The 72,089-nt window shown below is 41.1% G+C and overlaps 3 protein-coding genes across 7 annotated transcripts; 1 reads left to right on the forward strand and 2 right to left on the reverse strand.

Moving 5' to 3' along the window:
* Positions 1-753: 753 nt before the first annotated feature.
* On the reverse strand, positions 754-26,668 carry Asap (ArfGAP domain of ASAP). 2 transcript variants are annotated; one of them, XM_022844923.2, is made up of 15 exons: positions 23,203-26,668; positions 14,357-14,423; positions 12,892-13,119; positions 11,889-11,984; positions 11,124-11,324; positions 9,688-9,992; positions 8,269-8,503; positions 7,691-7,955; positions 7,321-7,567; positions 7,073-7,207; positions 6,301-6,366; positions 3,736-3,973; positions 2,719-2,846; positions 1,853-2,375; positions 754-1,629 (listed from the first exon to the last, which is right to left on the reverse strand). In XM_022844923.2, the coding sequence occupies exons 1-15, from the start codon at positions 23,320-23,322 to the stop codon at positions 1,337-1,339; spliced, it is 3,147 nt and encodes a 1,048-aa protein (XP_022700658.1). In that variant the 5' UTR covers positions 23,323-26,668; the 3' UTR covers positions 754-1,336. The 2 variants fall into 2 exon arrangements, with proteins under 2 accessions (XP_022700658.1, XP_022700660.1); XM_022844925.2 differs by lacking the exon at positions 6,301-6,366.
* Positions 26,669-26,757: 89 nt separating this feature from the next.
* Positions 26,758-32,526, reverse strand: Mccc1 (Methylcrotonoyl-CoA carboxylase 1). The gene is made up of 9 exons (XM_022844926.2): positions 32,288-32,526; positions 31,238-31,505; positions 30,815-30,950; positions 30,487-30,645; positions 29,375-29,530; positions 29,056-29,282; positions 28,674-28,896; positions 27,611-28,359; positions 26,758-27,160 (listed from the first exon to the last, which is right to left on the reverse strand). The coding sequence occupies exons 1-9, from the start codon at positions 32,323-32,325 to the stop codon at positions 27,032-27,034; spliced, it is 2,085 nt and encodes a 694-aa protein (XP_022700661.1). The 5' UTR covers positions 32,326-32,526; the 3' UTR covers positions 26,758-27,031.
* A 2,795-nt stretch (positions 32,527-35,321) lies between these two features.
* Positions 35,322-57,902, forward strand: Pld (Phospholipase D). 4 transcript variants are annotated; one of them, XM_022844916.2, is made up of 19 exons: positions 35,322-37,049; positions 46,912-47,132; positions 47,695-47,872; positions 48,098-48,226; positions 48,682-48,862; positions 49,145-49,366; positions 49,962-50,188; positions 50,376-50,541; positions 51,073-51,214; positions 51,518-51,739; positions 51,855-52,096; positions 52,325-52,410; positions 52,752-52,867; positions 53,241-53,434; positions 53,722-53,972; positions 54,284-54,447; positions 54,650-54,771; positions 55,011-55,364; positions 55,603-57,902. In XM_022844916.2, the coding sequence occupies exons 1-19, from the start codon at positions 37,012-37,014 to the stop codon at positions 55,741-55,743; spliced, it is 3,396 nt and encodes a 1,131-aa protein (XP_022700651.1). In that variant the 5' UTR covers positions 35,322-37,011; the 3' UTR covers positions 55,744-57,902. The 4 variants fall into 4 exon arrangements, with proteins under 4 accessions (XP_022700651.1, XP_086827296.1, XP_086827295.1 ...); XM_022844918.2 differs by lacking the exon at positions 35,322-37,049 and adding an exon at positions 46,294-46,767; XM_086971169.1 differs by lacking the exons at positions 35,322-37,049; positions 55,011-55,364 and adding an exon at positions 46,279-46,767.
* Positions 57,903-72,089: the final 14,187 nt, after the last annotated feature.

Below are 72,089 nucleotides of genomic sequence, written 5' to 3' on the forward strand. Positions count from 1 at the left end.
GTAGCCTCTCGATGTGTGCACGTACTGCGAACCAGGGTTAAAACTACGTTAACCGCTTTTTCGGCTTCATCTTCTTGATAACTGTCAAGTTCGAACAGGTTTTATTGTATAATTGGAAATTCTGATAGCAGCCCATTTAAATCTCAAGAGCGGTTCCGCAGAGTGTCGTCATCAGTTATTATTGTTATAATCACACGTCTATATAATTATTCTTAGTAACTGGCTGTTTGGTACAACATAGGAAAATTTGTTAGCTAGGTTAGGTGTTAGCTAACCCTTCAGTTCTGTCTGTAGCAACAGAAAACAGTGGTGTATATACCAAAAATAGTCGTGGATCACCCGTGTTTTTGCTTTCACAGATTCTGTTCTGACCTATCCTCTGCGACTCTAAAGGGTGTATAACTGTTCGGACGCTGAACAAAGTCTCATGCGTTTAAACGACAGTATCCGTAACTGTTGGCAGATTCTGATGCACATGAGCCTTCCTGTTCTCTTAAAATTGAGATCGACCAGCAGAGGTCGTGATTCCCACAACGGCGATGAACGTGAGGATCTAGCCATTGCTCGGTAGCCCTATTACGCTGGGCCGTGGGATAATGCTCAAGGCGCCTTCATACACCGACGAACAGCAAACTATAATCAAGAGTAACGGATCGCATCGAAAATAGTGTGTATATGTCATCGTTGAATGAACTTACTAAGCTAATTCAAATAGTTTGAAGAGACTAGCTTAGCAGGAACAATCTAGTCACGTCGCGGAACGTACCCATCGTGTTATCTTATTTATTGGTACAAATATAATGGTTTGGGTTTAGCTATTAAAGACATTCCAGTCAGATGTTTTCTGTCTCTGTCAGATGAAAAAGTAAACAAAGAGTCACGTCGCTAATTTTTTCCTCCTTCAAAGTAAGAAACTAGGTAAATGTGCCTAATAGTTATATCTTTATCCCACCTATGCATAGCCGATCGTACACTGAGCTCTTGTCTTCTCGGCATAAGTGTTATATTATTTTAGTCATCTAGGTCAAATATACATGGCATGATGATCCCGTCTATCACGCCGGTAGAATAAACGATAATTTGTTCCATCAGGCACAGCATCAATCGCAGAAGATAGTCTTTATCAAGATCAAAATGTTTGTAAAAATTTTGCACTGATCCTTGCTTGCTCTGCTATTCCAGAAGACTTCTGAATCATTTTTATGTGCGCATCACGGCTTGTCTTAAAAACTTGTTCGCCCTTTAACGGCCTCCAGGCTAAACCAATATGATAAAGTGGGCGTCAGTGAAGCATTTGATTAAGTGCTTCAAGGTCCACCAATTTTATCAGACCGGTTCAGTCAATCATGTCCACAAACGACACTGGAAACAGTGCCTTTTTCCCATTCCCATTCTGGAGCATGCCCTCCATCCAGTCTTCATCCTCGGTCTTCTCCTTTGTTATCAGGATGATATCGCCCTCTTTGAACGATAGCTCATCGTCTGCGTCCGCTCGGCAGTTATATAGTGCTCGACAACGTCGCACTTGACTGTTCGTGGTGCTTGAAGGATTCATTCCTATGGAGGTTGTAGTGGTTTTCGTTGTCGACACGGGCGCGCCGCCGATAATAATGCTTTCGGGCTTGGCACCTGTTGTAGTAAGGAGAAAATTACAGAAGTGTTATTGATAAGCAACTAAGACTCAAAAGTTGCTAAAGGGTTACACGAATAAACCGTCTCACTGAAAAAAAAATGAAGTTATTCTTTAGATCATATGCATATGTTAACTTGTGCATCTTGAGCAAACGTATTGCATCTTCTATTGGTTACTGTAAACCGTTGTCACCACCTATTCTATCGATATAGTGCTCACCATTAATGGGTGGCTTTGGCGGGGGGGGGAATTTCGGTCGTTGCACCTGAGTGCCCTGACCAGCGACAGCTGTTCGCCCTAACGTCGACGTAATTTCGTCCAGTAGACTTGGACCACCTACAGTAGAACCTCCACTTCCGCCTCCGACGTCCATAGAGAGGTTTCGTTTGTGGGGTCCACTCTGAGCTGACGATCCAGACTGACCGCCATGGAGCCCTTGCCCTGTTGCCGTAGAACTAACTGACGTTGTGCTGGACGCCGGCGTCGAGCACGAGAGTTGACCCGGAGTAAACATCGGATCAGACGGGGATCGGTTATGTTTTCCCGGAGTGGACGTTGCTAGCAGTTGTAACTGGGGCGGATTAGGTGCCACGCGCTTTTTCACCGAGCTGGGGGTATGTGAATGCGCTCCGGAGCCACCCCCTTGAGGCACCTTTTTCCGACTAAGTGGCGACTCGGCTCGTAGTAGATCCGTCGAAATCACTGACGATGGCCGTGAACCTCGAGTGCGCCACTCGGACAGCTGCAAAGGAAATTAATTATTCATAGGGCAAAAGATGAGCGAACAATTTATTCGTTTTTCTTCTTGTTTTATGGGCCGGTACTGCTCAAAACAGCAAACGGATCTGAAAGATCGATTGGTTCACATCTGCGTTAAATCTTGGATACAAGTAACGCAGAAGAGTCTTTTTTCAGGCCTGAAAAAAGATGTCACGAAGCGGACTGAGCGCAGTCCGCCATGGGTCACAAGGTCACCCCTACACGTTATAAAACATTTCGATTGAAGAGCATGGGATAGCTTTCAAGCAATGCCAGCTTTCTAGAATGTTTATGTAGTCAGCGCGTTATGAAGTGTTTGCAGTTACCTTTTCGTCGGCGTACTCGTCGTCAGAAAAATCTGTGGACCCGTCGTCTGCTAGTCCTGGGGCCTGCAGACTACCGAAGTCGAGGTTAACGTTCTCGAATAACGACTTCTTGTTTTCGGCCGCATGCTCTGCAAATAGCATGAAGAGTATTGATGTTTTGTAATGTTGCAGGTTGGAGCTTAAAATAGTCAAGTAAATAGGTAATCACACACAATCATGGCTGTGTAACGGCTTCTCTGGCCACCCATACTGAAGTCATTTGAAGGCTTGGGTAATAACAAGTACTACAAGTGCTACAAGTTAGAGGATGTCCACACTTCTTTGAAAGGTCATATTGCTTCCTCTAAACTACGTGAACGTTTAACATGTTTACTTTGTAGTCATTTCGAATCATAGCAGTCTTGCCATTCCGAAGATGCGCGAGCCACACATAGTTATGCTTAAAGAGCGTCCCGTTTATGATTTAGAGAATTTAATGTATCGAATAGCAGATCAATGCTAAACATGATCACGTTCGGGTATGGTACATGGCATGTGTGCACACAGGTTTATAAAAAAATCATTTTTCCTCTAGAAATCTGGATTAACTTGAATTGACAATTGTTGCTTTTGCGAAGAATGAATAGTTACGCTCATAACCAAAAATGGGCCGCTACACATAGTCACTTTCAATAGGTGTTTCGCGAGAGATAAATACCTTTGACTAAAGCGATGTCAGAGCATCAAGAAAATAGTCCAACAGTGCTGCTACCCGAACAGTTCCCCTAGTATTATATTTTATTCTAACTATAATGCAACAGCAGGAACGCGGTACTTTTCACAGCGTGGGTTTGTGCCTTTCAGGTTTAACAGGCTGACAACTTGGCTAAGTACATATCTGCTTTGAAAACACGCAATGCGCAACAAATGCCATGTCTCCACGGACGATCAGCCCCGCTGTCTTTTTTGCGCCCAGCAAAGCTCACACACGAACACTGATGAAAAGAGTATTTGTGAGTGAGAAAAGGAAAAGCTTACCTATCAGCTCGAGACATTTGTCGTAACCTTTCTCACGAGCAATGTCTGCAGCTGTTTTTCCTTCGGCATTTCGGGCGACATACCGGGCTCCGCTCTTAAGTAGCAGTTTAATGCATTCGGTCTGTCGCAACTGAACAGCGGTATGTAGTGGGGTACAGCCTTCTACATTGGCGACGTCGGCGCATCCGCCTCCATTTTGTACGAGAAAATCAACCAAATGTAACGAAGTGCCGTCCTCCTGCAATAAACAATTGTGGCCATTGGCGGCGACGGCGAACAAGTTCATAAAATGTTAAAGCGCCAATGCAGATATACACATACATTGTTTAGATCTACTATTCAGTAGGAAAGTTAATAGTACAAAGTTAGAAGGATGTTGTTTGCTAAAGGATCATGTGTAGTGGGATACCCTTTCAGATCAGGTGAGAGCTCCAAACTTGAGCCAATGGTTGCTAAGGCAGGCCAATGAAAAGTTCAATGAGTCCGTATTGTTAGACGCTCGCAGTCAGATGGCATAGAAACTTGAGCTGTTAACGACTGGACCAGTGTTACACGGACGAAAAATATAGGTAATGTCATGCATATCAACAGTGGCCGGTAAACGCTGGCTAACGCATAAAGCGAGTTCTGTATGAGCGGAGCAACCTCGTTTGATTCGAGGGGTTCGTTACAGGGGGGGGGGGGGCATGCGAGAAACTGCTTTTTTTCGGTTAGTTATACGTAAGGGAAAAACATGTTTTCAAAATGTGTCCTGAACATGCTCGTCGGATAAATAATATTAGACGTATGGAGATAGTTTGTTTTAGTTTATTCAAAGAGCGAAGATATTTTCTATTACAGCAAATTTTCTTGCGCATGTTCCTATAGAGGCTTCTTCTCACACGCCCTTTTGTTGATTAATTATTTACGCTTCACGGAGCAGGTAAATTTCAGATACCCTGTTTTGGTGAGAGAACTAGGCCAAAGTTAGGTATGCTTACACATTAAAGAACAGAAATTTGTTATATTATACAGGTAATATAACTACTCTTCTATACTAACGTAAAGTAATATGTGAGTAATATACTGAAATATATATATATTTCAGTAGTAAGTTGTGGGCTATTTAAAGTTCTTTTTCAGAATTTTACTGTGTGCGGTTCAGATATGTGATACAAGTACTCCTATACGTTTTAGGCAAATGCAATTGGTTACCAAACTTCACCATAACAATCCTTCCTTTATTTTACTTCCTTTCTCTAATCATGCGCTTTTGAATAACATACGATCCATTACTTAAGATCTACTTACGACCTGGGTTTGTACGGTGTACAGTTGGAGCAGCTTAGCTAAAGACTGGTGTAATTTTTTTTCTTATCAGAACACGTCCTTTATAGTCAACAGTAAAAATAAAGGGATGATAGGTACGTTTAGCGCTGTGTGTGGTTAAAGCGTTCTTCAAGCAACCTCAGAAAGAAACGAAATGACGTTATAAGAACGAAGCGGAGAGGAACTATCCGTGACGTTAATGATTGGACTAGAACGACGCGTGTCCACCCCTTTGGGCCCAACATAAAAGAATTGAATGAGCATTGAAACTGAAGAGAAACCTCAAGAACACTTAATTTTTACGACAATTATAATGTCGTATTATTTATAATGTTATCTATATAGCCTAGAATAATAGAGGATCTCATTAGATGTAGACTGAAACCTTATTTCTAAAAGCCTCTACTTGTCCTTTTCTTTAGGCCTGATCCCATTTGAACTTAGTTTCATTCATCTCACGGAGCAGGCTGAGTCGTAATGGTCCTTAAACGCAAATTTCCCTAGTCTCGATTTAGTCGCAAACGCACTGGCATAAAGATGACAATCGAAAAAATAAATTTCTTAGAAAAGTCTCGTCTGCTTCGTATTGTCCATATTTCACGTAGATGATATTAGTCAGTACGATCGAAAACAAATAATGGCACACGAACACATGCGTGGATTCAACATAACCTTCACTAGTTCAAGATAGGTGGTTTTGAACTTACATAAACGTTGTATTTATTGAAGCTTTCAAGATGAAGGCTTACAGGTGTCGCCTTTGAAAATGATTACTGCGTACCGTATGTCTACAACGTAATCGATCGGACATTTAGGTCTTTTCGAATTGTTTCTTCGTATTCGTTTAACATTATTATGAGCTTTTCATTTTAGTTGATTTTACTAGAGGGCTGGTTGTGTATACGAGACATTCATAGGGGAAAATGGTGTTACTAATGTTAAAAATCTATAGTTTAAGAGATACGAATGGAAAGCAATACGATCTGGCTTATAACGAATGTCCTGCGTAATAAGCAATCAATAAATCGACGTTTAATTAATAATTAACTGATAACTGTGTGCGTCCAACGTTACGCCAGCTTTGCGCTCCCTCTATACGACAAGCGCCAAGTAACGCTTGAAGGACATCGTCACAGCAGACAGTTAAAGCTAGTTAAAAGGTCGGTATTTGCTTTTAGATGCTGGCTGCTATGCAATTGTTAAGTATGATGGCATCGGTCGATGCAGGAAAAAAAAGTACTTTCGTTCAGAACTTACGTATCCGGGTAGCACAAGGGGCTTCACACCCTGTCGGTGAATTTTGACGCTGCCTTTTCGCTTCACCTTATTTAAATGTGTAATTACATGTAGTTAAATAAAATGCTAATTCATAGATTGCCATCTTGCATTTGCTAGCGGGTAGTTTGGAGTTCCTTGTTCGATTCAAAATACTAGCACGTTTGTAGGCACGTCTATTGCGTATCTTTTCTGTCATCGTTAAATGTTTCAAAGTGAATTCGTTTGTGGAAAAAGAAAACGAAACGGTTTGTTTTATTGACATGCGTCGTCTATTTTTTTCTAGAAAATTTTACTTCACCAGAAATTGAGGACCGAAGGCGTTACTGACAAGAAATCCTGCTTGGTGTGAGCAAAAATTTTCAACGAAAACTGAAAAACCCTCCGTCATCTTGCCCCTAGGAACAAGATTCTCATCGATACCCATCGCAGCGCTTGCGCGATCGCAATAAGGTAATGGGCGTAAAGTTATACCAGACTGTGACATCTTTATGAAGGTAGGAATATTCTACGTTTTGTTTCTTTGTGTTGTTTTGAATTTTCTACTTAAACAAACAAGTTTTACGCGTTTGTACGCACAAGTTTTACTTCAACTTGTAGATACGCGGGCCATTGCATCAAAGTCTGTTTCGTGTGGGCCAAATATCAGGCTCATTCCCAAGGGGAGGGCTCAATTTCACCAAGATCACTAACCACCATTTCGTTGTTGTCCTCTTACGCGGACCGATCTTACCAGGTTAAAGGCAATGCTTACCTGTTTAATGGCGACATGAAGCGCCGTCTCTCCTGTACTCTGACAACTTGGAAGTGGCAATGAAAAGTCTACTCCTTCAGCAAAACTTTGAAGCAGTTGATGTATAGATCGGGCTTGGATCGCCTGCTCCGTATCCTAGAGATATAACACAAACAGAGTTGAGCTCAGCTCGGTTCTATGCCTACGCCTATTGGATAGAAACCCAGATAAAAGTGTTATCTAAATGCGGAAGAGTACGACAAGAGTACCTGCAGCAGATCCTGCATGGAGGAGCATGTCTTGAGAACGAATTCCTTATCCATGTACTTAGCTCGGATGAATTCCGATCGCTCATCCATATTTGACGCCTGAGTGGGACGTGGTATAGAACCAATAGTAGCTTCCATAACTTCGTTAAATGCGTGATTGCCCATGACACGGGCGAGAAGTAACTGTGAGGTACCCAAGTTATCCAACGTAAGGGACTGTATCCGAGATATGTGCACTCCCATTTCACTGAAACGTATAATTTGCACTTCTGGTAACAACAGGTCTTGTCTGCCTCTATCGTGTGTCTAGCTTTCTAGATTATTTCCCAATTCATGTAGTGTTTATTGACGAAACTTCATGTAGGCTTACCGGTGCACTCCACTACATTCGATACATGTGATAATACCGAAGTTGGTTGCCAACCAAGTCACATCTTTTGTCGATCCACAATCTACGCAGCGATCGTTCCCTGGCAGACTTTGCACCTGACGGGTAATCTGCTCCCGTAATTCAGCACCCCCAGCTGAATCACTGAATGCACGTCTCAGTGCTCCTTCTTTAACATTGAGCAGGACGGCTTTCCATGCTTCGAGATCAGCGTCATCCTCCGCTTGAAAGTGGTATGTTCGATTGTCTTCGCGTCGCAAGCGGGACAGGAACAATACAGGGGCAGAGAGAGAGCGAACGTAAGGAAAGGACAATTACGAACCGTTTATAGATAGCAAAAGGAGAAAGTACTTTCAGTCTGTCGCGCACGATCGTTTTGACGACTATACGTTTGGCTGAAGAACGCCAGGAGTTGCTAACTGTAACAACGACTGGCATGCTTAAATAAAAGGATATAGTGTAAGCATTAATATTGACACTGGTAGGCTTTCAATTATCAAATCAGCACAATAGCGTAAATAGTGTTAAACAGCTCAACAAAATGCACAATCCCTACTCACAGGAGACGAGGTCGAAACACCGTTGGCGTTCATCACCTTGATTTTGATAGGGCAGTTTAAGCTGGCACGTAAGCAGATTCAACCGTGTCGGAGGTTTGCTTTCATCCGAATGATAAATTGACAAAAAACCCCCGTCAGCCACTTCACATCGTCGTTTTTGCCAAACTCGACGCATCTTTCCGTCGCTCTTTTTTGATAGATAGCCCGTTTTTGTCGTGCCATAATGTTGATTGCCCTGTGGTAAGTAAAACAAATCAAACAAGTAGGCAAATAGATCGGTAATAGCCAACATGGCTAAACACAGCTTACAAGAGATTCGATATCATCACAAATAGTCGACTTCATTCGTATAGTATGGTATAAGCCCTGCCTAGCGACAATCGGGTTCTATCGGTAAAAAATTTTCTTATGAAAAAAAACTACTGCATTTAACAACTTAAGCACCACTCAACATATTCATCCATTAAGAAATTTTTGAACAAGTTAAATTTAGGTGTGTAGCCAGTCCGCGCATATGCATGGATGGCGTCAGCCGCCAGATCCACGAAATTTTATGACGGTAAATAGCTAATTCATGATACGATAGGCACAGAAAAACAAGTCAAACGTACCTTTCAACGTTAACCAAGAAGCGATTTGCATCGTGATTAAGTGCATGCATTGAAAAAATTCAGATTATAAAAGGATCCAATATTGGTCGGTGCTCTTTTTTAACGATCTATCGTTATATTATATTGCAAACGTTACCTTGATAATATACTGATGTAACGTGTTTGTTTATAAAAATTAAACAACAACGATGGACGCGCCCATCTGAATAGCGGACATACACCTCAAGACATTTATAAGATGCAGTAGAACAAACATTTGCGATGACTGATCTTCGATCGATGGACCACTCAAAGCAGACACGATTGGTACAAGATAATACACCACACACCGCTTGCTTAACCGAAATTATTAAGCGAAATATGAAGCTGTTCTCCAGTGACCGGGAAATAACTTCATTGAAAGCTACTTTCAGGCCAAAACAAAGATCCCGAAGACAATAAATATGAACGACAGAGACCCTATCCATATTGAAACGGCAAGTTTTAGGTCCTATAGATATATCAGCTTCTAAAACCGAATAACACTCTGAACTAGCATTGTAGAACGTGTGTTCGAACTAAATACGACCTATTTTAACAGAAGCTAAGTTAAAATCACTGGCCAATACTGGAAACGATCTGCAGTAAAATTGTTTCAGTGCTCTAAGTCAACATTAAAACGGCTAGTATATCCTGTACACAAATCCTGCGTACGTTCTTTTACTGGAAAATGTAACTCGTAAAGCTAGAGTTCAATGGATCTTCTGCTAGGATTTAAGCTGTTTAGCTAAGCTTAACAAATCATGCAATGGTGTTCGTTTCTACAAACCTGTAGCTGATGAAGTGAGTAACCACTCTGAGTGGTATTATGCACGTTGCTGGCGCTCCCATCAGCAGATTGGCCCCCAAGCCCCCCCGAAGCTAGGCCTCCCAAGCCGCCCAAACCAGCGGAGCTACCCCCAACTCCGTGCGACGACAGCGTCGAATCGAGGGTGGCATTGGCCGAGGCCAGGGACGGCGTGCAGTTCTTGAGTGTGTTCTTGAGCTCGAGAAGCTTCTTTCTTTCTTCATCCTGCTTCGCCTTCATCGTTTGAAGTTTCGCCGACAACTCATTCACATACTGCTGGAAATGCCCTGTAGCACATAAAAGGAGAAGAGCAAACAAACGCCAAAAAAGTCGAGAAGCCGGTCAGTTGCGATTAAGGTGTTACTTCCTGTTTGTGTTTATCACAGTTGTTAATAATAATCGTCAAATATCGAATTTGTATCAGGTCAATTAGAAATGGCAAGAATGTAGATTGACAGTGAGAATTATTTAATATTTCCTACGGAAATTTTCTCCGCCGTTCCTTCAGTCACCATTGTGAACAGGGAAGTGACTGAGATAATAGTCCATTCTTAGATAGTTGTTTTTAAGGTAGATAGATAATCATTAATCAAATTCAGTATCCCTTCAGCCGACTGTAGCTATAGCTTTCTTATAATTAGGATACGTAGCGGAACTATGATACGTGATACGACTAATTTTATCCTTTTTTTTTTTTATTGCTTCAATTATTTATTAACTTGATCCTTAACGAATTGGAAATCGTTAATAATTCGGGAAACCAAAGCAGGTACCAGTTTCCAAAGTATTGTGAGGCCTCCCGACATAGCTATCGTTAGAGCTATTGTTACACTTGCAACTCAATGAAGATTTTACGTCTACAAAAAAACCTTTGCCATCTACATAAACAACGCCACGACCAACACGAGGCAAGTATGCCTGCTTACGTTTTAAGTTTTCGAATAAACGTTTCGACCTAAACAACAATACAGTGAACTGATCTCAATGCGAATCTTCACAGCAGCTATACCGATAACTGTAGCAGTGATCAAGGAAAATAACAGCATTTACCTAGGCCACTTTATGACTGGAGTGATCTCATCGCGCAGTGGCTAATCCTGTGACATAACCTACCTGGCCTATACCTCACTAGTTTGATGGAGCTGTCAAATAGCGATAACAAACTGACAAATAACGTCGTACTCAACGGTATCGATACGTCACGATATCGTAAGAACACACGGCTAGGGTTAAAATAAAAAAAGTGCGCTTTTGTATGTCAAGTTAGCCAGACATTCTGTACTAAGCTATTTTACAGTTTCGTCATCTCATGATCACTCATCAATCATATACATGTCACTGTTTGTTGGGAGTTGGACATGAAGCGTTTATGCTGCAGAGGGAAGTAAGCATACAAACTTCGAATGCGAATTTCTTACCGATGGTCTTGATGCCGTCCTGGAAGAATGAGTTCTGCGCATGGTAGAACTCGACAAGATGCTGCAGCAGTTCGACCCCTTTACGCGTCTTTACCTCATTTACTCGAAGTAAATAGTCGCACATATGTAATTGGAAACATCGTCGCTCTTTTTCCATCTCCTCAGCGAGATCCGCACCAGTCATCTCCGTTCGAATCATGCCTAATAACATTATTGTAAGATTTGAATCACAAGCCGAGAACGGCGTAAGCCAACATTAGACGTTCTTTCATCACCCCTGAACATTTGGCGCGAAGCCTTTACATCTCACAGCCCTATTACTCAATTCGTGATCTAGATATACTATCAACGGGTGCTATCTACAATATGAAGCATGTAGACCTTCACGGTCCCCTTTGACAGGTGTTTAACACCAAACACAAATACAGGACCGATTCCACTCCCTTTCATTCAGTTAAATACACGGCAAGTACACAACATGCGATGTCTGTCTAACATAGCCAATTACATGTAACAGGTTTTATACGAGAATTCAGTAGCAAGTAGGCGTTTATGTCACTATCGTATTACCAGCATTGCGGCTGCTCGCAGCATCTGTGTTTGGGACGGTGGGGAGGGGGAGGGGGAGGGGGGGTAACAAGTCAATCAAGCGTAAGTTATCTAACGTTAGATGAACTAATCTATGCAGCATACATCGAGGGAACGGACGGACTCGGATATTTGTGAACTAGGCCACAAATGAGCTTCATTGAAGTTTTTACTCACCGGCTTCTTTTGCAATGGCTTTCTTTTCCTTCTCTATTTTGCCAAGTTTTCGTTCGTAGTCAGAATATGCTTTGTCAAATGGTCGCTTTAGGTCACCTGGATTATAGTGAAGAGAAAAATGTTCGAAATCGATTAAACAGTTGTATTTACAAAATAAGGTAGGTGAGTGTATCATAAAGAGAAAAACTGATGCACTTAATAAACTTTTCGAAGAACTTGGAATGAAGTACAATCAAGATTTCCTGTTATTTTTTGACCTATCAAGTTCGGCAGGCGGACCTTTCTACGACTAATTTTTACAATGAACGTTAAAAGTGCTTGTTAGGCCGACTGAAATAATGGTTCAACCGACACAGAGATCCGTAATATCTCTGTCTACTCAAATGTTATTTTCAAAATTGTTCAGGCGTAAACACCCACGTTCCAAAACAATGCCATACGTATGGCATAACTAGTAGCAGCCAAATGTGTACCGTACAAACGCTGCGACCTTGAGCAGGAAATGCGGCAGAATATTTCGACGCTTATAACTTCAGAAACAAGTTACTTGTTACCCTTAGCTCGGCTAATTTGTTTAAATCTCATGCTACTACCATGCATGGAACAATAGATCCAGGATTAATCATCCTGTCACTATAAACTGATGACAGGTTACGGCGAGCAAGTCTGAGTACGATATATGGAAATGGAGAAAAAAAAAAAGAATTAAACAGACACAGTTTACAATATACTGCTATGCATCACGCAATTAAACTGATTGCGTTAGTAATAACCAAAGTGGCTACATAAGTTTTGTAACGAGAAAGAAATGTGTTACATTTATATTTTTTATATTACAATTCCATCAAATAAGCACGATAACATTAAGTAACCAATGAGGCTAAATTATGCCACTTTTAAATTATACGTGCAGATTGCACGGGCTTATGACCGCAATACAAAAAGGCTGACGCACTTCCAGTTGGATCCTCACAGGCGTATTTTTGTTGCTTGCTAAACAAACCTTTTACGCCGCGCAAGTCGCCTTTGAGCAAGTTTTCTACAGGGAACATGATGATATTATGAAGACTCTGCATGAGCGTCTTCATGAGTGAGGACACTTCACGTGCCACGATAGAGAATTTAATGAATGCCGCGCCTATATCGGGTTCACCTTCACGCGACATTGCATGGCTGCCCAGCTTTTCTAATGCTTTCGACAGGTATAGTTCGTTGTCGACATGTGTTGTACCTGTAAAAATATATTGAATAAAAATTACTGAAGTCATGTGGTAATATTTTTTTAGGACAATTATTTACTGAGTTTCCTGAAGCCATTGTTAGACTGGAGAGACATCTGGTCCATGCTTATTTCGTGGCTTACAAAAGGAGTACACTGAAATAGCTTTACTGTAAATCTGCTAGAAAAAGATTAGGCCGGACCCTAAGCCTCATCAAACCCACAGATATATACAAGCAATTTTAATACAACAAGCACAATAAGAAGCATGTTCTTCAATCATTTTCGCGGGGACGACGCTTTCCGCATATATAGTTGCCCGGCAGTTAGTTACCCATTGCCTTCCTATAAGGCTTACGAAGTTTAAATGGGTAGTATCACGAGTCGATTTCTGATTAATTAGCACAATGTTTTACTAGAGTCGAAGGAAACATTTCATTTATCTTACCGTGAATGCAGTGCTTTTGTGAAGGCTCCTCGTTACTGTCTCGTGCTGTTTCAAATCTCGTTTAAATTTTGCGTTCTGAACACTTTACTATACCCATCTAAAGTGGTTCGCAGGGAGAGGATTTTTTAAAATAATTTTTCAGTGGTATTTGCCGTATTCAGTGTTTTTTTTTAAGATTTTTTTTTAGGAGTATATGCCACAGTTCCGATTTCAATGCTTGGCAAATACTTAAAAACATATTTATACACTTAATTGGTGTCTCCATTGAAAATTTCCTGTCGGGTTTGATGATAGAAGAATTCCGCGCTGCGTTTGCACCGAGGTCAATATCAAGCTGCTTTTTGACATAGCTAAACTAAAAATGACGCAGGAAACATTAGGAAATACTGAGGGACCATAACAGGACACCAAACTGGCTAATATTCCATACATTTGAAATTGAGAGAAAAATTAAAATTGAGCTGGTCGCTAATTTCATTGGTAAATCAACCATCGTCTTTTTGTAGAAACTGCATGTCCTGTTCACTGACGCGCTACTTCGCATGGAACGCGTATAACACGAATAAAGAAAATTCAGCTGCTAGCGTGATATCTAATCTTGACGAAACTGGGGTCAGAAGCTCTCATCTGTTTCCATTATATCCACGGAAGCTTTTAAATTTATTTTTCCTCAAAGTAGATCCAATAAAATATATCGAACGTGCATATTTGCAATATTGAAAACTAAAGAAAATAAGATTGTTTCTCGTTTTATGGCTGTATTTCCCTGACGGGTGATCGCATATTTGTGTGATCGCTTACCAGAATTATAAACGGCCTTAATGGCTTTCTTGAGTTTTGACAGGCCATCTCGATCGAAGTCCAGCGACTGCAAAGGAAAAAGCAAAACCTTTAGAGCTTGTAGAGGAACGATTTCATTTTATTTGCCAACTTTAAGGCTGACCTACTTTGCCCATAATGAAGATGTCGTGCCTCTAGGCCAAAGACAACCATATTACTATTTAGTGGAAGACAGGTTTCAAAGAAAGCCAGGTATAATGGTTTCAAACGACTTGGATAATCTGAAACGATGAGTACCGTACACTACAAATTCAAAATTCTCTAAAAGAGCGACGTATTAAAATTAAGCGCATGGGCTTAAAGAATGACGGGGGCATATGTACCTTACGATATGTAAATGGAAGCTCCCCTGGAGTGTGGCTTATAAAATCGCTCTATTACTAGATAGGCGAAGCGATGCTGAACTATTTCCTAAACGAAGAAAAAATCGAAGAATACCTCATGCTAAAACGTCGAAACGTTCAAAGAAAAGGCTACCGGAAAGAAGTCAATTGCTCCATTTAGAATAACGACTACTTTTATGGATGTATTTTAGACCGTCTTTACGTGCACTTTATCGGGACGCACGGTGCTTCGTGAAGATTCAAACGTTACAGAAAAGAAGTGCAATTGACCATTGTTTTTTTGAAACTGAATTATCGCTGATTCGCTAACGTTCCGAGTCGAGTTTGAGGGAACAATTTCGGAAACATACGAAGTAGAATAAGGCAGAGTAGTTCACAATAGAATGTAGGTAGAAAAAATAATACCCCTGCTAAAAGCGCGCTAGCGTGTAACAGCCAAATGTTAGAAAGAACATCACGTCCCTGTGGACCTCTAAATGGAAGAGTCTACGTCACGGTTTAACTAGCCTTTCAACCACACAGTTCCTGCAACTTACTTTCATATGCATGGTTACGTCATTGTTCTAATAAGAAATTACCGTGTTATACCTCTTTGCGGCCAACGATATGGAGACAAGGGCGGACGACGAAGCTGTATCGCTAATGATACAATATTTCTGGTTTTGATTATCACTGAGGCAGAAGCTTTACGATTACTTTCAACAACAACAATCAACGAGTTTCTCAGCCATTGTAAGACCAAACAGATACAACCCCTAGAGATGTATGCGTTAATAGACTGTATTAGACCTAATTAGACAGGACAACGAGGAAGTTAAAAAAGTTTGTAAACATATGAAAATGCACTGTTCGTTGATTCCAACTACCGGACAAATGAACAGTGCTAAACGTACAACAGCAACAACTCTCTCACACGTGGGTAGTGGGATCCCAAAGGGGTGACGGCAGACAAATATATACGACCCATGGGGAATGCCCCTCAGCCTTAATGTAGCAACAATTTGATATTTTGTCACATCATCTCTGCTCCTTGTCAACTCATACGATGGATGATACACGTGCCGTTGCGCAAAGTTTACCGTGAAATCAATGTGATTAGTATCAGTCAGAGAAACAGGGTAAAGGGTTCAACAATTCGTAGCGATAACACAATGACAGATATAGATCAGTCGGCTCTGAGCCTATTCTCAACCGCACCTTTTTGGAATATTAGTTTACAATGAAAAAATGAAACATTATTAGCAAATTGCTCAATAACGCTTAAAAGATTTACGCTGAAGGAACGCATACAAAACACGCATGAATTATGTCTTAAAAACGTAACGCCTATTGACCGTTCCTGACCTGCACGTAACAAGAAAATTTTTACCAAGCTGTCTTAGTCACGATATCCACCAGCGATTTCCGTTACTGTCGAATTATCTCCTTATTCAATGCATCGAATATGTGTGGGCCGTAAGCGCCACGTCGACGTTATTCTTTTTACGGCATATATCTCCCGCGCTTTTCTGTCCCATCATATTTCGCTTCCGGAAACACTCTTTCGCCTTCTTCAGCTCTGTATTGTTAGTCATGTCGTCACGATCGGTAGCGGCTACGACCAGTGACAAATGGACTGAACATGTTCATCGTCTATCGACTACCCATCTTGTCACGTCGTAAACTCAACATGGTTGCAGATGAAGAGAGAGTAACACTTTATACAGCATTAGCATAGCGAGACGAGTTTGATCAGAGACGTACAAATCGAAATTAGCTTAGGTAGATGACCGAGAGTGCTGCCATTGTGCGCAAATATTCATGTGATCGAACGCCTAGGTTAAGGTTCGATACCCTCATTTTATATCATTTTTCATAATCTTTCCTAGAGTTTGATAACAGTACGATTGATTAGATCGTGCTATGCCATTTTATAACACATTCTTCTGTAACGTAGACGTCCGATTTCTAATAGTGTACTACAAACGTTTATGACATAGTTATCCAGTGAAAGACAAATGTTATAGGTATGTTCGTTAACGGCGATTCATCTTCATAGATGATTTGGACAAAATAACTCGGTAATAAAAAGCAAACGCAGGAGTGTAGCACGAGACGGAATGAACACGGTCTCCTAGCCGCCAATGCGACAAGCGTTTAGGCCATATCCATGAAGCGAGGCGATGGGAAATTTAATGGGAAGTGAGGTTTAAAAATTTTCTACAATAGACTTGAGACAACATTTAATCATTCGTTTTAATAGTGCAGGAAATTTTTTTCTGAAAATGTCCGATAGAATTTGCCAGGCCACGTTCCTGTTTAGGGCCAAAGGATAATCGAGAGAAAAAATAACGAGCTTTATTACGTTATGCCATCGAACTAAAAAAATTGTCCTATTAATTATTTCCTATCTTAAAAACGATAATAGTAGAAAACCGTTCTGCCATATTCAGAACAGGCATATATGGCATAAGTATACATGAAAACTAATAAAAGTGTTCAATACGCACTCAAGGTTCGAGTATAAGTGATCTCTCGAGCCTATACAGACGTTGTAGAATAATACACAATCTAATTATAGCGATTCTAGAATATGTACACAGTAACACTAAGTCTATGAGACGCCTCTACTTCTGTTATATCGTGCTGCTTTCACAATGGTCCTAATATATCACTCAAATCAGAGATGACCATGACAAGATAAAGACTTGTCTCTTTGTATATTATAAATAATACCATTTGCTAATAGCAAATTACGCAGTATGTGAGCACTTTCTCTGGCCTTTTGCGATTACGTAGGTAGGTAATAAGTATAGTATTCCTGTACTTTGATAGAAAGATATTTCGATCGAAGCAGCCTATAGTCACATAAAGCAGACCTCCCACTAGGCAAATCTCACGTTGCTTTCATCACAACGCTTTAGGATCCTTTGATCTTCAGGATATCGCTAGCCAGACCGCCCTCGCTAACTGCTGTTCAGCTTCTCTCGTCGTCTCTACAAGGACCTGCGGCCTGATTCTATCTCCAGTTAGACCTTGATATGTTGCTATATATGAAACACTTCTAGTGTGAACAACGCATGCGTTTTTTCCATAAACAACTATTTGGATGTTGAATTTTCTTGTTTGGATCAAGACGTCAATTTCAAGAAACCTAGCCAGCTTATTTTGAACACTTGGCGCCCGCCAGAGCAATAAACATACCCGTAAACAAATGTGCTTCATTGTAGCCACCTCCGTGTTTTAACTGGCTGTTTGAGAAAGCTAAGCTTCTACGTATCCGCTATCCCGATCTCGATATATGTTCATGTGACGAAATCAAAAAATAAATATGGCTTTTTTTCAATACTGCGTACCCCGAGCTTCCCTTAATTGCGTGCAAACTGAAAGCACGAGCAACATCGACCAAAGTGATAACATCTATTTCAAACTATTAGACTAACCTCTTAATGGTGTGCAAATTCAAAGTCCAGCAACATAGCACATCTATGTAGAAAATCTTCTCAGACTGCACTGCACACATTTTCATTGTGTATTATCTAGTCGAATGGGTACTGCCGTAGGCTAACAGTTGACACCAAGTACCGCATGAAAAAGGCAAATTTCCCAATCGTTTTTTCAATATAGGATGTTCATTGTTTTGCAAGATCTAATAGCGGATGCCTTCCTTAAAGAAATAACCCCTCATACCGTTACCATAGCAACCAATGACAACGATTCACAAACAACACGGTGCCCTTATTGCACAGTCATATCATAACAATTGCCTATTTAAGCAAAAATAACTAAACGCACACTGTTCACGCGAGAACGTTGTTGTATACTCAATGTTAGTCTCAGCCAATTTGGTTGTTCAAAACAGCGCCCAAAGGTTATTCCTACCCAGGGACTGATAAACATTCGCTTAAGACATCACACAATAAGAGACATACTTCTAATTCTAATAGAAGCAACCGTGGCGACAATAGCGTACGTCACGTAGCGACTCCTCGCTGCCGAGCAGGCGACGCGGCCGACCCCACCTTTGCCATTCCGAGGTAGACGGCGGTGCCGACCATGACATGAACTTCACGCGACCATTCGTGAAACAACACATCATGGCGAGATGCATCACCGTCAGCACTCACGAATAAAAGCAGCAAATTACGTAACGGAAATAACCTCATTCGTCCTGTGTGATACATCAACAACACGAATGACATCGTTTTCACGATATTGGTATTTACGAGAACTGATTAGGCGGCTACTGCCGTTAGCAAGTTAGCATGGCCGTGCTAAACGAAAAAGCTTTTAAATTTAATAGGTTAAAGGAACCCGGAGCTGAACAAGGAAGACAAATTTCTAGCAGACTAGTGAAAAAGGACGTCCACCTGACAGTAATAGGCTATCTGTAGATCTGCAGCTCAGACAAAAATCAACAGACTCCTAACATTTGGCCTAAACGCAACGCAACCACGTAAGTAAAACGGTTACAGTAGTAGCTATAGCGAAAAGGCGTGTGCCGGGAAAGGGTATTTTTGTTGCTTACAATAGCTTCGTTCTTTAGTCACACATTAAATTACATCGAACCCATGTTCCTGAACGTTGCCAATTATGTGTTTACATTAGGCGTTTAGGAAATATCCGGACACTTCTTGATAACTGTTTATCATTACCCTGAACGTGTTACTATCTCTCTGACGATAGGTTGGCAAAATTTTACGAAACGTTTAGTTTATTAACTGCTACAGTCTTCACGATGTTGTCACTGGACGAAGAAGCGGAGCAACAATGAAAAAATTCACCACTGAGATTCCCCTTAATGGAAACAAGTATTCTTTGCTCAATAGCAGTATCACTCGCACGAACTGAGGATTGCCACCAAACAAGTAGAAGGAAAAATGGGGATGACCAAAATTATTTTCAAATCAAGTAACTGACTCCTGTCTTTGTGGTACTCAGAAACGACAATGCGCCGCCAGCAATAAGCTTGAGACGGCGGGACTGGAGGTCGCTGGGCTATATCTTATTTCTGACTTGAAACAGATACGGGGCTGGGCGTCGGGGCATCCGAATAGGATGAAGAGCAGAAAGAGTCAAAAAATGTACGGGATTTGCCCACCGCACTGAAGCCGCATGTACGTGTTGCGCACAGCTAAAGTAACGCTGTTGCCGCCGTGTTTACCGCCGGCAATAGTTACGGCAGCGATGGCAGTAGGGCAGGTCCACTAATGCTAACCCCGGTGGCATCCAGTGATTTGTAGGTATTACCGCGACAGAAAACACAGTTTTCGCATTGACAAAACTATGCCAGTACTTCGCTAGCCGTGCACGGAACGTCAATCCAAGAGACGGGTTATGCGATTGGAGAAGTGTATGGTGTGGGAATAAGCTGGGTTGTGGGGTGAAACCTTTCACTGTCCTATTACATATATGAAGCAAGTTTGTTTCTAATGGCACACCTTAATGGTGGGTACCATCACAGGAGTAGTAGAAGGGCTGATTATTCTGCAAGACTCCGCAATGCAGTCAGAGAAACGCGCCGAGAAACTCTATCAAACAAAATTTAAAGCCCTTGACACAGCCCACAGAAGGGCAAGCAGCGAAATTATCTTCCTATAATTAAGCAGAATCTCATGTAGATATTAAGTGCTATACAAAAAAAAACCAAAGGTAATTTTGTTCAAGAATGTACCTAATTAAAACATGAGAGTAATTCCACAATCTGTTTATTTCGTGCGTATGTGATCAATTCTGAAGCCGGACGATAGTTTTGATTTCTACATGCCTATAAGCTAAAGCCCGAAAGGCTTTGGTTTATGAAGGCAAAATGTAATTGGGTCGTTCTTTTATTTTATTTAAAACGACAACCGATTATAAGGAGGAATGATACTAATACAGCGTTTGTTATCGACAAGATTTTATGGTATTGAAGACGGTAGTAGTTCACATAAAAGGTGGCGCTATAAACCTATTCGTCGCTTTCAAAGAACCTACCCGTTTATGTTTCGACAATACTATACGCGTTTGGCGATCAATCAGCACTGCAGTCCTGAGCGATTTCGAAAACGGCTATCTCGAAGAGGCCCAATTTCAGTCATCAACATATCAAAAATTACATATTAACAATCGATACCGAACAAAGTAACCGTATGATGCAATACCGCTTGTTTACCTTATACATATAAATTTTTTGTGGGCCTGCGTGTGCGTGTCTTCTTTTTTAACATATAGTCAACGATACTCCATCTACTTCTAGATACGTCCACGAAAAACGAAAGGCTATTCTATGCATACATATATACATAGATAGGGAATAATACACTTAGCTCTCATCAGTGCTCAGGTTAGACGGTTCAAAAATTCATTGAAATAAGTAAAAGGGCGCTTTTACGCCTGGGTTGTTGCAACAAATATTAAGGACCGTTTTAAAGAAGATAGATAGTAGAAGATCGATGATAGATATTAGAAAAGATAGTAGAAGGAAATACTAATTATCGATTGGGTCACCTAAACGAACTACGACGGTTGGTCTTTACGAACCTACTTTTACATCTCCTTAACCCCTTTGTCGTTTTGACCTTTGCATATTTGCTACATTTGATCCGCTATTACCCCAAAATTTACATCCCCTGGAGTAGCGTCTTTTAGCAAATTTACAATTACCACCCACGGTTACTATTATCTGCGTATATTGTTATTGGCGAAAAAAGGGTGTTTTGAAGATTACTAATGAGCGGTTAAAGTCCAAAGTTAAAATTGTAATTGCGTTATTATTTCTTATATTAAGTAAATTTTATATCAAGTACAGCCTTGGGAACAAAGCGTAAGGAAAAATGCTGATTTAGATATGTACATGTATATAACATGAAAATTTTTCATCGTAGTAGACTTAAAAGTCCGCAGTTGCTCGGCAACCTACTTGCTCGCTGTTAATGAGACTCAAATAAGAACTAGTTAAACTAGCTTTACCTAATCAGCAAGGTGGGTAACTTAGTAAAACGGCTAATTAGAACCACGCTAGCAAGTTAGATAGTTGTTGTACGCCTGAATGAAGGATGGTTAAATTCATCGAAGAAAACTCGACACGTTACGTCCTTTCTCTTCCGCTCCCCGAATTATTGATAGAGGAATGGAAAAGAATTAAGGAAACGCCTGAACAAAAAGCTTAAAAATAGTACAGAGTAATTGGAAATAAAATCGTATGTTTGTGTGGAATAAATAATCTATGAGCTCATATGAGTTCTTTCACGAGCGCAAACTGCGCCTGTAAATACTCTATTCTCTCGATGCGTTGTGATCAATCAGAGTGACCAATCTAGATCAACACACGAGAAAGGTACCGGACTCCTAACTTCGAGCGCACACAATTATTCGCTCCCAGACGCGGGACAGTGTCTCTATGGTGAACTAATAAAGGCCTACCAGTAGTCCTTAACGTAGCTCTCTTAAATGTACAACATGACGATATCTCCTGGTCACCCATCGTACAGTAAAAACGTTTTTTACATTTCTTCAAGCATTGACTAAGATGAACGTTCTTGATCTTTTTTTGCTTGTCAATTTATTCAACTTTATATATAAACGAAATAGCAGAACTGTTCACGGTCGTGTACAGGTTCGCACTGTTACGTCCAGACGTTAAAATATTACGCAACTTGCGACCCGGTTCCCTTACGGCCACAGCTTATAAACGGCCGTTTGCTTTACTTCATCACCATATTCCTAATTATTAAATTAGACTTATTTTAAGTTTCATTAACCCATGAGGCACCATTAGTTTACCGGGTATTTTTACGCTCTTTCCGTATCTCAAGTCGATGACCTCTAGTACACTGAGCTTACTTCTGGACTCTAATGCTTCAGTGCGTCTCTAAGAATCGAGTGTCGCAAGCCGAAGTTCTCCAACAACGACGGGTGGCACTCGTATAACGAGAACAAGATAAAAATTCTAGTTGATCTGCGTGTTCGATTTGTAATAGTTTGTATACATACATTCTAGTCGACTGGCCGAAAGCAATTAACAGAGCCAGACTCCTTGTCGAATCTGACTGAATATTTATTTCGAGCGTTCTCTCGAAGCCGATCCTGCCCCTGCGCTTTTTCGCCAAATGTACTTAAAGAGAAAACAACAGCCAACTATCGCTTCCCTCAGATTATCGGAGTGTCAAGATAGTCAAACGTGTGCACCCTTTGAATGCATCTCTCGGAATGTGTTACGCGACTGACTACGCAGAGGAACGCTCTGAAGCAGCCGTTTCTACTTCCGCCTATCTGTGGTCCAATAATCCCGTCTCCAGTCTGTAATATTTTCCCATGTGTTTCTTCACCAGTGACAGTGAAGCAGCACTAGGGTGATATACTACCTAGGAAAATCCAACAAAATGAAATGACGCTTCGTTTTTACCATTCGTTAGCGCGTAAACTTTATGTTTCGTATTAATTATCAGCGAAAAAATACTAGCTTTATGGTCGATTAATTCACACCAAGACAATCGGACCGACCTCCTCGAGATTGGCGACCGTCTGTCGGCAGTCGTTGATCTTGTTGACGAACTGCGAGGTCGTTGGGCTATTATGATCATCGAGCGTCTCGGCCACAAACTCCTCGACGGTCATCTGCATCTTGACGTCTGTTGCTGCTGGATGGCGGCCGAAGCCGCTCGCGTCGTAGCCAATGCGTTACAATCGTGATGAACACAGATTTCTATCCACTCAAAACACACGCGCACTATACACACACACACACACAACACTAACACAATGACGACGACGACGACAACAACAAAGATTTGCTCGCTAACGATTTGGCTACGCCTTAATAGCAGGACTACAAAATGGTGTTATTTGTTCCTTACGAAGACTCCTGGCTGTTGTCGTCGTGCTCCAATACCTGTGTTCTCGTTGTGGCGCGTTCGATTCGAGCGCATCGGACGAGACAAAACGCAGAAAGACAAGAGCACTTTTCGACTACGCTTGGAGCCTTCTGTATTTGTCGTTGTTTGCGGATAATCGCCGATAGCTAGTTTCGGGCAATCGTTAGTTCCTTCTTTTTCACCGGGTTTAGTCTGTCGAATGCACTACTACTTCGCATTTACCCGTTGTCTACTATAGACAGCGAACAACTACAAACATAGTCCGTAAGAACTCACGGACGAGGGCGCGGTGCCCAGCAAACTCTCTGGAAGCACTCACTGAACGGGTGGCAGCAACAATCTAGCAGCTGGAGCAACAGTAACGCCCGTAGATGCGGAACGGCAAAAATCACAAATACGAACTCACTCTAAGACGGACAGAGGCATACCACCGCTGGTAGGTGCTGCAAATATACGCTAACTACGACACAGGCAGATGGTCAATTTAACCAACAAGTCGACGATGCATTGAATAACCACAACTACTATTACCCACTGAACAACGCATGCAAGTACGCGCCACTGTTGGTTGTCTCGAACGTCGGTATCGTTGTCCTATGACGGTCGTACCGTGAACATCATCAGAGTCAGATGCACAAGACAGGAGGATAAAGCCCAGACCATTCTAGTATCACAGACCCGCTCGGGGATTCGGTTTTTTTCTACCCATGAGCACTAGTAACAGTGATATAGGGTAGCTGTGGCTCTCGTACAGAAGCAAACGGGCGGTCAGGCAGCTTTATTATGATACATACAGCCCACTTCGACTGCTACTGCCACCGGTCTGTAATTGGTTGGGTCTTTGCTTTGCTGCTTGAAATGTGAGCGAGCGCCTGTGTGAGTCGTTTTGTCTGTTGCGTGCGTGTCTATATAGTATCAACCGATTTGGCGGGTGCCAAGCAGCACGCACGCAGGCAGGCAGGCAGGCAGGCAGGCAGGCAAGCTCTAGCAGTCTCTAGCTTTTGCCTATTTTGTTGCTGGTCGAGCTTCTCTTCTCCTCTAAAGCTCGACCAACATCACAATACAAACACCATACACCAACTGAGCTAGATGGGGCTGCTGTTGCTGCAAAACGAACAACCGCTCTACCGCTGACTAGATTCCCGTCATGACCGATGTTGCTCGAGGAGCAACATCCCTTCGCTGGAATGGGTGAGCCGAGACGCCGGCTATCGCGTCCAAAGATATCCTGAGGCGAGAGGATGAGCGGCGCGAAAATTTAAAGTTAAGTCATGACATTGCGGATTATTTGCCTCCGTGATGCGATTTAACAGTCATTTTGCGGTTAATCCTGAACAGGTGACCTAATCGAACTCCACCATAGGAAATGTTCCGATTCGCAGTTAGCACAAGTGCATTTTCCTTGAACTATTAAAATTTTATTGAAGGTATTCGCGTTGATAAAGGCTGAGTTTCTTTAAAAAAAAAAAAGTGATATCTATGTGGTGAGATAGCTCTGAACGGCGATTACTGATTATTTGCACCAATTAAAGCTAATGAAGCTGGAAAGCAGGGCACTAAGTTACTCGCAAAAAAATAACCCGGTAATGAATTTAAATAAGCTAGATCGCTTCTTTTCGTCAACTGAAAGTGCAACTTCACCCCGAGTTTACATTAACGAATAGACAATGCTAAAACACAGTGAATCTTTAGCTGTGGTCGAATACACAAGATTGATTGAAAGGTGGATTATCCGCCTATTTCTGAACAATGGCAGCAGGTAAGATGTTGTCTCTTTTCTAAAAGTTTGATTTAGTTTGAATCGCTTACTTGAAATGGAGTTTGAACGATGCGAAACACTTAATAAGGCAATCCTTCACCTAGAAAAGGATTGAATTTTTCTTCAGCTTCGAGCCTTTCGAGCTCAATTTATTAAAGAAAACAAGCAGAATAGTAGAAATTATACGTACAAACGTAAAAACTTAGATACGTAGTCCGCATCGCTCTAGTAGTTCCTTATATCCTATTCAAGATTTGTTTTAGACACTTGAATTTACTTTTATTCTTCCTATCGATGTCTCTCGGATGTCATGGGCACTTGTATGTAAATTTAGTTAAACTATGATCCTAAAAAGCTAAAATCAACCGGCGCTCTTTAGGGCATATCCAAAAACTAATCTAAGTAGATATTCACAGCACCGCATCGAACGTGAAGGCAAACTTTGCAGACGAATTACTGCGCGCAAATTTGTTGGCCACGATCATAACACGAGGCTAAACGTTAAAAATAAATTTTAACAGTTTTCGTAGATGCACACAGCTACACCTCGTTATATATATATAAGCTTATATGTTGCAACTTGAAAATCCGAAATCATTTTTTTTGTATCGAGAATAAGCCGCTCTCCGACACATCAACACACACACACACACGTACGCTAAAATTTAGTTCAGAGCTTCTAAAAGTAATGAATAGCCGCATTACTGACGGACCCTTGTATAGTATATGTAGGTTCCATGAAGGGTCTTTTTCCGTTCCAACGCAAAGCTTGGCGATTGACAAGAAAACGAAGAAAAGAAAAAGAAAGAGGCCAACACCGACTCGCAGCTGCTGCTTTAAAAATGGCTCGACAATTAGAGCTGCACGGATAGTGTGAACTATAAGTTAAACGTATGAATAATACATCAGCTACGAGCAGAGGATCATCAAAATGTCTGCTTTAGCCACTAAACCATACCAGAGTGACGCCGTCCTATACTAAAAATATTTGCTTCCGTCGCACCCCGATCAAAAAATTAGCATACATATTATGTACATATATCTAAGTAGGTCTTGATATTAGCGCATTTATCTTGTGACGTAAAAAATGATACTTAATAAACTTAAGGCCTTTACGGCATGCATGGATTCGCCGAGGACAAAGGACGAGCAAGCAACTTGGAAGAAATCGACTCTAACTAAGGTACTCCGTGCCGATAACAATAATGAGATGTTCGCGTCTTAACATACTAATGAATATCCGTAAACTTTGAACAAATATAGCCCCAAATTACAAGATAATTACTCAACTTAACTCTTATAACTAGCTCCCTTCCCAGCTTATAGTAAGTCTACGCAAAAAACTGATCGCTTCAAATAGATATCGGTTAAGAATGCTATCTCACTGAATGGCAGTTCGTTGATACGTAGGGAAATCCACGTTCATAAGGTATCCTTGCTTTTTTACATACTGCATACTATTTATTAATCACAGACCTAAACGAACATTTCGAAGCCAGCGCCGAAGTATAACAATTTTACGAGCAAAACGTAAAAACGCGACCGATCTTTTCGGTTACTGCGTTTTTGTGCAACTTAGATAAAATCTCGTCTTATACAAAACAGCTATGTCATCACTGGAATTAGCATTCGTAAATATAGTAACAACGTCACTAGGACAAGCCCTCTTTGTCCTGTGTATTGAGCAAGATTCCTTGATTCATACTGATGAAGTTATTTTTCCATTGTCAGGTGCTACCTGTACGAGTTGCGCATCCTTCGATACGTTGTCATTCTTTTTAAATAAAATTTTCGAAACAATGCCGTCTTCAGCTGACTTAATCACGTACTGAAATAAACAATAAAAGATGTATTAAATAACTTCGATTATATTGACGAAGGGTACATTGTTGTTTCGCATCAAGGTCAGTTAACAAAAACTCAATGCAAATAACTGAATTGGGTTAGTTGCCACTAATGCTTAATGGAAGTTAGAAGTTTTTGAAAAGGTCTCTTTTATGATTGAACGTAGATTTCTGATTCGACGGTGGAATGATAACTTTCAAATAGGTCGGCTTAAGAGCCAAATTTGATCATACTGGTGAATTTTGTGCTAAAGTTCACTGTATTGCCTCTGTTGACCTACAGGTGAAGATCCACATTAATTAAAATTTAGATTTAGATTTCATAATTAATCTTTTAGAAGCACACACAGATCGGCTTGTGCTTACCGCATAGAAGAAAATAAAATATCGGAAAACAGCCTTGCGCGCGCAGCAAAATTGACGCATGTGCTTACCTCCATCTTCATAGCGATCATCACAACTAGGGGCTGGCCTTTTAGGACCCGATCGCCTTCCTTCACCATGATCTGCTCGATGACGCCAGGCATAGGCGCAATTGCGCCCCTGTTAACGCCGTCACCTGCACGGCTATCTAGTTTGGCCGCATATGCTGGAGGTACAAGATCAAATAGATAGACGTCTTTCCCTGTGAATGCATTTATCCTGCGTCCTTCTTCGACGTAAGTTTTAAATTTAAACACTTCCTCAGGTAGTTCACAACGAACCTCAATAATTCCATTATCATCGTAAAAACTAGCGCGTAACCGGTGCACGAACGAACCACACCGAGTCGTATAGCTTCCGTCACCGTGGACTGTGACGTCGACAACGTACTCTTTGTCATCGAATTTGAGCGCAATTTTCTCCATATGGTCCATATTGATTCGGAAAAAGTCAACCGCACTCTTTTTCTGCAGCAGCGGCAGGACTGAAAGAGCAACTACTTTATCCGATGGAGGCTGGAGTTCGAAGAGGGACTGGTAATGCTGGGAAATGAAGTCGTTATGTACGTCTCCCGCCTGGAAGTTTTTATGGGCCGATAGTTTCATTAAAAATGAGACATTGGTTGGCATGCCTGCGATTATATATTCGGACAGTGACTGGTTGAGTTTAACAAGGGCAGACTGGCGATCGGGTCCCCATACGATAAGTTTGGCTATCATAGGGTCATAATGCACGCTGACTGCATCACCCTCCCGAACACCTGTGGTAAAAACGCACGTGCCACATTATTTCGGTGAGGACAGATGTAATAAATTTCTAAAGAGCTTCAACTACGGGACACAACCTGATCAGATCGCTGCGTTTGTATGAGGCCCTTGAAGCCATGTTTAAAGCAAAATGAATCGATTCTATTGAATTTAACTACAGATGCGATGCGGTCGTCAACCATACATATGAATAACCAAGTAATGCGGTAAATTTATTGGCAAAAGGTTCGTTAAGGAAATGGAAATTATCATACTAAAAGATCTCACAAAGGCTATTGGTTACGTTATTAGATAAACCTGAACTTACCTGTATCTACGCGGACACTACGTGGGGCGCGTAACTTTTTTAGTACACCAGCCGCGGGCATAAAGTTGTTCTTCGGATCTTCAGCGTACACTCGAGCTTCAAATGCGTGCCCTTTAAGCGGCAACTCATTTTGTAGCAATGGAAGGGGCAGTCCTGAAGCGACGAGCAATTGCCATTCAACAAGGTCGACCCCAGTTATCATTTCAGTGATCGGATGTTCAACCTGATCCATGCGAAAGTAAAATCGTACTTAGCAAAGTCAGTATAGTGGATCGATGAGCAGCTAGATGGTCTGGTGACTATCGGTAGCATACCCATTGCTGCAAGAAATCCGACCAACCTATGTCTGACCACTTTATGTTGTGCTGGTTTCATATAGTACCTGTAATCTAGTATTCATCTCCATGAAATAGAAGTTTTGTTGCGGGTCCATGACGAACTCAACAGTTCCCGCCCCGACATACTGCACAGCCCGTGCAGCTCGAACAGCCGTTTCTCCAATCTCACTTCGTGTAGTGCTATCGATCCCGGGCCCTGGCGCCTCCTCAATAATTTTCTGATGACGTCTCTGAACACTGCAGTCCCTCTCGAACAGGTACACATAGTTCCCTAACAATGTTAAAGGAAACAAATATGTTAAGTAAAGTTGAATTGGCTGCTTGTAATGCCTGTGTCACCTCGAGGAAATATACTAAACGTACCGTGAGCGTCTCCAAAGATTTGAACCTCGACGTGTCTTGGCTTCACGATGAACTTTTCCACAAGCATCACTTCGTCCCCGAACGATTTGAGAGCTTCTCGTTTTGCACTTTGCAGCTGTGCACTGAACTCAGACTCGTTAAATGCGATCCGCATACCTGAATAGGGAAATATAACAGACGCCGAACGACTTTGACAACATAAGGGCAGTTTCTTAAAGTAATCCGGGTTCGAGTCTGCAATGCAGATGGCTTCTAAAGAGACCGTGCGACATTTACGATACGACTTGAGATTTATTAATAGCATATAGGATCTCAATCGGTTTACGCTAAGCTCCTTAAGAATACAGGTATACCTTTTCTTTTTTTACAAATGTGAAAACAAGACCGTGAAATTGTTTTGCTGTGATTATATTTAAGATAGAGAAGAACTATAATTTCCAACCAAAGCACGATATAATTAAACGAAAACGGCATAGGCGTAGACGGAGGTCAAACACTCACAATATGCGCAGATTGTACCGATCACAAACTTAACCACTATATAAACAGCGGTTGAAGAGACAAAATGTCGGCGTGATTACGTTACGAGGCAACAGGGGTGTGGTAGACCACAGTTGACAACAGAAGTAACCAAAACTTAACAAGAGATCTGTCGGCTAACAATAAATAACTGCGTGACGATTAGACAAAAAAAAAAACACATTCAGTGCAATGATCCACAAACAATGTTCTCACCTTCCGTTATAAGCGAACTAATTTATATTATTCGGTGGCGGTATACAACTCCCGCTCCTATGAGACAATTATGATGGCACGATTCTGTCAGTTAGCGCTTTTTTTTACTCTGTACATCTTCAGGGCTTCAATTACAGGTATTGGGTCTATGAATTCAACGATCTTCTTGCAGCAAACTAGTAGATTTCGAAAGACTTTGACAACATAAGGGCAATTTCTTAAAGTAATTCGAAAATAATCTTCTACAAAAACAACCGCAAAAAGACATCTCTTGAAGCTTAACGAGAGCAACGGTGCGGTATAAAAAATTATTGTCTTACGTGAACTCTATGAATGATTCTATGATGATCATGAAATAAAGCGTGCATGATACTGACCTTTGCCGCCGCCCCCGCGCACTGCTTTCAGCATTACGGGGAATCCGATTTTTCGTGCTTCTTCGAAAAGCTTGCTTTCGGACTGATCTTCGCCATGATATCCTTCGATGATCGGCACACCAGCTGACGACATGATACGCTTCGCTGTTGATTTAATACCTGAGCAAAAAAGTAAAAAAAAAAGAAACACTACTAATGATGATAATAACAATAAGCACTGAAATTAAGTTTGGCTGGTCGGTGTTAGGCGCCTTTAAAGATAAAACGTTGATTTGAAGAAGCACAACGCGAGCGTATAGAGGTTATTGTCGAGGACTCCTTCGCGTACCCATATCACGAATTGCGTTCACAGGGGGACCGACAAATAAAATCCCTTCGTTATGGCACATTTGGGCAAACTCAACATTTTCAGAGAGAAACCCATAACCCGGATGAATCGCTTGGGCCCCGCTGCGCTTCGCCACCTGTAACAATACGTATTTACTTCAAACAATCAGACAGTATATGGCAGCGTATACTGAATGTGCTTTCACGTTCGCAAATTACGTTGTTCCGGAAGTGCTTTTCGCTTATGAAGTGGAAAATTGGACTTGCCTTGAATAAAAGTACTTGGACCACAATGTATCTACACAGAATGACGCAACTTTAAATTGTATCGTTATAGAATAGGTGACAATACTGTGCTTTTCCTTCTCCGTAAATACTTTATTTTAGACACATTTTGCCAATTGCATCGTTAACGAGGACTCACTTCTAATATTCGGTCCGTACGGAGATAACTATCCGCTGCGGCAGCTTCGCCCACCCTGAAAGCTTCATCGGCATCGTGGACATGTTTTGAGTTTACATCGACGTCACTGTAAACGGCTACGGTGCGAATTCCCATCCGTTTGGCTGAACGGGCGATGCGGCACGCGATCTCACCCCGATTGGCGATAAGTAACTTTTCGATGGGACGCGAGGTGGCACCCGCTGCACCCGACGAGGAAGTCATTCGATGGGAAACGTAGCTCCCTAGACTGAAGCGACAAAATGTCGCAGAAGATATTTATACATTCATTCGTTACATCGCTTAGCAATAAAGGCAACTTTAAGGATGAAACAATATATTATGTTAGATGAAGCGTCCAGGAATCCCTGATATTTTGTAGAAAGCTCTACAACAGCGGAGCCATTTTGAGAACATTGATATCTGATTACATACATAACTTCTAAGAACAGTTTTTGCAACCGCTACTTCAACTGGAAATTAGAAGAGCTAAGGAAATAATTACACTTCAGAGATCCAGTCGTCGAAGACGTAACGGATAGCACCCGCCCAACGAAGTCAATAAGTCACCCAATGCATACATTTGAATTATTCAGATGTAGTCCAATTTCTGTGGCTTCCCAGAAGAAGTTAACATAAAATTACAATGCAATAGCTACTCCTTTCTAATACGAATTAAACAATCAGTCGTATTACCATTGAAATTCTCTAACCACCATTCTCAACCACTGGCTGTACACAAGACCTGCATCCAGTCGATGAGTGGACTGCATCGAGATTCAACCACTACCGTAGCTGCTTAAGATCAGAACGTTTTACTACGAAGCAATGACTCTTCAAGAGAACCACAAACATGTCAATGTGCTAAAAGACGGTCACAGGCAAAAACCGTAAAAGCTTATTATGGTTATAGTTTTTGAACACTCTTCTTGAGATCTCTTGTCGTTTGTCTGACTCGCCTTTCAAAACCTTTTTTTTTTTTTGCGTAATCACTTAAATGTTTTCGTTCACCATCATCAAAGAGCCACGTACCGATTTCCCAGTTGCCTCAATCTAACATAGACAGCCATTGTGTAAAATGCTTCAACTTCGATCGACTACTGGTTCCACTGATGGCACCGCAAGTTGCGGAATATTCTTTGTTAACCAAACGTTGCATAACCACGCCACAGGTCCACTATTTCTCGGATGCGTGAACTGGAGAGCTGGTGCACCATTGTGGCTGTGCTTATCGTCATTGCGGGGGAAGAGCGCCACCTGACAGAGATAATACCGCGATGGCGCCCCGTATACGGCGCATGCGCCAGAGGAGACAACATCACTGTTCAGTGGAGCGCGATAGAGAGCGGGACAGATATCGAACAAAAACAGCAAAACTGACAGGATGGATGGATTGCTTTTGTTCGTTTGATAGGAATCGGCACAGGCTAAGCGTGAAGTTTGTAGGTGATTCCCACAATGGGAGAGTGAAGTGCCCTTTCCTATCTCGAGGAACTTGTGCGTAAGGAGTTCTTTCAAGCACGTGCCGACATCATACGGATGTCTTACTGCTGACATATTCAGAAATTTAGAATGTGACGACCTTCTTAGTTGGAAGTTCGCTGGATAAGAGTTTAATTATGAGAAGATGTTTTGCGATACAATGCAAGGTATAAATAGCACCAGAATGGTATTATGATCAAATTAAATAAAAATCTGCTAGCCAAAAAAAGCCGATCTAACGAACGCCATTAATCGAATAACTCAGACGTGAAGTGAGTAAACATGCGACACGAACCAGGGAAACAACTAGGACAAACGTAGCCTAAGGACGGCTCGCTTCAGCTGTCACCAGAGGTTCGCAATAATGTAGAAACAACCCGTGACCCAAGACTGTACACAAGTTCTAGACAGGTTTTTATCATCACTTGATTTTTCTCTAAAATAAATATGTGCACCGAAGTAAATATGGCCAACCTTTATTTGACGGTAGTCATATATCAACACCATATTATTCTCTGGACAATATGGACCGTTCTGATACACAACGTGTTTGGAACGTAGATCATGAGCTTCAACAATGTGTTGGATTAATAAATGATAAATTCTCGTGAAAGGATCCGCACAGCCACCCTATACCGTAATGTTACGCAATACAGATTCAGGGTAGGCGTTACTTGTTCTTCTCGAATATCATGAGGAAAATCCTTAAAATAAAATCTTCCCAAAGTAAAACACTAAAAACATATTATGATGCCGGTCAGTTGCTAAAAACAGGTAAGCTTAAAAACAGTAGCGTGTGCTAAGGCTACAGTTTTTAATTTTAGAGAAACATCGACGTTATATATATATATATACGCGTATCAGGATGAATCATGACTCAGTTAGAGACTAAAAGATACTGCAGATCATATACTGTATCCTATTCTAAGACAATGTAGCCTAAATCAGAGAAAAATTCAACGACGTTACGGAAAAAAGACAAGATCTCTCATAGTACGTTGCGAACACGGAACCTATGTTGTTAATTTAACTACAATTGAATTTTGGTTCGACTAGTTAAAATGGATGTGTGTTCACGTGATAAAGCACGCTACTATCTATTGGTGGCAGTGGCGACTGAAAATCCCTGGTATCAGCAGAGTCATTTGCTAGACTATTGCCAGTACACATAGTGATTTGTCATTAGACTACCAATTGACAGATACAGGAGGACGTAAATAGTCTTCCCAACGGTTATGTAGGGAAGGACCCTCACGTATCCAAGAGGACAGTTGTATTCGGCCATGTATGACAGAAAGGTTTGTCGTTTCTCGACCGTTGTGCTGGGCTGTTTATTGTTCCGTAGAAACTATACGGAACAGTCGAAGGGGCCCTGTGCATTGTCGAATATGGGTCGCGACCTAGTGTATAGCTTATCACCGGAATTAAATATACGATACGATTTTACACGAATTGTCCCTAGACGCTGTCAAAATATTGGCGTGCCTAATACGGAGGGGTTTTAGCCGGTGCTTAAATAGATGAGAGAAAAAGTAGAATTTTCGAGAAACGTATGCTGTATTAATTGATCTTGAAATCTGGGGCATTTTTATGAGCATGAATGTTATGCTTTACCAACTGCCCGCTGATCTGGCTTGTTGGTAGGTGCATCTTGTTAATTAAGCAACTTTTTGCTTAGCTTTTCTTACTATAGTAATTTGAAAAAGACTTAGGGCATTGTGTATTTTAGGCATCTTCAAAACTGTCCTATAAATACATAACTTATAAAAGCTGTTTACTTGTAACGCTTTTGTGCAGAGCGTAATTTCATTTGAACCTGTGACTTAATTTTTTCTATTACTGGACACAACTTCGAGAGTAGTTAATGGATGAATTCACTCTCGTATCTTTGAACGAAGCATTAACTTCGCTCAATACCATAGTAACTGCTCGCTTAGATTGAGATAACAAACATCTTTCGTCATCGAGTTACCACCTAAACTGAAAGTCGGATAGTTTGGACGTGCTCATTGCGACCTGTTTACTGATTACTCTTAAAACACTAAACAGCCGTATTATTTGTCCAGCTAAGCACGTACATCTTATTCTGTCATCGTCCATATTGTATGACTCTACCATCTCGTGTCTTTTACCAGAGTTCCTTTCCGCAGACGCAGATTCTTTTCTTGAGTATTTCTTTAAATCCTATCGTCATTCTTTTCGCCTAGCCTTTTTTCACGTTTAATTGCGGCATTACTTTCTTTTGCCTTCATCGACCCTTCGTTCTACCCAGCTCATCCTATCGCTGTCGTCTACAACGTCTACTGCGTCCAACTGCTCCAGCTGTAGATCCGAAACCCCGAGTTTCCAATGTCCCTCGTGACCCTCTCCCTCTACCCGCAGGGCGCGGAAAACGGCGTGCCGGCGCCGGCCAGTCTGGCCCCAGGAACCCGGTGGCTCCCTGGCGCTACGGTGTTGGATTCATTGCTTCAGCTCGATCCCGCTAGCAAGTCCCGCAGGGTCGCGTACGTCCTGCGGGTTAAATCTGTGTCTCTGTGACCTCTGAAGGAGGTCTGTTCATGAGCAAACGAAATATCTAGGCGTCTCTTATTTGTACTTGCAACCGACCGTTCGACCCACCGACCGCCCGCCCGTGAGGTCTCCGGACCCCACGGGCGAGGGTCTACCTATTCACCTCGTATTTATCCTTTGTATAGTGTTATCATCGATCAGTTCGTTTGGTAGATGTAACATAGCATAAGATAGCCTTCGACAGTTGATAAATTGGCACCGATTGTTGTTTCTCTATTTAGTAGAAACAACTTTTACTAAACACCGAAAATAGGGCCGGCACCGGCAACGACCGCAATCTAGCGACGCTGTTGTCCAGCCTAGTGCAGACTTTACAGAATCTCGAAAATTTGCACATTGTTTGTTAACCTGTATTTTCGACCGGTACCCAGTGTGTTGACACTGTCACCCGGCCACACCAAATTGTGGTCAGGCGTTTAGCATGCAAAGAATCACAGTCGCTGGTGACCGACCTCATATCAATGCGTTTACGCCAAAGCAAACTACAAAGTTAATGTTACAATTAATCCTGTGCTCAGCGGCTTTTCGCTTTGTTATCGCTGCTTTGCTCATACCCGCCATGTTTCTGATTCTTTCACAGCTATGAAGCTGACTATGAAGTAATCGTTGTCAGGCGGCTGTGCCAGAAGAGACGGCAACATTCAACAAAATTACCATTGCCGTCAAGAGCATGTCTGTTGCCTTAGTCCGCAATAGGAAATCCTATCTCCGCTGCTGCCGGCGCCGCAAGTGAGGGAATCACACTGGTGGAGGACACTTCAGATGAAGCACAATCCATCGCTGAGAGGATACGCGATGGCCGCACCTACGGATAAGAGGGCAAATATCGCTGCTGCGAACGCAGTCACAAAGAAACAAATAACAACACGCTAAATAGGTGAAGCCAGTACAGCAATGAAGACAGTCCATCAATGACTGATCGTAGCTGATCTGGAAGTGCTGAAAGAAGCGTCGTCGTGCAGTGACTGTCTCTGAAAGAAACAGCTAGTTAACTAACCTATGTGTGTGTTCGTATGGCAATTGTGCGCTGATCGCCAAGTCGCTGTTGGCCTTTGTCCGTCAATCGTAGCGCCCCATTCAATCAATGTTTGTAACCGCGTAGCCATTTCTAGTTCCCTGACGTGGACCGGTGTATGTGTTTGTATGGCCGCGAATGCTCGGCATGTTCGGCAAGATATGAGAATATGAAAGATGGGAATTCGCTCGAAGCCGCTTGTGGTGACTGAACCATATGATAAGTTCGACGAAACGAGTAACTGCACTAATACATCGGAAAGAGAAAAGTCAAAAACAACGACAAACCGTACCACTCAGTAGACGGTAAGCAATTCCTTCCTAATATAGTACTTTTGAGCTAAGCACGAATCGAATGATGCGGCGGAGAACAGGGTAATGTCTCAGGGAAGCGAGGGTTCACGTTTATCAATTCGCATACTAAAGATCCGTAGCACGGAAGACCCCTTTCAAGCGTATGGTATGTTCTTCTGACTGGGATTGGCACGAGATTAATTAACAGTCTTGGGGATACGGATGAAGATCGGCTTTCAGCAAGGACCTTGATCACCGTACGACACCGTCATTGAAGTGCTTTAGTTATTTCACTGTCATTATGATGGAGACTCACTTTGTGAATCATAACTCGGTGCAGCTCAGTCAATAACAACCCGTTAAACGGGACACCCGTAGTGAATACGGCCTCGGATATGAAGCGTGATCGACCTTTACTAAATAATCATTGCAGGTAAGTACCGATACGAAACACGATGGAAAAATGACGCTGACCATTGCTCTATTGGCGTCGTTGAAATTTTACGTGACGACTGGGAAAGGCTATGCACAAAAAATGTTCATCGCTTAGGTATAGCGGTCCCGTGAGCATCTTTGTGCAAGGCAGGCTGTTGCCAATTGGATGATCTATTTTCGTTACGGATGTCACGAATAGCAAACCGGCTATAAGATTAAGCGGACGAAATTAAGTTGTTTTTTTTTTAGCTTATTTTGTGGTACTTTCAGGAAAAACGCAGAATAATTAAATGTTTTTGACTGATTTTATTTTTCAGCGTGCGGTCGTCAATGTAACTGATTGAAACAATGATTCCTTGGCGGCTTTTCATTCTGAAAATGGAAAATTTAAATAGAAATTTCTAGAGTACTTTGAACCGTTTGACAAACCTCCTAAAATCCTAGTTCGAGCTGGAATTGTTTGTTTGCCATTATGAGTATCGATTGGCAGAGAAAAGTTATTTTTGTGCCTTTAGAATTAGTTCTAAGGGTTTTCATTGACGTTAACTAGATAGATAACGTACCGCAGTAACAACCCTATGATTGCCCATATAGCTCTACGTCTGTGTTGAGCTCCTGGCGAAAGATGAATCATCATGAAGCCATTGCCTTAGAAGATTCCGGCTCCATCTGAATCAAAATTTAACAAGTAACAGTGTGTTAGCCAGTTCTCCGAGCTTACGTAGGAGAAAAAAACTGACGAATTCAATTCTAAATTGGCACATCTCGATAGCTCGGCGGACATCGTTAACCGAGGAAAAAGTGTCCCTGTGGATACGTCGCTTCCCTCACAAAAGTAGATCTTTCTTGCAATAAACTGAAGTTATAGCCAACTCGTTGTATAAAACTAAAGCATAGGCGTACCCGTTCGACTTCGATTTGCCGTGTTGGGTGTGTTGACTGAAGCCGAACTGGCAACGTTACACACCGTGAAACTCAGCGATTTTGACAGATGTGAATCTTTTTTTTTTCTTAGATGAAAACAAACACGTAGAATGTGCCCTTCGGTGAAAAGCCCCTACATCGTTTTTGCTGCCCGTTTAATACACTCACTTCCGACATGCCGTCACATATCGGAGAATCAACGGCTTCAATCATCGTTTCGTTCACTTTTGCTATTTCAGAAAATAAAGAACAGGCCATCTTGATAACATAATACTAAAATAATAAAAGGCAAAATTAATTTGGACTACTATGTGTCACAATCTATTGTATTCCCATCAATCCTATAGGATTCACGTAGTCGTGGCTCTACAGACTGACAGAAAAACATGTTTGTATTGGCCATTTTGAAGAGAACAAATATTTTTTTGCAGTTAAAAATCGTATTACTAGATCAAAGCGTATGTTATTCTAAACGATGTCCTGGTAATACTTGGCTGGTTATTCCGATGGTTTCCTGTAATCTTGGTTCTTTGACAGTTGCCAGTTGTTTCGTTTGGCGAAAGCAAGCCATTATACACAATTCATTTCCAATACTACCCAAATCAGATTAGTGTCGTACCGGGCTTTGTCACATCCTAGAGATTATAATTTTTTATATATACATTATTATATGTATACATTATTATCGTAGGTGACCCTCTTTCCATCGTCCGTGATATTTCTTTTTTAAAAAATGGCGCAATTTCCCATGGATGGAAATATGGTCATGTCACAGTTTATTCTAACCAACTTCTGTGCATGCAGAAACTGCCATGCGGTCTATCTTATATCTAAATAAAGACATCTTGACAAGTTTAGCATATCTACTACTAATAAATTTCAGCTTTCAAACAACACCGATTTAATATTATCTAAGTTACTAGCTGGAAAAACAGTTTTAATATCTTTTGAGGAACGTTACCCCGTACACGAAACGAACAAAGCATCAACTACCAAGCGAACAGGACAATATAATATGAGAAGTATATAAAAATCTTAGCCGTGCGATTAAGCCTAAGAATAACACACATATAAAACAAAGGACACGACGTTTATATCTGGAGATCTCTTTCAGCAATGAGGTTCGAACTTCCCGTTTTAGGATATTAACGAATATTAACTGTGAATGAATGAACTTGTAACGTACTTATTCATTCTGTAACACTAAAATAAGACACGGCTTATTAACACGTCGAGGCGCCCGCGTCGCTGGTCAGCATCAATACACACATGAAAATGTCCAGTCCGGTAGTTCTCTACCGCCTGCCAGATTCAACTTTACCACCTGCGACTTCACCCTAGCAGCGTAACGGAAAGGCTCTAACAAATCTAGCTATAAGCTTGATTGAGAGAAATAATCCAATTCAAGTGTACAGCGCAGTAGTGTTTGTATGAACCCTTCGTTTTTGCCAACAGAAATTCGAGCTCACAGGTCTTTTGCGATAGGACAGTTGCGAGCAAAATGGCTATCGCACCATGGTTTATAATGGATTAATAATCCACTATATGTTCCAGGCAGAATTGCATTAGCAACATGTCAGTATAGTGTAGATACGTCTTGCACCAATGTACGATCATTATCACGCGCCATAACTTTGAGAGACGTTGTGTCTCATCTCAGAGTTCCTCTTTTAGGACCAGCACGCAAGCATCAGGGGGTCCGGCTACATAAAAAGCAGCAGACAAGCAGTATACTCGCATGTGTTTCACTGGCTATATGGCGCCAAAGCCGTATTACGAGGGGCAGCCGACCATGTAAGGTCGAGTTAAGTCTCTTGTGTAACGGGAAATTCTACGATCTGGTTCCGTTGTTTGATTATGTTAACCCAATGGCTTGACTAAAGCTTCCTTTTCTATATTACATTTTTACATGATTATTGCTATCATTACTAGTAAATATAGTGCGTTATTTGTGTTTCCTGTCTTCGAATTTACATCACCTACAAATGGTTACGGTGCTGAACGTTCTCCTAGGAACAGTTTCTATCATGAAAAACATGCTTACATCGAACGAAGGTGTCTGATGTATCAAGCTTAGGTATTATAAGCAAGGAGATGCCTCTCCGACTCGGTGACGCAAAATTATTTCTACAATACCTTGAAGGGGAAAAGTTTTTGTTTCTACTTGTTACACTGCCGCGCGTAACGAAAAACGAAAGGCCAGATGATACGAATATCATCTGCAACGAGAGCACAGGCGTGAAATCTGTACTAAAAACATAGGGTTTGGTCTTTGTTTGTACATTGTGTCACATCAAGAAAGATGCTAGTAAAAAAAATTCAGCTACGTAGAAATATAATTTTGAACTTGTCAAGTTTCAATTGAGAGTATACAATATCAGCTATTACTAATGCTAAGAGTAATTCAACGACGTCTGATATAGAATCATCATAGAAAAATCTGATTTGTTTACAAGTTTCATCGACAGCAAGATTATGAGGTCAGCTGGAGCATGGGTTCCATTAATATTGAACATACTGCTCTCATTATTCTACCGTTGGTTAGCCGCAAGTTGGGGCAAATTGTCCCGAGTCTTAGATTATGTAGATATTTAACCTTTATCCCTACCTTTATCCTTATGATGACATCTGCTCTTAGCTGTAAAGCAAACAATATACGAGATATACGTGATATCATCTGTCAAGCAGATTTGCATTTACATACAAACGCTAGTTTATTAGTTAGTTTTTAAGGCCATTAAGACCAACCAAAACTACCGATCATAAGATGCTCGTAAAGTCATTTAAAACAATCGACTGGGCAATTTATGTCAGCTGTTGTTCAATATTGGCCAGTGAGCAAATAGGCAACTATAAATACTACCGGTTAGGGTACCATTATAATAGCGATGCCCAACAGATGTCGGAATTCATATTTATGTATCACCTAACGCAGACTTCATTCCATTGCGTCGAGGTCTACTCAAGAAAACCTGGCACATACATTTCTTAGACGAATCGTTATCTTGATTTGGACTTAATAAATACATCAAATCTCCAGTAGGCTAGATAAATAGCGGTAATGGCTTTTCTACTATGGGAAAATCCTCTGATACGTTTAGAAACCTTTTTAATAGTAAATAATATATTTTATTATATAATATATTATATTATATATAATAATATATTTTATTTTATTTATAAATAATAGTTTAATAGTAAGTAAAACATGTACCTGTCTGTCGTTGCTAATAAACGTAGAGAGCACTTTTCCGACGCCATGAGAAAACACTACTGATCGTAGTTTTCGTTATTGATTTACTGAAACTTTTCGTTGATTTCGGCCAAAAGTCGTTCGGTCTATTCTTAGTGGGTTATTGCATAAACAAAGCCCCACTCCGAATGTACTACGCGTACGAAACGTAATAAAGGTATAAAAAAAAAAAATAGTAAAACGGACATTTATGACAGTTTCACAAATTTAGTAATTGGTTTAAGCACAGCCAAGACTCCCAGTTCCGATCGGAACAAGTACAAATATATATATATATGTATAGAAGCACATGTGATGGTCTAAATTCAAAACCGGATATAGACATAGCTCGTTTTGTTCCGGCGGAAGAGGGGCGGGCTAACGGTCTGAAGTGCTGAACACGATTTTAGTCGCCAATATTACGTAATGGTCATCCTCTGTTCGATCTTCTCATACCAAATGTGCGACGTTCTACTCCGTACGACGCTGCGTAGTACAGCCGTTTCCAACATCTACAGCACAATAATTCGCTATTTGAACAACTATGTAAAGCCATGGCATGGAAATTATCCATAAGAAACTAGTAGTCCGTGATAATTATCTTGTTTTCTTTCTGGACAACTCAATCTTAAGCGTGAAACAAACAACGTACATTTAGAAGCCTTTTTACTACTCGACAACCCGAGAAAATGAAAATGTACACCTTAGTCATATCTGCGACATGTCTGTAATAACTATACGTTGTTTAGCCAGAGTATAACCGATGTATCTTTGTGCAAGACTATTAGGCTGGGTTCGAATTTAAAAATCTATAGAATCTATGTTGTTATAAGGTTTTGGAGAAGGAATATCCGAGTAAACTTTTACAGGTAATATTTTCGTAACAAACAGTATCAGCCCCTGGATGCGTAAGCGATATGGTTGGGACCTGAATGTCCCGTAGTACCTGAACCTCGCAGAACAGCAACTGAAATCGCTTCGATACCATGCGCGATTTTTTTAATGGCCCGCTCTCACTCTAGCGTATCTTACAGTTTCTCTGAAGTGGTACGGGAGTATTTTTACATAATAATAATAGCGGAGAAGTTATGAGGCGCACGCGATCGACCTCGTAGCATGAAGCCTTTCTTGATGTGTCCCTCCAGCGTTATGTCACTCATAAATAAACTAGCGCCAACTTTCACGAGTATATATTTCAATGCCAAGGTTAGATATAATAGAAAATTGCACGACTGGAATTGTACCAAACGTTCGTAGGTGTCGTTTGTGTTAAGTTGCGGCGCATTGGAAACAATAGCTAGCTGCTTGTCCAAGGGCTCCGAGGCTACTCTAGTTCGGTCGAAACAACACGTTGGACGCCCGTCAGAGTGAGCTGTTTTTAAAATTTTCGGCTGTCTGCCCTAAAAGGTGTTTGTTCATATTCTATGACTAACTCGGAACACGAATAAGCGAACCGGGCTGGGTTAGGGGTTGCAAGGATGTTTGCCTTACCATAAACAAGCACATAATATAAACTATCCATCTCTTTATCATCGATCTAAGTAGATAATTTCAATGAAATAATTGTTAAAATCGAATTGTTCCTAAGGTATATCTATGCACAGTATGCATACGCGGGATGAAGTAAAAGTAGGTTTAATATTTGGAAGGCAAGAAAATCTTGAAGGCATTAGGTTTCCGGGTTAGTAGAAGTGTACAGTGAACTAATGTAAATTCGCGTTTTTGTTAATCGAGAACTTTTTTTTTCTTTTCCTAGTTTACGTGTACCCAAACGGTAATATCAGTTTATCCCAGTGCTGACCTTATTTCGGCTAAACTCAGCTGAAAAAAAAAAAAAAAAATGAACCACCCGGCGCAATGGGACATCGCGAAGCTAAAAGGTAGATATAGGATGAAGTGCTCGAAAAGAGTACTACTACCCCTAGCTGAATTTTGTCTATTATAGAGTTGGCGTTCGATAGATTTAGTCGATTAAAAAAGTAGCTTTTTGAAAGATAACGTTTTTTAAAAAATATACTCTAGATCTGGATGCGATTAAATAACTGCTACAGAATACTGTACAATAACCGAAATGTATAACTGAATAATGTTCTACAAAATAGTTTTTTTGAACGTTCCTTTTGAATTAAAATAGATGCTGTCAACGTTTCTCGTATCAGAATACGACACTGTGTGTGAGGCTTGTTTTAGCTGCCGATGAGAAAAACGTTCCAGTTTTTTTATAGAGTGACCCAAAGCGGATGCGAACATAAATAAATCATTACTCCATAAAGTTCTCTATTTAGAATTATAGCACGTACATACTGTATGTTAGAGGTACATTTTGCATGAAGGGCGATGTTGAAGAGCAATCAATTTTGCTTCCTGTCACCGGCATTCGTAGTTCGTAACATAAACATCATTCGGCTGGTTCGATTGTCACTTATGTAACTACTAATGAAAGAACATGCCCATAAACAAATCGTGTTTTTAGCGAAGCCTTATCGAGGACGGCATTAAAAAATACACATCACATTTAATTAGCGATACTAATGCTGACCCAATGACCGAAGTCCTATTCTGAGTGGCTAATACGGCAAACATGACGCGGAGCGGCATCGCAACATCAGCGTCAGTAATACTGCTCTATCGAGACAGTCCGGACTAGAGTCAAGTATAAGATATGTGCGAATCAGTGCTGCTGTATTGTTGTGAGGGTGTCCGTGTTGCCTATAGCTTGAGGCCTTCTGTTGTCCGTTCAGCGTCGACTGTTTGTCGCTCTCTTTTACAGGACCTATGAGCCTAGCTGCTATATTCTCACCGTTCTAGCTTCGCCGACCCTGTACTATTCAATGGCACTACTCGGGCCATAATTGTCCTAGAGTGGTAGTATTTCGGCAAGCTACGTGATGGTCACGAGTTACTAACATTCCATGGTACAATGGTCAATTGGCCATGTAGAGACAGGCCGATTTATGAACGGTTTGCGCTGTTGGTGATCTATTCGGTACCTCTACAATTCCGACGACAAACGGAGTGGACTCCCGCCACCCGCAGTTTCCAGATACGATACTTGTAGGACCGCATTAGCTGTGACGCTGGTGGCTAGCATGGTTATGGATATGGATAATCGATGCTGACCGTAGTAATGACTAGGCCTTCATGCGGTAACTTGCTTTCGAAGTTAACGCTACGACAGATCTCTCTTTTCTCCTTTCCCTCTGAAGTTGCCTAATTTTCAGGCATCTTGGTCAGGTTGAGTGGCGTGGACCTGCCCGACGTTCTTCTTTCATCGCAACAAACTTCATTGCAGCAACTGCATACAATAACAGGATTTGTGCCGATAGTTTTGTGCACACTTTCCGAATCACTGAAGTAGTAAATTATTTCGCTTTTTGTGATAAACGCATTAAAAAAAGTTGGGCTCAAGGATACCATAGCGGCAGGATCAAGTGCCTTATGGGAAAAATGTTTCTCAATAACGGGCAGGACAATTAATGAGTAGATCTTTACTATCTATTTTCTGGGTTAATTTTTATATATCATGGTCATATAGACTTTTCATGTTTGTATCTATTGCTTGTATATAATGCATAGGTATACGATAATTGTGTGAGGGGCTGTAACGTATAGAGGTATACGTAGTTAGATACCCAGCTCGATACCAAGTGCAATTTTAACTAATAAAAAAAAATACCTGCATTTCATTTCTAAACTTAATTGTCAGTGCGTTCCAAAAAACATTGGGTCCTAATCATTTAGTTCAATTAGAGTTTTTTTTAAAGCAGTAATTACAGTATTATATCCTACAAATCGGATATAACGTAGTATTTAAATTTGTTCCTTCCACTAAACAAACAATAGACGTTTAGCCTTAAAGATGTTCGATCGTGCGAAAAAGGCGCGACTAACTAAGGAGCCCAATCGAGCTCTAACATAATAGATGTTTCACTATACTCGTTAAATAATTCAACCCGGCAGACTGTGTACTTTTATTAAGCAGATGTGATCGGAACCGATTTTGACTGTCAAAAGCTTAGGCGAGTCGAAGGCCTTCTAGGACTCCAAGACGTAGACACGATTACTACCCATTTCCTACTGTAGTAAATGATTTTATTCACCTTTCCGAGAGAACTGTCAATCACTCGATCACCGACGGTACGCCAGTGTGGGCATCGTTATATATATACATATTACGTATATATATGTATATATATATATATATATATGCCCAATCGTATCGGAGACAAACAGACAGCCATATAACAGTATGTCCATCTATTAAGACGCATGCACGACAATTAGCTACTGGCCTATCGTTAAGAGACATTATTGGGATCTAGCAACCTAAGTAAGTAGATCTCAAGGCTATAAAATCTAGGCCATTCCTGAAACCTCTAAAAACACTAGACGCTTTGGCGTAAAGCCAAAACCCAGGACTACATAAGCAACGATTAAAACTACGTAGTCGTGACGCACTAAGCTGTTTTAGGCGCGCGTGACTGACGATATTAAAATGTGGTATTTTCTGCAGAGATTTCTTATACACTTCGTTGGCGAGGAGCCCTTCTTTATAAAAAGAAAAAAAAAATAATAATAATTTCATTCATAAACATCATAAATTCAATAGTAAAAAGAAGCTAACATTTGAAAAATGTACTAGGCTTCTAAACTTAATTAGAGAGATGGGTTATGCTCTATTCTTTTATGAATTCACCTATATATCTGTAAGTAGTATCGAAATCTATATATATATAGATATATACATACTTCATTTATTTTAGAACGAGCCAATTTTATGAAGGCATGCCTTCGATACCTTTATAGATACATTTTACTTACTGTTCTACTATTACTTGTTTGGCTTCCATCCAATATCAGTCTAGTTGTCCTTCTGCTATAGCAGAAGCGAGTTCACCCAGCGATTACCTATCGAAAGTTTTTTTTTTTCTCATTTATAAGATAGTATTGTTGTTAAAAATCCGAAGATATATCGTAGATAGTTTTCCAAATAAGTTTTAGCATTTCGTTCAACTTCGAGTGAAGCCGTTGAGCAAACGTACCTCTACCATTTCTTGAGCTTCCTAAAGGGTATGGTTTTTATTACGGTCATAGTTGCAGTATCAATCGATTAGTTAAGATTAAGTGATTAGTTATACAGAATAGAAATTACATAATGGCTAGCGGCAGAATGCCAGCCAAGCGTTGACTGAGCAGGAAACTCGGTAACCGTAATCAAAGGAACTCATCGAGACGCTTCTTCAATGGAAGGTCGGAATCGTTCAATTAAATTATACTTTTAAATTAGTAAATGAACTTATCGATAAAATGATTATGAGTTGTTTTATACGAGATAACGTCACAGACTTTAGTTCTATTCGCTTATTATCGTCCACGTCATTGTATACATTTGTTCCGTTCTCAAGGACGTCTTCAGTCTGCCAGTATATATAGGTGTGTCAATGGGGATTCACTTAATAGATACTGTTTCATGCTTCAGAGAATTTGTCAACGCATTTACAGTTTCCGATAGCGACAGTAAAAGGCCATCATTTTGTTTGTTGATATGGGTCGCTGACGTGTACGTAAAATTATCTCTGATAATAGCGTATGTTCACAGCTAACACTAGTATGATCACTGTAGAGTACTCGGCAAGAGGCAAAGGCAGTTCTTGACATGGAAGAAAGCTTAGATTCCTCGATACCCCTTTGATTTACTTTGCAGTTTCAGTAAATGTCAGCCACTTCTGAATCCGGACTTCAATAGCATGGACGATCATAGTATTGCGAGCAATGACATGGACCCTACCAAGACAGAAGACAAAGAATTTAGCGAACTTGAAACGAGCTACGATGATGACGATGGCAATGATGAAGCCGGGCGCCCTGAGAGCGAACGACATAACCGAGTGCCACGTCTCTCTCGTGTCGTGACTGCTGCCGAGGGTAAGCAACTGTTCCAAGTGTCTGCAAAGCACCTCCAAGACATATTTCCGCTCGTTGGCCGATCCCTCACAATTGCCAGCTATGAAGAAATTATTTATCGTACTTAAGAGCACCTTCCTTACAGGATGGCCATAGAATGTTTTTGCAATTATGCCTCGAACGATGATTTTTACAGAAAAAGTTTTTACAGGGTTGTCGACAAGTGCAAGGCATTGTTATCGAATGAAGCCACAGTCAGAGCACTATGGTTAGAGGTAATTCTAGTTAAACACACGCCGGGTAATTTAGCCGAAGTATATTATATTGATTAAAAAAAGTATTACCTCTAGGAGGAATATATGAAAGCAGTTTTTGATTAGAAGATATAAATACGACTTAAGTTAAGAGATAACTTGTGCTCCTACACGTTTTCCCGTAAACCCTGTCACGCGCGAGGTGAATACATAGAAAAACAAATACTTTCTTTCAAAACCTCTAAATACTATACGATATGTGTGAAGAGAAAAAAGCCTGCTATTGGCGCTAGCTAACACAAGTGGTATAAGTGTTTGTGTTTTTCTAGTTGGGAATGGAGTTGGCCTCAATCAACCGAGCAATGTTCCATTTACACGCCTCTACGAACCTCCCATATCATTGGCGGAAGCATCAGAATACTTTTACATCCCGGGCGTACCGGTAATTGTTTCCTGTTGTAAACTTGAAGGAGACTCCATAGCGACGAGCATGATACAGTCACATGTGTAGGTACAACTAAATACGAATCTTAATCAAAGATATAGCCTTTTATTATTTCGCTTTACTTTTTACCAGACAAATAGTAGCTGTTATTTTTTGGAAATAGAATTTGCGCATATCTATCTTTACCCGTTAGGAGTAAGGCCTCAGCTCATTGTTAATTATTGTTGATCGATGTGATACGGGATAACCAGCTTCGTTTTGATTGGTCTGGCCTTGCTTTGTCGCAGCTACGGATACGAGCTTGTACACGGCGACTTTAAGTGGACAATTAGAAAACGCTATAAACATTTCATCGACCTCCATGCGGCCTTGAAGCTCTATCGTGCCACGATGGCCGTGCCTCTTCCTTCGCGAAGGTGCGTGACTTTCATTTGATATTACAAGCTTTGCTTCAGCTTATCTGTACAGCCTGTAAGTAAGCCCGTTGCCGCTGATTTTTGTCGGGGTCAAAATGCGTAATCTTTCCGCAGGCTGCGTTTGACCTATAATAATTGTTCACACACCTGTGGCACTACTTGGAAGCTGCTAAACGTATCCTTTACCACTTCGCCGTTTTACCTCTGTAATCTTCACGCACGTTTCTCTATGCCGGTGTTGATAGGCAGTCCGAACATAATCCATCTCGAAATTCATAGATTTATTGGAATATAAGTATGATTATTTTATCTCTGTGATTGTTATGATATATGGAAAATTGCCACTTGAAATTGGCTAGAAGTTTGCGGCCGATGTCGCCCGAGCGTGTTATTACTGCCCACATATTGTACAACAACTAAAATCTGCTTCTATGGAAAAATCTCTTTCTCGGCAGTCATCAACGCCGTCGGCGAAGTTTCGTCGAAGGAACGGCGAACAAGAGGCTTTTGCCCCGGATATCAAAGATCCCTGATACAATGCTGGCAGCAGATCAGGTATCGAAAAGGCACAAAGAGCTTGCTACATACCTCCGGGATCTTCTATCTATCCCAGCCTACAGAAATCATCCAAAGACGGTGAGTCCAGCAGGTCTTACTAAGCATATATATACACCATAGTATTTATCCCAGAATAGAATGCCATATAGAAACTGGCTAGCTTCGCTAGCCAGATCAGTAAATGTTAACATGGAGTACAATAGAGTGTATATAATTGTACATACGAGATTAGATATCAATTTAAAGGATAGCTTCCGTTCAAGTTATACTGTCGTTCAATTGTGGGACAGCTTACCTTGAATTGGTTCTCTTTATATGATAAACGTTTGTATGATACTTGCGTGTGGCTAATTTTATCAGGTGGAATTTTTGGAGATTTCGCCGTATTCTTTTCTCAAATCGACTGGGGCAAAAGGCAAGGAATCTCTAGTGTCGAAACGTGCCGGTGGTCACAAGCCACACTCGTGTCTGCTCCATTTTCACATGCTATGGTTCAGCTGCATGACCCGATGGCGAAGGAGGTGGCTAATTGCAAGGGATACTTATGTCCTGTCGCTGCATCCGGTCACAGGCGCAATACGGGTAAGTACATCAACGCACTAAATATATAGATCTGTATTTATAAACAATCCAGAAACAAATTTCCCGATATTGCCAAACGATCTTGGCGCGATAGCTATTCGAAATTTACATTACAGATCGAACCAGCGCCCCTGAACTCCATCGACAAGAATAGGCACCATGCATGAGTCTAGCATTCTTAAAGGCGTCTAGGCGTGTAGGTTCAAAAATCGAAAGAAAAATTTTAGAAAAAAATATATGTTGATTATAATTCATTTCGGTTTCTAGCTACAAACGACAATTTACAAAGCGACCTAGACGATGAACTATTTCCAAAGCGTACTTGTACTGTCTAGCTAGAACGGAGTTAGAAGCAGGTCAGAGCATCCAAACGTTGCTAGAAAAGAAATACAACGAAGGGTTCAACGTAGACTGCCTGGGCGTAGAGATGATTCCACGTTATGTGGCGGTAATGTCGGTCGAAAATTATTTATACGTTCTGCTTCGAAATTCTCTCTCTGCATTTAACTATCACGTCTATCAATCTCTTTAGGTATAGCTAGCGTTAGGTACTTTGCGGATGAACTCTGCGATAATTTATCGTCGCTCCTTTAAGGCTGTTCTACTAATGGACAAAGACTTCACTTTGGAGAGCGGTCTGTTAAGCGGATTACAAATGACCAATAGTCAGCGATCGCTCTGCATTGACGTTTGGACCAGACGAGAAAAACGTGAGTGGTCTGATCACATCCATCGAATGAAGGAGACCACAGCAAAAGGCTTCGTTGAGCGAAACGCGTTGAATAGCTTTGCACCCGTTAGGAAGCAAACGTACACGAGATGGTAAGCGTCTCGGATAGACAGTTCGTAGGAGTTAGAACGTCGCTCATTGTTCAACGCGCCTTATGTCTTCTCCTCGTTTAGAATCTGTCGAAACGCGAAACGTAATTTTATATAAATTCCGTTGTAAAGATTTCACATGGCGTGCCGGCTGAGCGTAGCTTCGCTTTTATTTTTATGACCTAATTAGGTATGTCGACGGGGCAATGTACATGAAGGCCGTCGCAAATGCCCTTGAAAATGCCGAGACGGAGATCTTCATTACGGACTGGTGGCTCACGCCGGAGATCTATCTGAAGCGACCACCAGGAGACTCTCCTTATTGGCGTTTAGACGAGATACTCAAAAGAAAAGCTGTACGTAAGCCCCGAAAATCTGACAATATATCTAGGAGAAATTATTGTTGTATAATAAAAATAAAATTCAAAAGTTCGCCAAGCAAAGGCAACTATAGGACAAAATAGCGCTTTTCTCACAAAAAAAAAACTCTAGGCCTACTTGTTTCTTTTTGTTCGACAATTTGTCAGTATTTTTCGGAAAATTCCAAAAGTTGGGCAAAAGAAACAACCATAAACGCATTTAGGTTTTCCTTTGCAAGGCCCTAGGGCCAGTTCAATATCAACCGTTCCTGTTGCTATCGCAGAAATCACAAAGGCGAAATTTTCCAAATTAGGCCCAGAAAAAAAATAGTTCAAGTACTCTAGCAGACGTACACACAGCAACAGAATTGACTAGTCTATCATTTATATATGTCACCCATCACTATTAATAAATACTAAATATACGATAAACCGAAACATGTAGCTTTGAGAACGTCTTGATGAACTTAATTTTCTACTCAGTAATATGAATACAAGCTTTCATTGATAGTTATGATTATTTTGCAGGAGTCAGGAGTACACGTTTTTATCATGCTGTACAAGGAGGTGAAGTCTGCGCTTAACATCAACTCCTTCTACTCAAAGCGGAAAATTACAGGACTGCACAAAAACATTCGCGTTTTCAGGCATCCGGATCATATGAAGGAAGGTACGTAAATTTTATGCTTTGCCACATTTTTCTTAACAAACAGTCATGAAAATATCAATACTGTGGTTTTTCCATGCTGCCTGAGACATGTTAGATGCTTGCTATGCACGAAGGGTGCACGAATTAAACTGTTCCTAGTTAACCACTGTATGTTCCGCGTATGTAAATCGATCGAATAATTTTTATTTGAGTGTGAACTCGAACATTAAATAGTAGGGTTAAGTTAAACATCATACTTTCTTTTGTTCTATCTGCATGGCGCACTCGAAGCAATTTACCCGCTAAAAAAACTCGACTTTGTAGGTGTTTTACTGTGGGCGCATCATGAGAAGTTAGTAATCGTCGATCAAAAGTTCGCCTTTTTTGGTGGGATTGACCTCTGCTACGGTCGATGGGATGATGCTCTTCACAGACTGACTGATACAGCACCAACTGAAACTTTTAAGATCACCAGGACACTTCCAGAAACACGTTCTCAGTCGAGTGAAGATCAAGGCAATGTAAAGCATTCAGCAGTGAATGATGGTTCGTACTTACTTACAATCGAACTTAATCGTGTATTCGATAGCCGGTTTAGGCGTTCGATTCATTATTGAAGATTACTTATAAATCAATTGAAAACTTTGACCATCTTTGGCAGAACCGCCTCCTTGTTACGAAGATCAAATCGACGAGCCTTCTTTATTCTCCACTGCAGTCACAAATAGATCTCTGCAGAAACGGCAAAGTGATCAGACTGCTAAGTATGACAACACTCAGATAAGACCGTCAATTTACTTTGACCAAGAAACATGGAAAATTATCAATCCGGACGCAGGAGACCATCTGACAAATGGAAGAATGAAGTTACTTCAAGCCAAACGTCGACTAAGCGCTTTAATTGTAAGTTGTCAGTAGTAAATCGTATTTGATTTCGATGCCTTTACATCAATATTAAGTTCAAAGACTGCCAAGTCGCTACAGCGTCTGCTCGCGCAGTGTGGTATAGTCCTTGGAAGTTTTCTTCAACTTGCGTAATTACGTCGCGTCCGCGAAACGTTATGCTCTTGATGCAGTGACTAAAACAGCACATGTGGGCGTACAGAAAATGTGTTTGTATTTCTTCTGCAGGTGTTTCAAAATGTCCGCCGAGAAACTTACCGACGATCGTTAGGTGACCTGGTTGACTGTGTCAGTCATACGAACACTGAATTCATGTAGGTGTAATCTTTAGCACGCTACGGCTTTAGCCGACTCTTCAGTCGGGTAAAGCCGTAGCGTCTGAACAGAAACACATAGCTTATATATGTAAGCCCCCAAATGATGTGGAATATTGGTAAACGGAGCTGCCAAAGAAAAATCAAAGTATATCTAACTATAAAGATTCTCATATGTGACAGAGGTAGCCTTACATTATTTACCTGATTTTTTCGGATAAAGGCTAATTTAGCTACTTTAAACATCAGCTATATAATGTTTGACTTCAATAAACCCGCATGCACCGTTAAAATGACGCTAAAATATAATTTTTTATTTAAATGTAAATTCCTTGTTGCAGACCGGACGAAGAGAAGCTCGCATCGTTCGTTAACGAAGACGCTCGCTTTTGGCTAGGAAAAGACTATACAAATTTCATATTTAAGGACGTTACTAATATGCATCAGCCGTTTGCTGGTGAGCGAAAAATGACATCTTGAAAGAATTTAATTTGGTTTGCAACGGCTGAAACATTTTCTCACTAGAACTTCCGCCATGGGCCTAGCACCTGAAACGCGATATGGGTCATTTACAATAACCTATATGATTCATGAGAAGTGCCGGACAGAGAGGAGAAATATCCTAAACGTAAAACCCCTATGTGCACAATAATGGCCATAGTGCACGAACGTGCTTCCCATAATCCTATTGAATCAGAAATAGACTAGGGCTGAGGACATCTATTCGGGATGATAATAACTACTGTCTTTTGCCTTCTAAAGAAAAAGACCTCATGACCTCTCATGTGGAAGCGGTACGCTCAAATTTTGATACGATTTCTCTCATTTAGAGCATATCGATCGTACGCGGACTCCTCGAATGCCCTGGCATGATATTGGGGGCCTCGTCATTGGAAGAGCTGCCCGTGATTTAGCCCGTCACTTCATTCAACGGTGGAACTTCGTCAAAAACAATAAGGCGAAACGCAACGATTTCTACCCATGGCTTTTACCAATGAGCTATGATGTCGCTGAGGAGTTCGACGTAAGCTACCCATGGACCGAATATTAAATTATGCATATTTATATGGAAACATACTGGATCGTATTTTTGGACATAGATGACATTCTTACCGTCTTTTTTTAAGCAATTTTACGCAATACAAAGTAATCAACAATCAGTTTAATTTCCGGTAGAAGTTTCCTGTCAAGGTTCAAGTGTATGAAAATCAACGTTCCTTAAGTTCAAGTTAAGGTGAAATAAAGTGATGGCAATAATCGCCTCAGGTTTAATGGAACTTGTTTTTGCTCTAATATGACTCATTTTGCCAGGTGGGCAAGTGCGAAGAGTGGTTTGGAAAACTTTATCGCTGTGAAGTGCAAGCGCTAAGGTCTGCGAGCAGCTGGTCCGTGGGTATCCGCGAGCGTGAGCACTCGATTGAGGATGCTTATGTCGAGCTAATCAAAAATGCCAAGTATTACATTTACATCGAAAACCAGTTCTTCATTTCGATGAAACCAGGAGGTATGGTGTACAATCGAGTCGCTGATACCTTGTATGAGCGAATACTCAAAGCATACTGGTGAGTTAGGAGCATAGCCCATTGAGAAAAACGTTTCATGTGACATAACGTATAGTTCTTTGCTATTACGTACTTGACGTGTTAATAATACGGGATCTATCTATTGCGCGAAACAATTAATGATGCATGTGTATATGACGTAAATTAGATAATTATGTGAATAAGAGGTATCTTTCTACCTGTCGCTAACTGTAATCATACTATTATTATTGTGCTTCGTGAAGTGTGACACTTTTTTTTTTTTGCCGAGGACCTGACAATTGTTTGAGAGATCTACAGTTCCGAAAATAAACCAAACGTTTTTTCGACAGCGCTAATGAAAAATTTCGTGTCTATATCGTTCTGCCACTCCTGCCGGCTTTCGAAGGGGAAGTGGGTACCCCCAGCGGAGCATCCATTCAAGCGATTACACATTGGAACTATGCCTCGTTGTGTCGAGGACCCAACTCACTACTCGCTAGACTAGAGCAGAAAAGTAGGTTCATCATGGTTTCTGTGCAGTACTTCCAGTAATCAGGTAATCCTGCCTTAGACATTCAAATAGGCAAAATCAAACAATTAATGGTAACTTTAAGTTCTATAATATTCCAATAGATAACGAATAATATTTCGATGAGAACAGCTGCAAAGGTTACATAGTATTTTTAATACATGAGTGGTCTGGCTACCATTTTTAGTGGAAAATCCTCGAGATTACGTGGCATTTTTCGGTCTACGAAAACATGATATTCTCAATGGAATTCCCGTAACCGAACTCGTTTACGTCCATTCAAAGCTAATGATCGTCGACGATAGTCAGGTACGCTTGAAATTTACCAAAAGCCATTTATTATCCACCTAATTCATAGGAATTTTTATCTTATTTGAGTTTGGCATGTTTGCTCTTATTATTATTATTATTATTAAACTGATGACGCTCTTACTAGTAAAGGGAAGATTTTCATCGATATATCACCGAAAAATAGATCGTCACCGGGCTTTGGGTCTTTAACTGGTCGTCAATTAGCTGTGCAATAAATCAATGGTAACAATCTCTAGGTGATTATGGGTTCGGCTAATATAAATGATCGTTCGTTACTGGGCACTCGCGACTCAGAGATAGCTGCCCTTCTTCGAGATCAACACTTCTATTCAGCATCGTTTGATGGCCAACCAGTGAAGGTCGGAGCGTACGCCACGTCCCTGCGTCAATGGATTTTTCGTGAACACCTTGGCGGCTTTACTAAAGTCGATGACCCGGTATCGGACGACTTCTTCAATAATACCTGGAAGCGAATCGCGAAAAATAATACGCGGATATTCGAGCACGTGTTTCGTCCGCTACCCACAGACAGTGTCGCGACATTTGCCGAGCTTAGGAACTATGTGAACCAGCCCTCCCTTGTTAAAAAGGTGTCGCAGTTTTCGTTAACTATTACAGCCAGAAGTGTAGTAAAGCAAAGCATACCTCTGAAGGACCTCATCTAGATAGGACCAAACGCAAATCCACGTTTGCGCTCCGACGCACGACGTTTCATAGGAATTGTACTCCCTTTCTAGTTCGCATGTTATGGTGGAATCTACACCGATATGGCAGGGATTTTGTAGTAAATGATATGTTCGATAACATTTCCGCATCTCTGTCTTGCAGGACCCAAAAGCGGCAATCGAAGAGCTCAAAAAAATCGTGGGACACCTTGTTGAACTACCAGAAAAGTTCTTAGTGAACCAGTCACTCACACCTGCCCCCGGAACCAAGGAGCATCTTCTGCCCATGGCGCTGTGGACGTAGCTGATAGAATTTGCCCAGTCTCGCTTCGGCTCCCTGCTCCGGAGAAGCAGACCCCCTCTCGGAGGAGCACCGACATATTCGCATTAAAACTTTTTGATTGGACCGCATCATCGGAGCCGTCCCAATGCGTACCGTTTATCGACCACCGGGCTGGTTCTCGTATCGTTCTACAGTCAACACATATATGTATCATCACACCTTTCTTCCGTACTACGCCACGAGACACAAGTTGCAATTGCAAATGTTAAAAACAAGATGGTGTCGTATGTGAATGTAAGATAGATACAGGGTTTACCTGTGCTCACGACCCGCAAAGATCCCGTTTGATACCATAGCGCCGCTTTGATAATACAATTGATCCACAGATATCTATTTGTTCGTAACCGGTGTGCATTCGTCTGTCTAGAAATGTCGCGATCATTACTATATATTATATAAGAAGAGAACGTAGTAATAGAATAGTTAGACAAACGTACTGTTTCAGTGGTTTAGCTGTGGAAATTAGGTTAATTAGCTGCAATTAATTATTGCCGGAAAATTCTCATTCGAAATTCTATCAACTTGATGTATAACACTTCTCCCATTGCCATGAACGTTCCATATTTATAAACTTTATCTATTTGATAACTTGTTATAGCAACGTTATTATTATTATACACAGGCCTATTTTCGGATCCGCAAAAAACGCGGGTAGACAGTGGCTGAAATTATCTTTCGAGTTTTGCATGCGAGACCGCTGTCAAGCATTTCATCTAATCCCAATATAAATTAAGTGCGCTTACGTTGAGATTTTAACCGTTACGTGTCCTTCAAAGAAAAAAATGTTTCAACGATTTATATGAATTTTGTAACTTGTTTTTTTAGAAGTTTATTATATATTTTTTTACAATATTATATATACATATATATACACGTCTATGGCAACAAATCTTTAGATTAGTGAGCTGCCGCAGGGTACTGTAGGCTGTAGACCGCATAGTGGTGATCACTTCGACTGGTCTGGATGGCTTAGATAATATGACATCTTTAATGAAACATAGCGTAGAAACAACAGTCGTGCGGTTACGTCGATTTGAACGGCTCAATGGCTACAGTGGGATTCTATTGCTGCCGTCAAAAATTATCTGGTTAAATTAAAAATCGGACGGTTTTATCGTACTCAATTGATGCCTACACCAGCTATATATAGCGCACCGTTTATCAGAGAAAAAACGACAAGTTAAGCAGCGTATTCGAGTCGGGACAGCGTCGTCTTTTCTTCATTTGGCCTACTTCGGGCGTCGGGAGCAATTAGAAAAAAAAAAAACAATAAAGTGAGCCTAAACGCTAGGCTGTCGTTCAAGTTCCTTTCGTCATTTCTCTGTATTCTTATTCGATAAAATTTTATCGAAAAGCTCAAAAATCCAATTGATCAAGATCAGATGGGGGTGAGTTAATGTTACACACCAACTCGGCTGGAATCGAAGCGTTGGTCTATTTATTGACTATGACCGTAATTCGGTCGTGTGTACCTAATACTGTTTTTACGCTGGTCACCTGTCTATAGAAAAGTGTTGCCGCGTCATCACGATGCTTACTGTGCAGGTGCACAGAGTCATGTACAGAAACGTACCCATACAATTACTCGAAAACAAATGGCATTACCTTTAAGGGCCTTAGGCTGAAATAGTTGAATCCCACCGTATCACAACAGTGGACATCTCAACTTGGCATCCGGCTTCCTTTTGATGCACGACGACAACAACAGCAACAAGGACAACAATTGCATATACCGATGACAACTGTGAATAGGAAAACTAATATATATATAGACTATATATGTATATACGCAAAATACAGGATCGCTGTCATGTTGTATCAATCGGTTAACGAGTCATCTGGGTTTCTAGGACTAGTATGCAGTGATTATAACACATGGACGGAGGGGGGTAGAGGTTATCACCAATCTATGTATTATATAATGATGCAAAGGGAACTTGTGGAAATTTTAATATACTAGATTACAATATTGATAACACATATTTTTTTTTAATCCTTAAGTCGGCGACCGTTTACATTGTTCGTTGCGAACCATATGGTCCATTTTAAGTGACATAATAGTAAAAAGCGTGTACGAGCCATTCGTGTTCTAAATAAATAAAAGCTCTATAATTATGAAACAGTAACAATTTCAATTTACGGAAAATGGACAGACAGTGACTTATACTTGAAGCATTTACCCAGTCCAAACTAGGCTTGTGAAATAATTGTATTAACGTAACTAGTTCCTGGCCTATTTCAGTCATGAGGCACACTATCTGGCATAAAGAAACGTTGCGATAGTTAGTATTTTCCCGAAACCTTAAGCTTTCACACCTTTAGTCGAAGGTACATTTCACTGACGATGCCTCATAACTTAGCGAATGAAGTCCAACAATTTTTCTCCTTTTCGTTTTTTAACCGAAACCATACCAGAAACGTTTCAGGAGTATCTACTGCTCTTCGACGTATTAGTTTTAATTGTTCCACTGACGTAAACCTGTCTTCGTGCGTCTAGGTGTTATCATGTGCGTTTTAGAATCATAGAAATCGTAGTTCGGTAGCTTCAATTGATTATCTTACTATTATATTTCTATGTTCAGGGAACATTAGCTACCTTTCAATCTTCGTTTATGTGTTCGATTCCTTAGTATAATTGTGTACTGGAAATAGAACTTACGAATTTGTCTCCTTTTCTATTGAGCATGGAATACCTGTTAGGGACACTACTCTGTTACGCGGCACAGGAAACTCTGCATGACCGTCCGTCTCCGCGTTTTTCGTTTGTGGATAGTTATCGTTGCTTGGCCAACACGTCGACTGACGACATCACCAACGCCACCCACATTCTAGTTGCTCCTAACCTATTTACGTATTACCCAAATCTACCTATTTTACCACGTCTCCCGGGATCACCTGCCCTACACGCCAGCAGGGGTTCCTTCCCCTGTTGCCGCCTCATTCAATCGTTTGTTTTCAGGTTGCCAGAACCCCTCCATTCGCCTTTTCCTGCGTCCTCTACAGACTCTTGACCTCCGTGTTCTCCTCTTCATCCTAGGCGTTTCGGTCGTTGTTTGTCGCTTTGTTCATGCGATGGTCCGCTAATGTACGACGCATGTGATCCTGACCTACGGATTCGGTCCGGGATAGCCTGGCATTATCAACGTTGTCTGATTGGCTGAAGATAATGCGTATTTTGGCGAACCAATCCTGATAGCTACGCTAGCGATTCGCACGCTGTAACAGCAGGAGGGGATGCGATGTATGACGAATGATGACAGCGGGCGGAACCAGCGGCCGACGGACGCTTGGAACGGAGAATAACCGGCCTCAGTGGAATGGTCGGTTTGCTTGACGCTGCTGTTCTGTTGTAAGCACGTATCCAACGCAGAGAGCAATTATCTTTTATGACATGATGTCCTGCGAGCCTAGATTCCTGCTTCCTTCTCGACTGTTCCTTTTCTCTTACCTGTACTGATAGCAAGGAATATCGAGGCCCGACAAGGGCCCTGCAACCTGCACAAGCTGCTTCGAAAATGCCAACATTTCATCTACAGCCGCGTCACAATTAGCAAGCGTCGTCTACCCACTATCTTTTTAGCCTTCCTTCCTCACTCCTAGCTGGGTACCGGCTCATTGTCTGTTGCATTAGCCTGCTTAGCGGTAACCTTCAGCAACGGCAACGTTAGCCAATACCGCTAGCCTACAGTGACATGGGCTTATTTGCCTGCCACAGCGGCATATGACGAGCGATCTATAGGAATCTGATAAATATGAAGCCGAGGATGAGCGATGGAAACGACAGATTGCGGACAAGTCGCCAAAAAGAAAGCTTGTTCGTGAACTGTTCGTCACGCCGGGTAGCGTTGGGTTGAAATGGAAAATTGGACGGCGCGAACTCAACGTGCCACATTTAATGAAAGGGCTAAAAGCAATAGAGCTGCTGGCGACCCGTCGTTGAGCTAAGTTAAAAAAAAACTTGACAATGTTTTGTTGGCTGTAGCTATAGTCGCTCTCGCTGTTGTTACCACCGACAGCAGCGGCTGTCGCCTACCTGTTGCCAATGGCTACAATAGCCCCTTATGACTGAGGCGGCTTATCAGTTGCAGGAAATTTGGCCGGTCGAGTTTTCGGCTGCCGTTCGCCTACTCGAGCGTTGTAGATATGGAGAGATGTAGGCGGTGTTGGTGCATTTGTGGCTCACTAGGACCTAATCCCATGATAATAGTGACGGCGTCACAGACTAGCAAACTAGACAGGACCGGTTCTGTCTTTAACAAGAGAAAGGCCGCTTAAGCTTTCTTTAACCGTTCTTCTTAATAACGTAAACAGCAGAAGGCAAAAGAAAACGGTTACGATAGTATTTCGCAGAGAAAAACAGCACATAATTAATGAACATGGAATAAGCAGCTGGATAATTATTTAGCTGCTGTTTAGAAATAGCCTATTACTGCCTTTAGATATATAGGCTATATATATTTTATATACAAGTAAAATATTTTTAGTGAAGACACAAATAGATTTCCATATCTTACTTGACCAAACCGTTGTCGGAATGAAGCATACGCTCGCTCGGAAGAAAACAATTTGACATTGTAACAAATGGGTCTACACTGAGTATGTAGATAACGTAACCTAACGTCTGCTATTTACGATACAAAGAGGAATTCTTTGTTGACATGGGCAGAGAAATTTAATTCCCTATGTCTGAGCAGTTCAACCTAGAACATGCCATTTTTAATCAAACTTAACATTACAATAGAGTGTTTAATAGTGAAAGGTGTCATAGAACCGTCTCATTGCGTACCACAGGCACTGAGCCTAATATAAAGCTATAGGTTTTAGCCCTCTCAAAAGCATCGAATTATCAGTCGTCTTCTCTAGCTCTTTACACACGTTACTTCATCGGTTATATTGTAAAAAAGTTTGCATGCCTTTGACATAATTAATTAATTAAATTCAGCCTATATCGTACAAGGACGTCTACTTAGTTAATGTGGAAACATCACTATAATCACCCCACAACATCTAAAAGCACTACCTATACAAAATAAACGGCTTAAGCAAAGTACTCAGATAGTACTTGTTGCACCTTCTGCTTTTGCCTGTGGTGCAATCAGAATTTCCGCTCCCTGTCAGATGTTTCATTTAAGCCTCATTATCTCGCTTGTTCGTCTTTCATCAAAAGACAAAATAAGGCAACTGGACCGACAGATCGAAAAAACATACTAAAAAAAAGGCCTAAGCAAAAAACGCGGCGAAATAAATCTGAAAGAGTGATGTAGATCCAAATGCTGCCCGTCGTCTCACGGTCCAACCAGCCCCATCTGTCATCTTTACCGACCAGCCGTCTAACGGCATCGAACAGTTTGAAGCATGGTGTTATAAAACAACCGGCAAAACTCGACCAGAAAGTATCTAGCATCACCGTATCGGCCACTACACAGTTTGTTTCAGCCAACTTTGCTTTGGCGTTTGGTCGGGATTCGAACCCAGCCAACCGCCTTGCTGATAGATAACAACAACGATAACGACATCAACGGGAGGATCACAGCGAGAATGAAATGGCGGCGGGTTTTCTGTTCCGTCCGACGCTTCCCTCTGAGGATGAAAGAAGCAAGAACGTGAGTGACGCTACCGCACGAGACGAAATTGTCAGTAACTGCTAAGCTGCCTCCTCCTCAAAGGAAACGGGCGCTAGATCGTCTTCTGTGTCGCCCTAGCCGACGCTTATGGCCACGTCAACCTCTTTCGCGCTCACTACACCCAAGTGGAATCCAGAAATTTGAAGGGCCGTCGACACAAAGCAGATAGGACCTCTTTGCGGTCGGAAGGTGCAAACCCGCACTTGCTAAGGCGGAATCATTATCGTTGAGTATCACTTAATAGGCTTACCTAGACATAGCGTCTCTTGGACTCATATATTTTTGCGGTAAGGAAATATTTGTTTAGTGGGACAATATTCCTTGTCCTGGTATAGATGGTGCGCAACAAACTTGTGAGAAGTTACTTCGTCTCCTTTTATAACACATAAGGGTTTGGCCTAAAAACGGTGTACTAACATGTATAGTAAAACACCGAACAAATATGCACCATTAAAACACGTTATTATTGTTATACGAAGATTTTGCTACATCGTCCATTGTGACATAATAATAATTGCCCTGATCGAAGTTACCATGGCTTATAACATAAATTTAACGTACGTTGTTGCTAGTGATTGGCGTGTCGGCGTTACAAATCGAGTGCCCTAGCTACGATGATTGTCGATGTCATTTCTTGTTTGATTGTTTGTTGATTGTCTATCATCAGCCACTTCCTCATCACTAGTTACAGAGTGAGCTAGTCGACTGAAAAGCCTGTACCATAAAGGGGCCTTTTTTCCATCTATGGTGCAGTTTTTGTCCTATAATACGTAGATCTCGTGGTTGGGCTTTGTACACGGGTGTGAAAACCCCCTGAATAATGAAATGCAGCAACAGCGCTAATCAAATTGAATTCAGTGTTTGTTACATGAAATCTAATCGTTACTATTACTAAGAGCTTCGTACCATATATATCATTTCATCTGAGGGCTGATGTAACAGTCTGTGTAACCCAATCAAAGGAAGATCCGAATGCCTCAGTTCTAAAGGTGCACTTGGAATACTTTTATCAAAGGGGGTTTCGAATCTTCGCGAAAGGGGGTTCGGAATCTTCCCCTGTTCCCTACATTAGGTCGAAATCTGTTTAGGAAAGCCCTATTCATCCTACACCGTTGAAATTACGCGTACATATCAAAAATTGGGCCAAGGTAGTATTAGAAATAGGCGCACTTCAAGTCTAGAGTTAGCTTCAGAAATAAGCTTATACTAAAGACAAACTAGATTCATAGAAGAGAACGCACCTGATTCAACCGGATCGCAATGAATGTTGACAATTAAATGGTTTCTTTTTTTTTTTCCGGAGTATCAATTGACATAAGGCCCTACCATGAATGAGCTCACTTTTGCCCTCTACTTTTGTTAATAGATACAAACTCATAACACTGGCTGCTTTTAATACCAAAAGAAAAGTAGCTTTTTTTTCATGAGATGAAATAGCAAACCCCGAACAGTGTGTCGTTTTCGAAATTTGACCAAAAATCAGCTATTACCGAAAATACTAGCGCCGATCAAATCTTCACCCATATTATGACCATTATTTTTCGTCCGAAATCGACAGTCTACGTTATGGTCAGTTTTCACACGACCTTTAAAAAGGTCGAGAAAAATTTGCAGGACGCGCACCAGAAGATCTTCAACAGTGTTTGGATTTCAAGGATTCAAAAACGGCTAAAAAGGTCAGAGATCAACGGCTGTTTTAAAGTGCAGAATATCAATTGCCAATTAGGTCGTCCAGGTACGCTGCAACGATTAGTTTTTTTTGGGGTCTTTCTACGCTTTACTTTCAGGACCTGCACATTTAGTACCTTTCGCTAAACCCAAAGTTTGATTCCGCTAATTTTTTTTTCATGCAGCGTATTTTAGCAGTTTCTATAAATTAACACCGAATATCGTTTAACGCACGATTACTATAGAAAAACCATTTGCAGACGGCGGAAGGGGGTAATTAGACAGTCGTTTAGGCCTTAAATGGAACGTGTGAATGCCGTTTATACCGAACAGACACGATCGTTGGGAATGAAATATCCAGCACTATGAAATAAATTTATCCTCGCTTGGATATAATCTTAGAAACGACTTATCAGAACAAAATGTTCGGATATAGATGATCTGTGTACGCCGTTTATATAACAATAATTTAAGGTGTCTAAATTGTGTTCGAAAGCAAGGGATGTATGTAGCAACATTTGAGGTACACGGAGAAACTTCAAAGAATTTTGCCAACAGCTGATAGGGCTCGATAGTATTTCTTCTTCCAAATCTAATTTTTGCTTTAAGTGACTTAATTTGTATTTACTTGAATTTACTCCATCTACTAAACAGACACTTCAAAGTCATTTGCACCATTTTCGGTCTGAGCCGACGTTACTTTACCGGGCAGGGTTTTGTATACGTTCGTAGCTAAAAGGGGCTGCGTTAAACGATAGTCACCTGAGATCAATCATCCGTCTTTACCGTAGTTACAACACAAAGTTACCAACCGATGGCATACACAATGAAGGTTATTGTTATTGGTTAGCTACTGATACCTGTCTAAACAAAAGTTGTCCGTTTTGTTTGAAGCTGCCTGAAATATGTTGATACGAAACATTCATTTGTACACATTATCTGTTGATCGTCTGAACATCATAACCATAGGTAGCAATCGATGGAATCATCCTGCCTATTTTATAGCAGGCGCCGCCTTCCATCTCCATGGTTAGACAACATGGAATTAGAAAGCTAACTCGCATATCATAGAAAGTTGTCTATTAGATCAACGTTAACCTTCACTTTGCAAAAAGTTCGTGCTGCCACTACCTTGGGGCACTGCAAACTGACTATGAGAGAAGGAAGCAAATAGTATCAATTTCTAGAAACTTGCGGTACCTTGCCTTTATCCGATACACGAAATATGATCGAACACAAACTGGGCATAATCCTTTATCACACAAAAAAGCTTCCCTAACACAGCACTATACATCGATCACGAACGATACAATTATTTGTTAAGCCTTGATTCACCCCCAACATTGCTTGCCTCCATTACACGACCTTAACGATTGCATCTTGCGCATTCAATATCGCCCCCTTCGCTAGCCAAATTGCTTGCTAATAAATGTCACAAAGGTAGCTATTGTTGACAAACACCTGTCCACCACACATCGTTACGGTAAGAAATCGACGCCGTAAACCGTGGTAAACCGTGTATATGTGCGATCTATTTCCGCACTATTACTGCTGATCGGGCAACCGGAAAAATGATTTATATATACATTTGCTACCCACTCCCTTTGGTCGCGTTCAGCGGCATTTACGGCGGTTAAGCTCTATAACTAACTGCCCCTATATGCGTGAACCCGTATGTGAATGTGTGCTCGTAACTCTGTCTGTGTATATAAACGGGTTATTCAGGTCGTGTGCTAATAATACGAAGTCTGTAACCCTTAACTGTAGCAAAAACCTAATCGCTTGCCGGTGCCGCTACTGTCGTCGTTTGAATCTGGAGTCAGTAAGTGGCCCGTGGCCGTCAATGAAGCTGCTGCTACAACTACTACTACTATTGGCCGTACTCCGTCTGTTTACTATAGGCCATATTTCAAATGAGTTTATGATCAAGTCAATTGACCGTCACCAGGCGAAAGCGAACGCCTTGCGCAGCGACATTCCCTTCACCAGCGGCAGCGTCGATCCACGACACCCTGAGCGCAATAATCGTCAGGTTACATTGTACAGGACACTATGGAGCTGTTGGGCTATGCCTTCAAGTAGACCACAGCGCAATAGCAGAAGATTTTAAGACCAGCAGCCAGGTCAAACGCCGTTCCAACCTATAGCGAGGCGAGCCCGAACGCCGACTCAGTCACCTCAGCATCAGCAGCTTTTTGAACGACACTGATCACTTTGTGCCGCCATGATCATCGGCCAGCAAGAAGCAGGAGTAGCGCATAGACTCGGCCATCGCCTCTCGTCTCTTGCCGTAAAATCTCGACCCGCACCGGGTTCAGGACACCATAAGCGTTCGAGTGGTCGAGGACAGAAATGCAGGGATATTACCGCGTAGTGAAGAAACTGGGTTAAAGCAGCAGCGGCAATGGCCCTGGCACCTGCGACGGCGATCGGACCACACCGTGTTTAACGACTCCTCGGAAACCGGGCTGGTTCGGGCTCACTGTCGCGTGTAGTGGTCAGGTGCAAATTATCGAGGCGATGTTTTCAAGACGTGGTGACAGCCTGAATACAGACAAACCGCAGGTCACATAGAGGAATAGACTGCCGGAGGTAAATTGGATAATGGTAGTTTACGCGTCGTAAAGTACAAAAACTGTTTAAGAAGATGTAGATAAAAAAAATATGTATATATATATATATATATATATATATATATAGAAACTCAACTACATGGTCGACTCTTAAGAGAATCAGTGTTTAATTAATACAATTAGACCGGTTGTCATTGCGTCAATCAGAACAGCTTTTCGTTTGGAAGAGGCTCTTCAAAAGTGTTTATTTTTCTATATAAAAATTATTTTCTGAGAAATTTTGAGAGAGCCGATTGGCAATCGGGTTACTAGTAAGAAATGACAATGCATAAATGTACAACAAATACATAAACTAATTATTTTAGACGCTGTATTCATGTGGCTATCTGTACAAATTGCTTAAGTGGCTATTATTCTAGCGCGCAATAGAAAAAGCTTATTTATCTCTATGAATTTTCCTATGGTGTTCTGGCACGTTCAACCGTATCTTACGTGACTCGTTGCCAAATCGCTTCAAACAGCAACGAACGATGAAAAAAAAGGATGGTGTTATAAACTTTTACCGTCAACCTTTAACTCGCCGTAATCATTTGGCTCTATGACATCGTTTCGTGCAAGATATTTACGATAAGCGTATCCACGATTTTCCATGCGTTCATGATGCGTTGTGAGCTTTTAGTATCAGTTTGAGTACAAACGGCAAATATTCGATGTTCTTTCATATTTAAACTACATAGCCTACAACACTATCAAATCCTATTACTGAAGCAGAAAATCCGGACTTTATCAATAGGAGCAATCCTTAAATGGTTGCATTCCCTATTAGGGGCGTTCTTTATAGCTCTGTGGGGTTAAATCGAATAGTAGCGGTACGTGTCGACGTGTTCAGGCCAATGAAAGGCCAGCTACCTTCATTAGCTGAACGTCATCAACATACGCAGACAGATAAACACGCACGTATATATAGACAGGCGCTTTAATCGTTCCTGCGTAATAACTATCCAAATGGGTCTAGTTCCCTTACTGACCCTCTCAATGACTAAACCGTTGAGTCTTTTCGTTGAATAGTACGCGTGCTAGTAGATCGAGCGATCGGTAAAGTTGTGTCTCCATGTTATATTTCTTTCGTTATTATGCAGACCATGAAAAGCGCTCACCTTGCTAGGACGCTCATTATTGAACCGCGCTCGCTGAAAGGACGTCAGTATAAGCGGTAACAAAATGCAGCTCCATGATTCTGGCTGTTCCAATGTGTTCACTTTGATCTGTATGACAACATTCGGTGTGGCGAAGATCAAAGGGATCCACTATAGCGTTCGTGCGGACTATGTTAATTTTCGTATCATAATTATATCATGACGGACCTTATGGCTATCATTACTATTCGTCCACTGATCTGTGTAAACTCTACTAAAGTACAAACCGTTTTCTCACTTGAATAGTATGTACTTTACTTTTTCAAATCAAAGGAAGTGGATGCTTTAAGGGATCTATTCGTGACGACAGATTGCGCACTCGTACCGTAATGTTGACGATTCCCATGTAACGTTTGTCAGCTATAATGAAAGTACAGGATGTACTGCAAGTTGATGCTACTCATTTCATATTCGGCCCCCTTAACCCAGTTGTACTTTACATTATTTGTGGGCTTAATGTAATTTGAACATTAAACCCAACACGTCATGGAATGTTTGCACCTCTTAAGAGGGCTCCTGACCTAGTCTCAGCCGTAACTGCAGTAAGGTAGTAAACCTATGGAGCACTTTATAGTAGTAGAGTGAAGACGGACACGAATGCCGCGTTTCTAACTACCTCAAAACGCCAACGTTGGCAGGTCTACGCGGAAACTTTTATCTTATATTATACGAATTATCCAGGCGTTTATTATTCATTGGAAGGTAGCTTTGTTTGCCATTCGAATTCACTGTTGTTTGTCGTATCTTCGAGATGGCGATACGATACGTTAGCCCGAATTCTGTTTTCCTGATTTCAATATTGTGTTTCAAATTAAAATCGCCGCCCGTTTTGTTGTTTTTGACCGAGTTGAAATCGCAAATTTTTCGAGGCAAAGCTTATCGGACGGCTTCACAGTTTCCCCCTACGCGATTTACTGGAAATGACGTGTGCTCCTTTGACAGCGATACGTGACGGGTTCGCGCGCAGGACGACAAGAGGTTATCCTTTTCACCTGGACAGAGGGGAGGAAGAACAAGACAACATTTCTATTTTCTTGATCATGATCTAATCATCGTAGCTGTTATGATATGCTAACACTTCGAAGTCGGAATTGGACATTTCCATTGTTAGAACGGAACGCTTAGTTGGTCCAAGGATATTCTTGGGCATCGACTGATATTACACCCAACGCAACAAACCCGGCAACATGTAAAGATAACGCCAACTGCTGCGTCAAAAAAGTACTTGATAAATTGAACACCGTATACAGACAAACAAATGATACGGTGCGAGCCTCATAAAAGCTAACTAATTTATCAACGTAAAGACAAATTGGACCGAACAGTTGATGAACGCTCTCCACGTAGAACCGATAATAGTTTGTTTGAAAAATTCAATGTTTTAGCTTTGAATTGTTGTTTCAATACGTTGCAGCCAAACAAGTAGCATTCGTGTCGAACTTGCCAATTTCAGTTCCTAATTATTTTTTTTCCTTCCAGTAGTTTTTATTATTTATATGCGTGTGTGTGTGTGTGTGTGTGTGTATATAAATCACAAAGAATTGTTATTTTTTAGGAAAGAATTTGCTTTCGATAGTTCGAGTTGTGCCATATAACGCTTGTCTACATAAGCAGCTTTTGTTCTTGTGTGACGCTAAAGACGTTTGCCTTCTTAGGTAGAGATCTACTTCAAGTTGCAAAATAAATAGAGGGGCAAACCAATATTTGTAAATAAAACCTATCTCAAGCCAAACTGAACGAATTCGGTATATGCGGTAGATTAAAGCCTCATTATTACGTGGAACAGTAAATCTTGTGGTATCTTCATTTGATTGGTCAGAATCTGGTCTTCGTCAAATGCGACCTGAAACAAACCGATGTCGAAGGTGGACTGTTTTTACCCCTAGCTTAAAGTCTTACTTCGATGAATAATTACGTAAACAAGACACACTGATAAGAGAGGTAAAACCTTTCCCAGTGGTTTGCTACGTTGAATACAGAAGTGAACGGAGAGAAGACTTCGAAAAAAGAGGACCAGTGCTTACCATTTGTACTTATTATAGACATGCTGTTACGTTGGTCAATCAATATCGCCTGTAACCCATATTAGATAATTGTTTGAAATTGCTGATTGCATTTACATCAAGTCTGACGTTAGTATTCTGTCGAACACTCTTTGTAACAACTCTACCTAGGCTGTATACCTGGTCAAGGAGTAGGAAAGTAAAGGAAAAAGGTTAAGTTACTGGCGGCAGTCTTCTCTACCTTTGCCTGCCTGCCTGCCTACCATCGAATAAGTGAAAAATCAAACACAAAACCGCAATAGAATAGTAACAAAATTACACGTTATCGAGCATTTATGCTGCAGATTGTAGCGCGTGGCATTTCATTTTTATTGGAACCTGAGGAATGATTTATAAAAAAAATCGGGGTTCGTTAACAGTGATTAGAATGAGACCTGTAGAATTCTAACCGGCCGTCCTGTGGGTTGCTGGCGCTACCGCCTACGTTATCATGCTACCCCAGATAACTTCAACTAAATGCGACTGTTAAGTTATTTTTCGATAAGTCGCGTCGCATTAGCTGGTAATCTAAAAATGAAAGATTACTACACTCTGCTGTCTGTAGACATCGCTAACAGTATGAAAAAAAAGGGGAAAAGTAAAACACCAAAAAGAGAAGTGGAGGCTTCGCAAAAATCCTTTGAACGTATGATTTCTTTAGTATTCTAGCGATACTTGTTAATGACGTGAGAGAACCGATCCTAAGGCCGCAAACTTTAATTAAAAACTACACACAAAATTTTTGGACCTTACTATTGGCCAACACAAACCCAGGTATCTCTACATATTTGTAACTACATAATCTCGCGGCTAAATGAGTATAGCCTAAAAATCCATTACAAGCTTTCTATAAGATACGGGCGTCTGGTCGACTAGACCGACAGACGCCTACACAGAGAAATAGGCAATAAACACATGCGGTGATTTTCTGGTCCTCCCCAAAGCAATACGCTGATTATATCTACCCACGCCCCCACCCGGCGCTTGGATTGCAAAGCTGTTGCGTGATAGTGCCGCTACTTGTTTTTTTTTCTTTCTTTTTCGATTTGTCCGTGGCTCAAAAAGCAGATGCCAATCCCAATGTCGTAGACGTTCTTCATCTTTCATCAATCTCTACGATAGCCATATCCCTAACAAAAATCTGAATATCTAAAACTCATTTCTATTTTTTTCGATGAGGATTGTGACCCAGGTTTCGATCAATCTACAAAACAACTCAAAACTAACACTGTAATTAGCTACACAAATCAGATGCTGAAAAATCGAGCCCATATTCTATAAAGTAGATCCCAATCCAAACTGCAAATCTATGAATCGTCTCTCAAAGAAGGAACTGGTGCTTGAAAGATATGAGCTGGACGAACGGCCCACTATCGAACAGAATTACTGATGTGTTTTAATCACTTACCCCACATTGGAGGGCACGATTGAATCAAAATCGTGCCCTCCAATGTGGCTCCCTTTTGGATATCGTTTTTACTATTGAAAAGAACGCGTGCGTTTGTTTAAAAGTTTCCTGGGTTTCTTGGATCTACTCGGTTCTTGATAGATCCGACGTATCATTGCAGGCACTGAAATATGCGACGCGGTGCAGTAATGTTATATCAGGCTCTTTGTGGGTTGGAGTTCGGGCTTGGGCATAGACACAGTTCGGGAGCTACCCGTATGATAGGGTGCAAACTGGCTCTGCCAGCAAACATCTAATGAGCAAGTATTCATTGAAGTATAGAAAATTAGTGTAGGTCAATATGCCGAAAAAATAGGCAAAAAAATCGCGCAAAAAAATATGCCGAAAAATCATTTCAACGAGATCACTAAGGTCGGCGGAGACAAAGAAGGCAGCAAAAAGAGATGCGGGCACGTGCAGCTGGCCGATATCGAAGGCTGGCGTCAAGGCGTCGAATTGTCAACACTCAGAAAACGTACATTATGGAAAAATGTAAGTCCACACTGTAGCAATCATCGGGAAGCAAGGAGCGTAGCAACACAAAGACGAGACAGCCATCGAGCCGTTTATTTCGCTGGTAGGTATCTCGCGTTTCAAGGAAGTGTTTCGTTTCGCACCAACCGATGCAAAAAAGTCAGACGAAGTGGAGGAGATATGTATAAACAATTATCTAAACGCAATACAAAGCAGATAAGTCAATAGAAAAAGTAGAGATAACGTAGCCGATAGCCGTGTGAAAATAATAAATCAGGCCATCTCACTGAGCTGGAAATCTCTCCAAGGGCTGAACCGCACACAACATATTGCTGGCAATGACTTTATTAAAAAGTCTCTAAATGCTATCGTCTCGTTGATACAGGTAATCACCAACTATCATAATGTGTTTTTGTCTAATCCCTAGCTTGTAGACATTCTACTGTTCGTGTGAAGATTCCGCTACGTGTACATCGCTACTAGACCGGGTAACGGAAAATGGCCGAGTTCGGTAACAAAGCTATCGACAGCCAAAGCGAAACTTTGCGAAAAGGAGGGAACTCCCAAAAAATAGTGGAATTCTTCTTAAATCACCCCAAAATGAAAAGAGATGTAAAAAGCTCGTTCAGTAGCAATGTCCTATGCGCGATGGTGGATAGATGAACACTGATTGTGGGCGACCACATCAATGCAAACCTACCTACCTACCTACCTACCATACCCCACCAGACTCATCCTACAAATCAGCTTCGGTCCAACGACACGATTTTCTAGGTAATACCGCCTAAATATTGGCTACTAGCCTTACGCCTACGTCATCACTTAGCTTCATAGGAGTCGAGATTTACTTACTCGACGGTTAAAAGATGAAACTCACTGATTAGGGTAACTCATTGATGAGCTAACTTAAGATCCCAAAAATTGTTGCCTTAATTTGTTTTGCAGAAGCCAACATTCTACTGTGTTAAGATGACGGGAAATGTAGCACTTACTGATTGATCTTTTCAAAATGAATTAGCTTTCATACTCGAATTGTTCCAATTAGGCTCTACCTTCATAGACTTTTTCAAATGCTATCCAACACAGAACAACTACATTGAAGCACCGTTTAGATGACACTTACGTAAGTATGCCAAATGTCTACTTTATGCTACAATAAATCACGGACCGGGTTCAGACACCCTCTCAAGCGACCGACCATTCTAAAAATGGCAAAAGGACCGCTAGAGTAATACACCATGCGACAAGATGCAAGACAGCATCTGTGACAACTAGGGGGTAAA

This window comes from Varroa jacobsoni, unplaced genomic scaffold (assembly GCF_002532875.2).
Source record: "Varroa jacobsoni isolate VJ856 unplaced genomic scaffold, vjacob_1.0 scaffold_1139, whole genome shotgun sequence".
NCBI lineage: Eukaryota > Metazoa > Arthropoda > Arachnida > Mesostigmata > Varroidae > Varroa > Varroa jacobsoni.

What these genes read in the sequence shown, in the direction of transcription:
- Asap (XM_022844923.2), bottom strand. Translation starts at nt 23,322, where the DNA reads ATGCAGATGACCGTCGAGGAGTTTGTGGCCGAGACGCTCGATGATCAT. An exon ending in CGACTTGCGCGGCGTAAAAG is followed by an intron (nt 11,985 to 12,891) that starts GTTTGTTTAGCA and finishes ACTATAATCCAG; the next exon opens with GTGACCTAAAGCGACCATTT. An exon ending in GGACGGCATCAAGACCATCG is followed by an intron (nt 9,993 to 11,123) that starts GTAAGAAATTCG and finishes TATGTGCTACAG; the next exon opens with GGCATTTCCAGCAGTATGTG.
- Mccc1 (XM_022844926.2), bottom strand. Translation starts at nt 32,325, where the DNA reads ATGGCTGTCTATGTTAGATTGAGGCAACTGGGAAATCG. An exon ending in TTGAGGCAACTGGGAAATCG is followed by an intron (nt 31,506 to 32,287) that starts GTACGTGGCTCT and finishes TTGTCGCTTCAG; the next exon opens with TCTAGGGAGCTACGTTTCCC. An exon ending in GAACGCAATTCGTGATATGG is followed by an intron (nt 30,646 to 30,814) that starts GTACGCGAAGGA and finishes TTTTTTGCTCAG; the next exon opens with GTATTAAATCAACAGCGAAG.
- Pld (XM_022844918.2), top strand. Translation starts at nt 46,649, where the DNA reads ATGGGGATTCACTTAATAGATACTGTTTCATGCTTCAGAGAATTTGTC. An exon ending in TTGATATGGGTCGCTGACGT is followed by an intron (nt 46,768 to 46,911) that starts GTACGTAAAATT and finishes TTTACTTTGCAG; the next exon opens with TTTCAGTAAATGTCAGCCAC. An exon ending in AGCCCTCCCTTGTTAAAAAG is followed by an intron (nt 55,365 to 55,602) that starts GTGTCGCAGTTT and finishes TCTGTCTTGCAG; the next exon opens with GACCCAAAAGCGGCAATCGA.